The 72,089-nt window shown below is 27.7% G+C and overlaps 3 protein-coding genes across 3 annotated transcripts; 1 reads left to right on the top strand and 2 right to left on the bottom strand.

Annotated features, from left to right (window-relative positions):
- Positions 1–4,517: 4,517 nt before the first annotated feature.
- On the bottom strand, positions 4,518–5,330 carry LOC136086050 (ATP-dependent DNA helicase PIF1-like). The gene has a single exon (XM_065808317.1). It carries the CDS (start codon positions 5,328–5,330, stop codon positions 4,518–4,520), a length of 813 nt encoding a protein of 270 aa, XP_065664389.1.
- Positions 5,331–13,651: 8,321 nt separating this feature from the next.
- On the top strand, positions 13,652–65,093 carry LOC100200775 (oxysterol-binding protein 1). The gene is made up of 10 exons (XM_065807074.1): positions 13,652–13,942; positions 14,503–14,705; positions 26,256–26,509; positions 33,338–33,859; positions 34,350–34,469; positions 39,171–39,416; positions 44,201–44,422; positions 51,863–51,958; positions 52,089–52,291; positions 63,777–65,093. The coding sequence occupies exons 1-10, from the start codon at positions 13,821–13,823 to the stop codon at positions 64,153–64,155; spliced, it is 2,367 nt and encodes a 788-aa protein (XP_065663146.1). The 5' UTR covers positions 13,652–13,820; the 3' UTR covers positions 64,156–65,093.
- Positions 65,094–71,550: 6,457 nt separating this feature from the next.
- Positions 71,551–72,027, bottom strand: LOC136086049 (THAP domain-containing protein 3-like). The gene has a single exon (XM_065808316.1). The coding sequence runs from the start codon at positions 72,025–72,027 to the stop codon at positions 71,551–71,553; it is 477 nt and encodes a 158-aa protein (XP_065664388.1).
- Positions 72,028–72,089: the final 62 nt, after the last annotated feature.

The following is a 72,089-nucleotide window of genomic DNA, read 5'->3' as shown; positions in this document are numbered from 1 at the left end:
TTGACAAGATAATCTTTTACTCAAATTGTGAAATAAGACGATCTTTTTTGTTGTTTCGCTAAAAGAAATTTTTACTTTACTCTAATTAGAGCAAGATTTCATCCGCTATCTTTCCCAGTGAGCCAAACAAGAGATACCCCTGTAGAGTATTCTTCCTCGAGATGTCAAAGGATTGTCAGTTCATCACTTTTGTTCATCAGTTTTGTTTAATCTAGCTTTTGGTTTAAAATAGAATCTGTAAAAAGCGTAATATTTATAAAGCATCTTACACCATGGTGAAAAAGCATGTTGCTGTCCATTCTTTTGTTTCTACACTCCTTCTTGCAAAAGGGTCCGACTAGTTTTCATAGCTGCCAAGCGTAAGATAGAATCGATGACGCGCTGCAGAAGAGTTCGGAAACTGCTATATAGTAGTAAGATAAAAATGAAGCTGACGTAACAAATCTGATTGTGCTTCAAGAAGACCTTTTAGTTTTGGAGAGTATGGTTAAGGGAAGTGGTGTGAACTTCCTGATTAAATTCTTTTCCACGGTGCTGTTTGAAAAGACCATAAGGACTTCTTATGGCATCTAAATAACTAACAAAAAGATTTATATTTTGATTTTACTATTCCTATCAATACATACTTATTCTTAGCCCTTACTAATAATTTTAGCTGAAACTGTCCATGATCATTGGAATTACAATTTAAATTCAAAAACAACCCTGCTCATTTCTTCAAAATCTGAAAGAACAATTTGTCATATTTTTCTACATTAATTCAGTTCTGTTGAAAATAAATGATCAAGCCAAAAAAAAAATGATTCAAGCATGTTTAATTTTATTGATTGGGAAGGCTAACAAAAAATGATACTATTTTTAAAGAAAAGTTGACTAAAAATTTACAGAGTTTGACAAAGTGGGAGGGGGTTGAGGAGTGGGAGAAAAATCACTGACATCATCTGACAGAATCTAAACGTTAAAATCTGACTTGTTTCTCTTTTAAAAACCAAATTTTAAATGTCAAAATCAAAACAACAACTTAAGAATAAAAAGATATAGCCGACAAACAGGTCAATCAATTTCTTGACATTCGTATTACTCCAGCTTTCTGATCCAGACAACATACCTGTTATAGTCTTGTAGAAATGTTCTCCGGAGCTGTCGTCTATTTAAGTATTTAAAAACTGCTTATCAGAGTCTTGTTTTCTATCCTGCTGGAAAGCAGCATCTGTTATCCATATTCTGGAGAATGATCTGACTCGTCTAACTATTGTCTTATTAGTCTTCTTATTATTATAAGCAAAGTTTTTGAGACTTTAATTAAAATTTGTATTAACAAACACTTAATCTCTCATCTTAAATCTAATGACTTTCTGATCGTTCTACTGCTGATTTGTTAACGGTAATTACAGAAAGGTTTATAGTATCGTGCATTTGATAGATGTGGAGAGGCAAAGACTATCACTCTCAACATTTCTAAAGCTTTTGATAAAGTTTGGCATGCTAGTCTTTTGCATAAACTCTCTTCTTACGGTGTATCAGGTAACATCTTCAAGATTACGGAATCATCCCTTACCAATTGTAGTACAAGAGTTGTCCTCGATAGGCAGCACTCTTCTTATAATCCTGTAACATCAAGGGTTCCTCAAGGTTCTACCCAAGGCTGTATACTCTTTTTAATTTACATTAACAATCTTTCAGAAATTCTCACATCTAAGGTGGCATTGTTCGCTGATGATAATACTATTCATTCTTGTCGTGATAAGAAGCCAACACTCTCTTATTGCTTTAAGGGGGCATTAGAGTTTGAAAAGGATCTCACTTCTGCTACAGCATGTGGCTCACAGTGGCTGGTGAACTTCAATTCAGAAAAAACTTAATTTTTCAGCCAATCGTTATCGCAAAATTCCAGATCTTCCTTATTTTATGAACGGTAATGTACTTGATGATCGTCGTGATGTTGCTTCTTTTTCTCTTTTCTATAAACACTATAAAAGGTACTGCTTTTAAAAGCTAGCGTCTCTTGTACCATCTACTAAAATTCATTCTCTTGTTACTTGTCATTCAATTAAGCCTCATCCTTTTACTGTGCCGTATTGAATTCTTCATCAGCAATCTTGTACCTAAGTAAACCAACAATTCTTATTAGTCTAGTTTTTTTCCACGAACATCAGTTCTTTGGAATTCGCTTCCTTTCATCTTGTCTTCCTGATTCATACAGTTTACAATCTTTTAAAAATTGTTAATCGTAATCTTGCTCTATAAACTTCATCTTTTCTCGTCGAGTAACTTCTAACTCTAACAGTGGTTGCTTGCAGCCTTCTTCGAAGTAAAGATGTTAAAAAGAAAAAAAAAACACTTCTTTACAAAAGGTTTGTAACTAAATATTACACCATTTTACAAACCTTTGTTGATTCAACATTACTATATGTATTCAAGAACAAAATACCGTAACTTAAAATAAACCTTAACTTAATTAAAAAATGATTTGGAGTCAATAGAATATCATTTTTTATATCGGTTTTCTGATACGTTAATGGGCGAGAGTTCAGTAAACTCCAGGCACCTGTAAATGCCGTGTTGAATTCTTCATCAGTAATATTGGCTTTATCAAGCATTCCAGTTATTGCACGTTTGGCAGACTTGACCATGATTTTTTTATTTATTTTTTTTTTTTTTAGGTGCCCCAAGAAGTCTTTACGGTCTTGTCACAGAGCACCGCGGAAGTGCATTTAACCGGGAAGTTCACGCCTCCTTCCTTACTGTGGCGCGAAAATTTGTATAGAGCTCGTGTCAAACCTGGATCTCCTGCTTATAAAGCAAACGTTCTAACCACTGCGCCACGGTCGCACAAATTTGTGATTTAAAATACACCGCCACAATGAGGTCCTTTATTAGCTGTAGAGTTAGTAATTTTATTCTTATCTAAGTCGTTAACAAGTTCTTTTAGTTTACGACATCCTCCAACAAAATTTACGACATCCCCCAACAAAATTTTTTTCATTTTCCGTCAAAATTTTCTATGGTAATTCTCTTTTATTCACCATTCGATAAAAGGGAATGAGGAACAAACTTGTATCTAGATTATAGGCTTGAGATGTACTGCTCGTTATAGTAAACAGGTAAAAACATAAGTATCTCTTTTGTCGTATCTTCCTTCTACCTTGATTAGTAAGAAATGGACCAGCAAAATCAATACTAGTTCTAGCAAACGTACGTAGTGGTTCTTTAAAGCATAGCTGATAAAAAGGCTATCAGCTCGTGAGCAGGCTTACATCTTCTTAATTCACATTTGCTGCATTTTGCTTCTGCGTCTCGGATGTTTCAAATTGACAGTTTCCTATAAATTGATGCACCTATCCATTTATCCTGACAAGTGTATTCCAACATGAGAATTTATTTATATCAAGCAATTGATTTGTTACTTTACTGGATAACGCAAAATTCACTGGATTTTTCTGTACTTAATTTGAAGGCTTTTGTGTTACTTCAATGTGTTTCTGTGACCTTCAATGTGTTTTCTTTTAAAGATTTCAGGAAACTTGATCCGTGCCACCATACATCATTACTTTCTAATTCATTAACTGTTATTTCTCTTGTAAGTAAATCAGCTACATTAGTTTTTTTGGTATGTATCTCCATTGTTTTAATTCAGTCTTTGATTTAATGAATCCAACGCGCTTGGCAACAAATGGTTTCAACTTTCGACTTTAATTTTTTATCCACCATTAAACCTGCTCCTGTATCATATAAACATTGTTAAATTCTAAAATTTATTTTCAATAATAAAAAGAAAAAACAAACAAACGAAAAAAATATTCAAAATTATATATAACAGTTTTCAATTATTACAATTAAGAATTCCGAGTTATATGATAAAAGAATTCGAAATTTAAAAAAAATTTTTTAGTTTTATATAATAAGAAAATATAAAATAAGAAATAAAATTTTTTTAAAGAACCGAATTTTTTAAATCTTTGCAAATAAAATAAAAATATACAATACAATATTTTAAAGACCAATAATTAAATATAGCTCTAGAAAAAGTCCTTGATGTTTTGATTAAAAGTATTTCTTTTAGTTTTGATTTATAAATGTTAAAGATTGCAAGGGTTTTGATGTTGTTTCTAACTATTATACTCTACTAGCTGGAGTTACCCGGCGTTGCCCGGGCCAATATTTAAAAGTAAATCAGCATCTGGAACTTTGCTATACTAATTTTGGGCTATGCACAGTAAGATTGTGCAATATTTTTTAGTGTTGCACAATAATCCCACAAAATGTGACCCTGTTGGTTGAAGCTATGAAATAACTGAAAGACATTAAGGAAGAAAAAGACATTTTGTTTATTTTCCACTTAAAAACAACAAATTAAGAATTTCCAAAAGAACATTTACTCAAATTTTTCAATTAAATTGTTCTCTCACACTGGAAAAAAAAGTTGAACATGTTACAAAAGTTAAATCATGGGTAATTTCTTCACATTGGATTGTTATTGTTTTCTTTTATTAGGACTTCTTTAAAGAGGATTTCTTTCACTGAAGAGCCTTCTGATAGACAATGTTCTTGACTTTTTCTTCTGGAGTCAAAATGAAAAGATTTCGTGGAGATCCAACTCTGGAGCATGCAAAATAGAGCTGGCCGTGAGAAAAGCAGGGCTGTTCCAAATTGATGCCAGCCACTTTGAGTGACTGTCCCTGCGCTTTGTTAATGGTCATGGCAAAAGCCAGCCATACTGGAAACTGGAGGCGCTTGAAACTGAATGGGAGGTCATTGGGAATCATTGGAATCCTTGGAATGAAGACATTCTCACCTTTGCCACATCCAGTCAGTATAGTTGCTTCAATCAAGTTTGAAAGGATAGCTTTGATGATGAGTCGAGTTCCATTGCAGAGCTTGGGACTGTCGAGGTTGCGAAGGAGAATGATTGGTGCTCCAACTTTCAGGTGAAGAATGTGAGGAGGACATCCAGATGGTTCTAAAGAGTTCAGAAATTCTGTTGGATAGTTGACAGCTTCACTGGGGTCCATAACCATGTCAATGGAGTTGTAGGACTTTTCATTGCCTGGGAGCATTTTCTTGATCTGCATATTGATCTTGGTGACAGACTCATTTTTGGGAGCCAGAATAGCTCTCTCACAGATCCAGTCATGTCTGGTGAAACTCTGCTGGATGTTGGGAAACACCTTGACAATGAGTTCCTCTGCAGAATCCACCAGTGTGCAAAAGTTGGCAGGGAATTTAATGAGCCCTGTCTGCACATCAACTGGTGCCTCACCATTGCCCAAGGCAAGGAGCTGATTGGAAAAGGCTCCTGCTGACAGATCACTAGACAACTTTACCCTCATGTTTGTTGTCAAATGAAGTGTTCTGACACTCCTCCACAGGTAGGAAGCTTTTAGGTTTTGCCAAATTGCACGGCTGAGGCTGCAGAGCCACACTGGATCCCATTTTTGAGCCCCCCTGACCCCGGGGGTCGGGGTACGGGGTCAAAACCCAGCTAAGAACCTTCTCCCCCTCGAGGACTACCCCCATGCCAAATTTCATCGAGATCGGTCCGGCGGTTTGGATTTCTATAGAGAACAAACAAACAAACACACACACATTGCCCTTTATATATATTAAGATAATTGGGAGCCGCTAGCTGTGATAGAAAACTTGATAACGCAAATTTGATTTAGATAAGGCTTTACCTTATAAAGTATGCCAATATTTTTAGAAATTTTATTTTCGATTCATTTTATGTGATTTATCCATGTGACATTTTCGTCAAGAAGAACACCTAGAAACTTCATTGAGTGTTCTCTTTTTATAAATTGATTCCCAATGCTAACTTTTGAGAGCTTTAGAGAAATTTCGTCTCTTTGATAAAGGCAATGAAAAAAAATATTCGTAGTTTTGGTTAAGTTTAATGACAACTTATTTGTATTAAACCATTCAGCTACTTTTAACAGTTCTTTGTTGACTGTTATAAATAGAGTTTTTATATTACTATATAAATTCTATTTAAATTTATTATGCTACTATAGAATAAATTGGTATCGTCAGCAAACAAAATAGAGTCTAAATTATTCGAAGCTCTGCTTAAGTCGTTAATGTTTATTAAAAACAAAAGTGATCCTAAGATGGATCCTTGAAGTACTCCACAAGTGATTGTCTTATTTTTCAGTTTTACCACCACCTTAAGAAACATACTGCTTTCTATTAGAAAAGCAGTTTTTAAACCAAACCATTTAAAGTTTTTAAACCAATTTTAAACTTTATAGTTTTTAAACCAAGCTTTGATCAAAACCAAACTTTGATCAAAATTATTTGCAATCTTATCCGGAATTACATCATCCCACTTAGTTCTATCATTCCATAATTCTTGCATATTTATTTTGATTCGAATGATATATGGTGCTAAAAAATCCAATGGATCGAAAAACGTTGCCATTTTTTTAAGCAAAATTTGTTTTGTATATACCGTATTTTTTTCAGTTGCAACAGAATGAAAACTAAATAAATCAGGTTTTACTTGCCTGACAACTCCAAGTGTTTTTATTGCAGGCAACTCTTCAGAATCTAAATTTATTCTGCACTATCATTTTCTGGTGTTATCTAAAGAACTTTAACCGAGTTTGAAAGCTACTTTTGTGCAAACATTCCTGTAGAACCTCATAGTATCGTAAGTTCCTTGTATAATTGAGTTCCTAATTTTTCATCAACTACAGAAGTTATTGTGTTGTCCGTGTAAGTTGCTTCAAGAACAGTTTCAGAAGCCAAAGGAAATTTTTGTGCACACTTTCTTGCGTGTTCTTGCGTTACAAATTGAACCAGGAAAGGCGTTGAGTTGATTCCAAATACCAGTCAATTAAACTGAAACATCTCAAGCTTGGCAGTTGAATCCAGGTTTCTCCATAAAGTTTGTTGGTACCTTTGGTCATCTATATGTATTCCAATTTTTAAATATATATCTGCTATATAACAAGCTAAAGCTACTGAATATTTTTGAAATCTCAGCAAACTGTCAAAAAGTTTTGTTGAAGTTTTGGACCTTGATAAATAACATAGTTGGTTTACCATTATTTTTGCAGATCCATGAAGCACAATTCTGACTTTTGTAGTTAATTTATCGAGACGAAAATGGAAAATGTGGTACGTACCAACCATCTCCTAGATTCCTTTAATTGATTTCCTCCAAGTATCCCTTCTCTTGATACTGCTTAATAGTATTATTGTACTCTTTTCTAAGATTTTTGTTTTTCATTAGGCGTTTTTCCGTGTTTTGTAGTCTGTTTAACGCCATGGTATAATTATCGTCCAGCTGTCTATTTTCTTTCCATGGTAACTTTAGCTTATATCTTCCGTTTTCTGTTTTTAGCGAACTAGTAACTATATTAAGGGCGGGAGAGTTTTCTAGGCTTGTTATTATTTTTCTAAATTGCGTCTCTTTGCCACTTTTAATTTTCCATAATTTTTTAATGGTTTTGTTTGCATCTTCTATTTCCTTTGTACTAGATGTTATTCTCGTAAAATGGGTTTGAAGAGGTCACCAATACAGCCAATACATGTCCATCCAAGCGATGTGAATTGAGCCACTGGTTCATTTAATTCTTCTTTTACTTCCTTGCACAGTGCAACTCAGCATAATCCGCACCAATTAGAATGTAAATTTTTGATTTGGTCCAATATTTAGGAATTCAATTTTTCTTAGATGTATCAAACTTTTTGACATATTTGCAAACTTTGACAAGTTTCCAGTTACATTACTAACTGAAAAAGCTTCCACTGTAATTTTTTTTTTATCATTCAATGATTCCAACTGGAATTCCAATTTTTTCATTTCCATTTCGAAGAACAACTGGCATTGTTCTAAAAGATTCATCACGTGTTTTGAATGTAATTGGATGTTCGAAGTGTGAGAATTTTCTATTATCTTTTTTTTTTCCTTGGAATCTTTAAAAATTGTTTCATTCAGATGTCTTTTCTTGTGAAGCAAACAATTATGAGTATCTGTACAGCCGTCAATCCCACAAATTCTTGTGTTCCTGCATTCTTTTGACGAATGATTAGAGTTCAAACATCTGAAGCAGAGTTTATTTTTTCGTAGCTGTCTCTTATCTTTCTTTAATATTTTGATTTTGAAACTTTGGACACTGCCTTATTTTATGATTATTTTTGCACACAGAATATTTCTGCATTCAATTTATTTTCTTTTTTCGATTACTGTTACCAAAGTACGAATTTTCTTTGTGTGCTTTGCTACCAATCGTTTTTTTTTAAACCATGTAGAAAATCCGTTGCTGCAATTTGAAAATCTGACATCTTCAACAATAAATTTTTTTAAAAATTCAACATTTTTGTTTAATCTATTCTCATACACCTATCGTTTGTATCTTATTAACATCATCTCTGGAACATTTTTTTGCAGTTTATGGTACAATGTCCCATCACCAAGTTCTTCTGTTCTATTTGCTTCTTTTAAGTTTGTTACTGCCACATCTAACAAATCCACAAACTTTTTAAGTCTCTTGGATTGTTTTCCCTCATTGGTTTTAAGTTGCTCATTCATTCAAGTACATGAAGATTTTTCTCCTTGTTCCGCCATATTTTCTTTTCCACCATATTTTCAAAAGTCTTTCTTTCGCAGCATCATAAGCGAATGCCGAATGCCCAAGTCCTTCAATTTATACTCAGCTGCCGCTAGGGCTTGATTAATACATGATCAGATTGAAGCTTTCCGATTTTCATAGTTCTTTTTATCACCATTAAACATTGGTATAGAGACGCACTTTAGTTGATTCCATAAATGATGTCCAATTTTTTCAGTCTTTTGATCCAAATGAATTATTTTATTTTCCATTTTACGCATGATATGCATTGATTTAATTGAATTTCGCTATTATCATTTTCTTCTTTATTATCATCTGGTCATTACTTTTTCGATTACCATTGATAAAACTGCTTTTTTGCTTCCATTTTAGGTTCTTTTTTCATTCTTTGTTGTTTTAAACTTGATTTCAAACTTCCAAAGCTTCCATTATCCATTCATTTACATATTCCATTTCCAATTCGTCATTTAGTTTTTCAATTTCTTTATTGAGTTTTCCTACATTTTCTTTTGATTCCAGAAACTCGTATTTCTTTGATAATTCAACCATTATCTCGAGAGCTTCGTTTTGAGTCTTTGTTAAATGATTACTCAATTTGCGTAACTCGTTTTTACAAGTGAGTTCATCGTCTCCAAATTGCTGAATAATTTGATTTTTAGTTCGCGTAAACGAAGACTTTATAATTATTTTCTTCTTGTTCAATGCAAATACTTTATTTTAAACGGTAAACTGATCTTCCGTTTGGTTATTTGACTTTTGATCTTCTATAAATACCATTCTTCCGTGTTGAAGAAACTACCCTCTGCTACTAATTATGACTCGATCACAAATAATACTGATTATGTATTAAAACTTATATTTTTAAGATCTTAACCGTTTTTACATTATATTACATTTTACATATCACTTATATTTTCTATATTTTCAGCAACAACAACAAAGCTCTATTTATACAAAAATTTCGCTCAATAACAAAAGTAATTATAAAACACTATTGTTCAAATAGTAACATAGCCATATAATTGCTATTCAGTTCGTTGTAGCCATAATAGTGCTATTTACTGGTTATAGCTATCGTGGTATTGGAATATTATTATATGCCGATTCGGCTTTGTTCCAATCAATATTAGTCTTACAAAAAATTTAAGTTTTTTTTGTTTTGTTTAAATGGCTAAAGAAAAAAAAAAAACGCGAGAAATAAGCTTTTTAAGATAAATCGCCATTAAACATAAAATAGAGAGACAAATGTCACCTGAATTTTTAAATTATAAGATAGTTTCTTGCCATGGGGGAGGTATAACCAAGCAAACATTCTATAGCAGAATTTCAGTGGACCTAGATAGGCATTTTGAGCGGACCGCTGTAGTTTTGCTCATCGGTACTTTGTGAACTACTAGTGGCGTCACCAAAAGTGGCTAGCCAATGAATAACCACTATATCACATGTTTGAAAGTTATTGGCTGGCCACTTATAGCAACTACCAATAATAGTCCACTAAAAAGCCGATAAGCAAAACTCCAATAAATCGCTTAAAATGATATATCGGTAAATTCACTACAACAATGTTTGCTGGGAATTATAGGGTTATATTTAAGTTCTACAATAAACGTATCTTTATTTGCATTTGCATCCAACAATATTAATCGTTTTGATTCAATCTTAAATACGCTCTAACGTAGTCGTAGTTTCTTTTTGACAAGAATTTAAGTCGTAGTTTCTTTTTGATCTAGAATTTTTTTCCACAAGCAAGATCCATTTAATAGAAAATGAAATTAATTTTAATCTACATTTTTGAACAAAAAAGTTTTTTTCTGAAAACTTTAAGTATTTAACAAAGTAGAAGTGGTTTTCAAGAAAGGTTTCTGAGGGCGCAAAGTACAAATCAGCTAGAATTTTTTTATTTATTGTAGAGTTTCATTAGTTTTGTATGGCTAGTACTAGCCCACGCAATATTTCGTTAAGACAAATAATTAAGAATAAATGCGAAATAATTGTGAATAAATGCAAAAAAAAAATTCAGAAATGTTTCCTTTTTATATATTGCGAATTTTATGTGTTTTCTTTGTCTACTTCCCTATCTGTTTTAACTTTATTTTGTTGTAATTTAAGTATATACTTTTGTATTTTCTTTTATAATATAATATAAAATAACATTTATACTATATTTTAAACGGAAAAAAAGAAAATGTTTGGCTCTTAACTATTCCCCTCTTCCTTTTATAACTAATAAAAAAAATTTAAAAAAAAAAAAGTATGACAAATACTATTTATTTATATTTAAGACTTCTGTCAGATATTTTTTAAGTCTTCTGTCAGATATTGTTTAAGTCTTCTGTCAGGCATTTTTTAAGACTTCTGTCAGACATTTTTTAAGACTTCTGTCAGACATTTTTTAAGAGTAAACTTAAGGAAATCATTTTGTCTATTGATAGAAAACATTTATACTTTTAATACCCGCTCTATGAGATTTTATATATATATATATATATATATATATATATATATATATATATATATATATATATATATATATATATATATATATATATATATATATATATATATATATATATATATATATATATATATAACTATCTTAAAAACAGTCAACAGTGTGTTATTATAGATAGAAAAAGCAACTCAAATTTACTAAAAATAAAATTTGGTGTACCCAAGGTTCCATTCTTGCTCCTCTTTTGTTTCTTATTTATATAAACAATCTTCCAAACGCCTCTTATAACTTTAAAACTATAATGTTTGCCGACGATACAAATTTATTTTACTAGTCAAAGACAATCGAAGACCTCTTTGAAAAAACAAATGCTGAACTAAAAAAAATTAATATATGGTTTAAATCAAATAAACTGTCACTCAATATAGAAAAAACTAAGTATATAATATTCCACTCTAATCAACAAATTAAAATAATACTCTTGAACCTACCAACAATTAATATAGATAGTATAACCATAAAAAGAGTTCTGAATACAAAGTTTTGAGGAGTTCTAATTGATGAACACATGTCCTGGAATCCCCACATAAACTACATAAACACATAAATATCAAAGAACATAAGTTTACTTTACAAGGCAAGACCATTTTTGTCACAAAAAATTCTAAAACTCATCTACTTTTCATTCATACATAGCTATCTCATGGATGCCAATATAGCATGGGGCAGTACCCACAAATCTAAATTAGAACCACTTTACTTACGTCAAAAACACGCTTTAAGACTTGTATACAACAAAAACAAATTTACTTATGCTCAACCCTTACTGAAACAAATGAACGCACTAAATATATTTTAAATAAATACTTTTCAAAATATACTTTTCATATTTAAATATAAACTAAGTCTGGTTCCAGAACATTTTGCAACACACTTTTTTAAAAACAATATAAATAAATATAATACAAGAGCAACAGGCAACTTTTAGATACCTTTTGAAACAACAAGACTCTCAAAATTCTCAGTTACATATCGTGGTCCCTATTTATTTAACAAGTTAGTTTCCAGAAACGAATCACTATTAAACTTAAACAACGAACACTCTTTGAAAATAAAGCTAAAAACTACAATAATCAAATTAAGCAACTATAAGGATTTTTTTTAAATTTGAATAACAAAATGAATAAATGTAACTTAATTTTTAATACGAATCGATTAAAAAAGTAATATTAATAACAAGGTATATATGAAACACATACATATATACCACGTATGCAACTGATTTTTTATGTTTATTACACGTCTCTGAAAATAATACGTTCTACCTTTTTCTAATTTATCACAATATTATCATTTATTATTATTATTTTATTGATAACCATTTTTACACTCTTCTCCACTTTTTTAAAAACAAAAAATAGAATTATTTTAGGTCGCTTAACTGCAGATTTACCGGGTATGAGTAGCCTACCCCCTGACACTGAGTTTTAGGCTTTGTTTTCAATATTATTGGTCTTGCGCTAGGGTTGTTTTTTACGAACTTAATAAAGAGGGACTTAAAAAAATGTCTACCCTAAGTTAAGTTTGTTTTTATTTGATTCGTCATTAGAACAATTAAAATAAAAAAGTACGTTAAGGCTTGACTGTGATACAATCCCCACCGCTTTAACCTCTCGGCTAAACGAACATATAATTAACACGTAATTTAACTTCATTAAAATAAACATTTTTCAAATTTCAAAACTTTTGGCGTGCGTACTTTACGGACGACCCCATTCTATCAACTGGCCTAAGAACCATTAAACTAAAGTTTAGAGCTGTAATCTTATCAGGAGATACCAGGAAGAGTTGCATAGCCACTACCAAGGAGGCACAAGCAAAAAACCCATGAGTTGAGTCAAGAAAATTGAGCTTATATCATTCTAATTAGGAAACAGGTTTACATCAACGCGAACTTTTTAGATGAAGAAGGTGTACAAAGCTAGCCAATAAAGGTTTTTTTCTAAGCCATAAATTTTGCTTTAAGTCAAAAAAAGTATTCAATATTAAAATACGTGAGCAGAATATTGTTTATTAGACTTTATGTAGAGCGTCTCGTGTAACTGCTATGGAGAGGGTCTTGTATAAAATGCATCGACAGTTCCTTTAAAAATTTCCACTAGTATGTAATTAGGAAATTAAAAAAACATTTATTTCTCAGCTTATAAAATTCATTTTGGTTTTTGGTTTACAACTCAAATATGAATGTTTTGAAAAGTCAGCAATTTTTATAGATCCATTTGTCTGCAATTTTTATAGACTTCATTGATAATTTTTCTGTTTAGTTAATAGCCGAAATAACGCCAATTTTTAACGAAGGTGTTGCAGCCAGTGTTACAAAGTATCGCCCGATCGTTATTTTGTCTTTGTTTTTCTGAAGTCTTATAAAAAAATTATTTTAAAACAAACCTGACCCTTAAAACAACGACAACTTCAGATTAAGGTGACGAGCTAGTTCTACATTGCTGCATTTATATTATATTTTGCTATGTAAATGATAAATTTTCTTGTTATTTTAAAAAAGAAGAAATGTTTACTTGGATAATTAACCGTATACGCATAAACATTTTTTTTAAATGAATCTGGGGCTTTTACGGTTTCTTTATACGGTTTCTTGACAAAATTTGAAAATAAATATACAAGGTGAAAGTTCATTATACTATGTAATGTATTCAAATATAGGTACGAATTAACAAATACACGTCGATCTAGTATTGTAATGATTCCATTAAAACATCAATATAAATAAAAGAATGCCTGACGGAAGAGTTTGTCCAGATCAGTTTCGTGGTTATTTATGGAAATGGACAAATTATATAAAGGGCTATCAAAAAAGATGGTTTGTTCTCGCAAATGGGTTATTGTCCTATTACAGGTAACTAAAATGATTTAGTATCAAGTTAAAATTAAAAAATATCTACAAATATAATATTTTAAAGAGTTGGTAAAAAGTTATTCATTACATTGATAAAGTTTATCTAAAGTTTTTACAACTTTACAAAAAGCATTTTCAAGTTATTTTTTTCAAGCTGTCATATATAAAACTGGTTTATTATATTTTGAATGTTTAATATAAAAGCACGGTAGAATCAAATTAATTAGATATTATTATATATTTACTTACTAATTCATTTGTTACACAAATCAAATAAGTAGAATTTTGCATTTATAATACTATTGTTTTTTATACAATTTATATATATATTTTTAAAATTACTTTAAAAGCAAAAATCAATGAGCGTAAAAGTTGTAATTTGTAATTATGTATAATTATTAACTATAATGAACACTTTAACATTAGTTAAATAGTTAACTTGATAAATCACATTTTTTATGAGGCTTTGCAAAGTTTCAAGATCTTGTTGAAACTACATCATAATATATTTTTTTGTATCAAAAATGAATCCAATAACACTCATTTAACTTTAAATTTAGATCTCCAGCAGAAATGAATCATACTTGTAGAGGTACAATAAATTTAGCTGGTGCATTTATTGATACTGTTGATTCGTGTTCATTTGTAGTTAATGGAGGAAGCCAAGTGTGGCATTTACGAGCAGGCTCTGAAATTGAACGACAGCGTTGGGTTACTGCTTTAGAACTTGCTAAAGCTAAATCTATTAAAAATCTTGCCTCTGGTATTTTTTTTTTTTAGCATTTCATTAATTTATGAAACAGTTTAATCAATTTGATAGTTTTGTTACTAAAGTTATGTTGTACTGAAAATAAGTAAAACTATTTTTAATAATGTATGCGTAACAAAAAATAAAAACAAACAAAAAGTTTAACAACAAAAATGTATTTTTATTGTTAAACTTTTATTTAAACACATTTTCGAAATTTTCAGTTTATAATCATTGATATAATGTAAATACAAGTACAAAGTTATGTATAACCCTTAAAATACTATTGGAATATTTTTTAAATTCAGTGTTAAATTATTATATAGAGCATATTTAGTTTATTAGAGCAGTATATATATATATATATATATATATATATATATATATATATATATATATATTTATATATATAGATATATATATATATATATATATATATATATATATTTATTTATTTTATTTAGAACTTAAACAAAATGGCTGTCTTTAATTTTTATTTTTTATTATTTTGTGTTACATTTATATAAAATCTTATTTATTTTTTTGCCATTTTTTATTTTATTAAATTTATCTAGAATTTAAATAATTTTTGGCAGTTTTTAATGTTATTTTTTAAAATATTTTTATAAAACAATTTATTATATTTGATTAATTTTATATTTAATTCAATTTTTATGTTTTAATATTTAATTCAAATAATCATTCAATGCAATGACATTGCAGATGGCGGAAGCATTTATTTAATGGTGAAAAGGAAAAAAAGAGAAAAGAAAAATCGAAGGAAATTATTTCGAAAAATGTAAAAGATTATTTAAAAATAAAGTAAAATAAGAAAATTATTGAATGGTATAACCAAACTAAAAGATTGAAAAAAAAAATAAAACAAGAAAATTAATAAAAGAATAATGAACAAATAGATTTAATAAGATTAAAATAAAACTAAATAAAACAAAAAAAAAAATCAATTAAAAGCAAAGCACCAAGTTAAAAGTAATGAAGGTTGAAAAATGGTTGAAATAATAATAAAAAGAATTAACTAAAATATAGAAATAAATTGCTACCAACTTTTCTACACCTTTTTTTTTTTTTTTTTTTTTGCCAAAAATAACAAAAGAATAATATTATTTTTTTATATATATATATATATTTTTTTTGTAGAAGTTTTTGTGTTTGCATTTTCGTTCTATAGTTTTTGCTTTCACTTTGTAGTTTTTGTGTTTTGCCTTTTTGTTTGCGTAAAGTTTGTTTTTCTGCTGTTTTGCTAATTATTTTTATTTTTGTTTGCTGTTGTTATTGAGTGTTTTCATTTTTTGGGTTTTATTTAATTTATTATAGCTTTATTACTATTATTTAAATTAATATTTTATTAATATTTAATATTTTTAAATTAATTTTATTTGCGCATGCTTTTATTTATTATTATTGCTGTTGATTTTTTTGATTTGTTTGTTTATTGTATTTAGGTGTCACTCTAATGACTAGTTTTTAACTATATGAGTAACACCTAACCTAATTTTGTAAAATTATAAAAAACTTGTAATTTTTCAATTTTTGATTAAATAAATGGATAAAGAACAAGAATATTTGTGAACGTTTATTATTCAACTAGTTATATAAAAATACAAAACTTTATTTAAATTTGTCTTTCATTTAAAATATCAAAAATTTATTTTATTTAGAATTTAGTCGAAGCATTTTTTTTGAGCGATTTTAAAGATGAATTTTTAAAATTGTGCTGCCAGCCTAAAAATTCAGCCAGTGCTTTTTTGTGCACTAGCATTAATTTTAAAATGGAGAAGAATGTGATTTGGAACTTTACTGAAAAAATAATAAATGCAGAAATAGCTAATTTGATTTTATACTAGAAAAAAAATCTAGGAAATTCAATGTTTATATAACAACTTTTTATTTATTTATTTAATGTTCTAATTAACAAAAATAATAAAACAATAATAGAAACAAAATTATATTTTTTGCAAGGTTTATCTATCTTTTCACCTATCACCCAAAACATTTAGTTAATATTTTGTTGCATTAAAATTTTTTTTTATAGCTTTTTTTAAAATGTGCTGTTGACTAATATATGACATATTGGTAGCAGAATAGCGTACTATGATGTTACTGCCTCCCACAAGTTTTTTTTGTTCCACAATTTTTCATAAATTTTTTAATGGAATTAAATCTAATGATTGTGCTGACTATTCCAATTATCTTATACCATTATTTTGAAACCATCTCTTTGCAATAGAAGCTGTATGTTTTTAATCATTATCTTGCTGAAATACCCAAAGCAATGGCATATTATCCTCTGAATAAGGAAGCATTATTTCTTCAAATATATCAGCATCAATATCGGCTGTCATAATGTCTGTTATTAAGAAAGTAGGAGCAATACAAATGACATCAGAAACATCCTCACACCATAATGCTACCACCAACAAATTTTACTATTTTTAGTGTAATCTAGGTCAAACTTTTTATTTGGTAGTCTGCAGACAAACACCATCTGATCTAAAAATATTAAATTTAGATTCAGCTGTCCACAAAACTGTGCTCTATTTCTTATTTGCAGAATATTTATGACAAAAGTCTTTTCAAGCATTTATATTTTGTTTTTTCAGTAAAGGCACATTTCTTCACAAATAATAAATTTATCTTTTCTGTTAGTTTTCTTTTTCAACCTCTTGTTTTCACAAATTTTTGTTGTTTAGGAGCATTTTGAACTATTCCAACAGAATAGTTATTCTTAAAATCTCTCTATATGACTTTCCAATGTTTTTAAATTGTTGAATTACTAAGAGCTCAGGTGAGGTCCAATTTGATTTTTTACCCACAATATCCTTAAAACTGTTGTATGAATTATTTTTTTAATACACATGTTAATATCACGATCTCATATTTTTGAATATTATAAATACTTACAGGTTTAAAAGCTATAGGTAATACTTTCAACTTTACCAACGTTTTTTACTTTAATTAAAAATATTCAAACTGAATTATTTATAATATAGTGTATTGGTAAACTGTAAATAGTTAATTAAACATTTTCATTTTTTCATTTTCTTTAATTTTCAACTTTTTATTTTATTTTTTATTTTTTATTTATTTTTAACTTCTTTAATTTTCAACTTTTTAAACATGTAGGTTGACTCAGGTTATCAGTGAAACTGCATGCATAGTAAAAAGGAGTGGAGAGGACAACGGGGTATCCTATTTTTAGTCAAAAGGAAGATCACTGCTGTCTCTCCCCATCAAATTACTCCCCTCCACCTGCTATGACCTTTATATGGCACTGATTAACATTATCTGTATATTTTGAAACATGGTATGTTCAGTAAGTGTTCTATGTACATTACATAGAATACTTATTGATAATTAACCATATCTGTATTTATCATTTTTACCTCTAAATTTCTAGCTACTTTAAAGTTGTTAATCACTTGAGAAATATCTATAAAGACTTAATATGATATAAATACTTTTTAAGTTTTTTAAAGATATAAGTATTAACACTAAACTTTATAAAAACAAAAAATTTAAGATCAATTATTTTATTATTATTATATTGCCAATTAATATTATATATAATATAAATAAAATTTAGTTTTCTTGTTTTACTGAGAAAAATAAGTCTAACAGTAGATGTTCGATTTATCAAGAGAAATAAGTCTAACAGTAGATGTTAACTAGTAAGTGACCCGGGTCCCAACCCCAGCTAAAAATGAGACTTTTTTCAAACCTGGCTCTGGCTAAACTATAAGGTTTAGCAGGGGTTGATAGCCGGGGCTAGAAAAAAATTTATAATACTTTATATATTATATTTTTAAAAGCTTCTGAGATGCGTTTTATGCATACATATTATGAATATAAACATATATGTTTGCTATTTATTTAGATGCTGGCATACAATATCCTTTCATACTTATATAAACTTTAGTATTTATATGGTGTAGTATTTGCCGAAAGAGAAGTTGATAATGATTATGATGATGATTATTTTGATCATAACGATGTTTATATATGCATATATATACAAAATATAACATGAATTTTGAAAAAAAAAAAAAACTTTAGGATGTATAAATGTTTATGCAGCTCCAGTCATAAACCAGGCCCCAGCTGTATTTTATCAAACTTGGCCATGACCCCAGTCAAATATCATACCTGATCTTTCACTAATGTTAACAGTTGTTTTTCATTAAAGTGTTTTGGTTTGTTTTTAAAATCGTTTACAGAATTCACATTATTAACATCTTGATCTGGGATATTTCAAGCAAACATCGTTGTTGAAGAAGTTCTTGTAAATTGTTGTAAAAATTAAAATGTAGTTTTCTAAATGTTCATGTATATATTAATTTTTCACTGTTTATGTTTTTGTGTGTGTGTGTATATATATATATATGTATATATATATATATATATATATATATATATATATATATATATATATATATATATATATATATCTATAGTTTGTTGTCTTTAAGAAGAGCGGAAGGAAAAAAGTGATTCTTACGCCAACACATACGTCACTTTTAATTACTTTTGACTTTCGTCCAACATTTGTGTGTTGGACGAAAGTAAAAACCATTAATTTAATTACAAATAAATCGTTTTTTAAAAACACCACAAAAACGCAAATTTAATTGACCAGAATGTTTTAAAAACATTCTGAATGTTTTTAACAATGTAAACAATGTTTTTATTTTTATTATTTTTAATAAAATGTTTTTATTTTAAATTTTTTTAATAAAATGTTTTTATTTTTATTTTTTTTTACTGTAAATCATGCGCGGAGTGTTGCTACATCGACTATCTTATAGCCTAACTCGCAAGGGAGTGCTGCTACATCGACTGACAAATAGCCTGACTCGCAAGGGAGTGCTGCTACATCGACTGACAAATAGCCTAATCCGCAAGGGAGTGCTGCTACATCTACTATCTTTTAGCCTGACCCGCAAGGGAGTGTTGCTACATAGACTGAAGGTTTGGTTGGGGCAGGCAGTCTATCAATTAATAAAAAAAAATAATTCTGGTCTTGCATTTTAATTTTTACTTTTTGTCAACAAAATATGGAAAAAACTTTCGGACAACATCTACTGGTTTTATATATATATATATATATATATATATATATATATATATATATATATATATATATATATATATATATATATATATATATATATATATATATATAAATATATATATATATATATATATATATACATATATACATATATATATATATATACATATATATATACATATATATATACATATACATAAATATATATATATATATATATATATATATATATATATATATATATATATATATATATGTATGTATATATATATATATATATATATATATATATATATATATATATATATATATATATACATATATATATATATATATATATATATATATATATATATATATATATATATATATATATATATGTATGTATGTATGTATGTATCTATGTATGTATGTATGTATGTATGTATGTATGTATGTATGTATGTATGTATGTATGTATGTATGTATGTATGTATGTATGCATGTATGTATCTATGTTTGTATGTATATGCAGGCCTTGTGACGAATAAATAAAAATTGGTTTATACATTTGCATAACAGAATTTTTGACGTCATCAAATTTGCGTTTCATATTAATCGAAACTAATTTTTTAAAATTTTTTTTTAAATCTTCGCTTCCAACAAGGCTGCAAGCAACCACTATTAAAGTTGGAGGTTACTGGAAGAGAAAAGATGAAGGTTGTAGAGCAAGATAACGATTGGCAGACAACTTAAAAGATTGCAAATTATATGAATCAGGAAAGCAAGATGAAGGAAGCGAATTCCAAAGAACTGATGTTAGAGGAAAAAGACTAAACAAATAAGAGTTTTTAGAGCACTTAGGAACAGTCACAGAAAAAGGATGAGATTTAATTGAATGACGAGTAACATGAGAATGGATTTTAGTAGGTAGCACAAGAGACTGTAACTCTTTAGAGCAGTGCCCATTATAAAATTTGCAGAAAAGAGAAAGAGAAGCAACATTATGACAATGTGATAATGGTTGGAGGTTGGCTGCAAGAGCAGGTCCAACTATGTTTACAATACCTTTTTGCCCCTTGTCTAAAAGAGAAAGGGCATCATTAGAAGATTCGCCCCAGATATGGCAACAGTATTCCATACAAGGCTGGATTTGAGATTTATAGAGATAGAGAATAGAGTCCGAAGTAAGAAAGTGTCAAGCTCGATAAAGAAACCTTAGCAGATGCTAATTTTGCAACAGATTTGATACACGGTTTCCAAGAAAGATCGGAAGTAAGACTTAATCCTAGAAGATTAAGGGTAGATGACTCATGGAGTACATCACCGTTCATAAATATAGAAAGATCTAAATTATTGCGATAATGATTGGCTGAAAAAAATTGAGTTATCTGAATTAGACTTTACCAGCCACTGTGAGCCCCAAGCTGTAGCAGAAGTGAGATCCTTTTCAAGCTCAAATGCCCCTTCCAAGCAATCAGAAAGTGTTGGCTTCTAATCATGACAAGAATAAATAGTAGTATCATCAGCGAACAATGCCACCTTTGAATTGGTATCAGTGAACAATGCCACCATAGATGGTGTTGTGGTGTAGTGGTAGAGCGCTCGCTTCATAAGCAAGAGGTTCTGAGTTTGATTCCCACCACGTCCCTGGTAGTACTGCGCTAAACTTGTTTCTCTGCGCAGCGGCCTTGTTTGTCAAGGTTCATGTTTTGCAGTTATAGAGTTGAGAGAGGGTTATAATCACAAGTAGCCTCCTTATCTGTAGTAACCTTCTCGGCCTTGGGGAGGTGAATTATTTAAAAAAAAAAAAAATTAGATTATCCGGAAGATCATAACAATAAATTAAAAAAAGTATAGGGCCAAGGATTGAACCTTGAGGAACCCCTGAAGTTACAGAATATGAAGAAGGGTGCTGTTCATCAAGGACAACTTTTATACCACGATTGAAAAGGAAGGATTCAATAATGTTAAAGATGTTACCAGATGCACTGTAAGAAGAAAGCTTATGGAGAAGACCAACATACCAAACTTTATCAAAAGCTTTAGAATTGTCAAGAGCAATGACCTAAACCTCTCCACCTTTATCTAATGATAAAACCTATCAGTTATTACTGTTAGCAAATCAGCTGTAGAACAAGAAAATCGAAATTTATATTGATGGATTTCGATTCAGATCAGAAAGTAAGTTATTAGATTCAAGATGAGAAAATAAGTGATTGTTAATTAATGATTCAAAAACCTTGCTTATGATAGGAAGAAGACTAATGGGGCGGTAGACGAATCAGATAGCTCTCCAGATTTTTTGAAAATAGGGATAGCAGATGCCGCTTTCCAGCAGGCTGGAAAACAAGACTCTGATAAGCACTTGATAAATAGTTTTAAAAGTATAGACGACAGTTCTGGAGAACACTTCTGCAACACTATAAAAGGTATGTTGTCTGGCAGCAAGCTGTAGAAGAGTTTAAGCAGGAAATCAATTTAGATACAGAAGCTGGAGTGGTACAAATGCCAAGCAATGGATCAACCTGTTTGATGACTAACTCAGGTTATTACCACAAAATATTTCAATTGAATAAATTAACTTAAAAGAATGCAGAAATCTTGTTAAGTAATAATGTTATCGAATGTTTACTTAGCTTTCTGTTCTTTTAAATGTAAAAATGTTTTTTTTATTTTCTCGACATTTGACACAATCATATTTTGTCTAATATTATAAGAATAAAAAGATTTTGTTTCGTTTTTTGAATTCATGTTAATAGTTTTGAAAATAACAATTTTATATCATTGATATAAAATATCAGCAAGTAATAAACTAAAATTTTTAAATATTAGAAGGAAAAGAACCTAGCAATAGTTCATTTTTTACCAACAATTTTATGTAAAATTTAGTTTTTTTTGTTTTTCACAAAATGATTGATATACTATTGTGTTATTAAAATCTGTTATTAACACTTGTGTTATTATTTTTATTTTTATTTATTTAATTATTCACCTCCCAAGGCCGAGAGGGCCACTGCAATTGATGAGGCTACTTTTTGTGGTTACAACCCTCTCTCTTAACTCTATAACTCTGAAACATGAACCTAGACGAACAAGGTTGAGGGCTGTACTACCAGGGACATGGTGGGGATTAAACTCGGAACTTCTTGCTTATGAGGCGAGCGCTCTACCACTACACCACTACAGCGTTTAAAATATTTTACATTTACATACACTTACAAAGCTTACATTAAAAAATTTTAAATATTTTAGTGTAAGCTTTTTATATATTTTTAATGTTTACAAGGAATTTCATTTCTAGTAAAATAAAATAAAGAGGTGGAATAAATGCTTTATAGGTTTATAGAAATTCACAATTGCAGAGAAAAGTTATGTTTATTTTGTAAATAAACATTAGAAAATAAGTTCTGACTTTTTTAAAATTACCAAACAATTTATTTATTGAGATATTAACAAAAAAATTTTTTTGTTTTGCTATTACTTCTGGTAAGAAGTAATATTAACTCTATGAATCTACATAGTTTTTTTCGCTGTAAAAATATCTTGTTTGAATAATAAATATACTTACTGCAGAGTTCTTAAACGATTTACACAATTACAAAATTAGATTGGGTTTTCCCCTTTTATAAAAAACGTTTGCGTTACATTAAACATTCAGATAAGTTTTGAATTAAACAAAGATTACTGCTCTTCTTTTTTGTTTTATTTTTATTTCCATTAAAATATTTTGTTTTTATTTACCATGAAACCGAATGTATTTTCACTATTTCTTACTAAATCGAAGAAAAAAAAAAGCATTTTTAAAATTTTATTAGCAGAACTTGTTTTTAACAAATATCAGTATAATTTTCAAAGTTACATACCTTATATTTATAGCGCTAAAATTACTTTTGTTTTTAAGATAAAATAAATATAAGTAAGACTTTTAAAGTGTTTACTTATTTGATTGTGTAATTTTTATTTGGTTATTGTATGTTTTATAAAAGATTATATAAAATGGCATTCTTCTATGTAAAAATTAATTTTGAAAGGGAAAACTTAAACATAGCGTTTAAAATTCAAGTTTAAGTTATCTGAAAGAACTTTTTTGTATTGATGTCATTTATTACCTACAAAAGTGCATTAATCAGACCAGTATTTGAAAAAAATAAAAATCAAAGAGCAAGAACTTATTTTCGAGATTAAAATGTGTTCAAAATTATAAAGTTTTTTGCTAATATCTTAATGAATAATTTGTTCTGGAAAGTTAAATTAACATAAAACTTATTTTTTAGAAATTATTTTTGATATGAACACAACTTGTCTTGGCACTTGGAGATCACTTTAAACAATAAATAATTCTGGCAAAAAAATTAAAATTTGCTTATTGAACGATATATAATAATGGTCGCTTCAAAAATTTAAAATCAATTAGGTTAAACTAAGTACTACATAGTTAAAAATGAGAAATATATTTTGTATATAGGCTAGTTTGTTTTAAGTGTACATGCAGGGCTTATTCTAGGAAAAAAATTTGGGTGGCGGTACCCTTCCGTCCCAAAGAAATTTAGTAGAAAATCAGCATTTTTTGCAAAAAAAAACCAATATTTGCCATAAAAAACATAAAAAAAAAAGGTCCTCAAATTTTAATTTAGACAGCGTCCAAATACAGTTGACGCTGTCGAAAACAGTCTAGAATAGCCCCTGACATTCTATTAATGAACGCTTGCCTGTCAAGTAATAAAATCAATCATATAAAAACCAAACAACTAAAAACCAAATAACTTTTAAGGGTCACGCTAAGTTAGTTAAAAGTAAAATTTTTAAAGTAATACCTTATTGCTGGTTCTTGTTTTATTTCCATTATCTAAACAAATGTAACTTATAAAACTAACATTGTCTAAATAAATATTCATATGCTTGCTAGATTATTTTGCTTAGATTAATTTTTTTTTCGTTTTTTTTTCATTTCGTTCATTTGTGTTGTATTAAAGCAATAGATGAGTTTTAAAATTTTATTATTTTTTACTTCTGTAACTGAATATTTTGATTATTTTGATATTTCGATAAAAAATTAGTTTTATAAAAATTCAAACTTTATTATTTTTATTTTATTTGAATTTATTTTATTTGTAATTAATAAGCTTCTTTTATATATTTGTAAATTAAACTTTTGTCACAGTGTGGGGTTTTGAAAATGTTAACTACTTCAGTAAAATGCTCTTGAATTTGAATCAACTCTTTTGCTTAAAATATTTATAAAGTTATTTAAATATTACCAAAAAGTTTTTAGTGTGACTGGCATAATGTAAAATCACTTTTTATGTAAAATGCTCTGCACCCTGCGCTTTATCACAAGGCCTAATATATATATATATATATATATATATATATATATATATATATATATATATATATATATATATATATATATATATATATATATATACACCCACAAATATCTTTGTTTACTTAATCTATACACAAACTCACTCATACACACTCTTTTTTTGGTGTAATAAAAGTCTTCTTTTCTAGATCTGTCTAGTTCTTTTCTAGATCTTTCTAGATCTGTTCTTTTCTAGTATCTGTCTGAACCCTCAGTCAATGTATGTACTGAAACCCCTATAGATGGCTATTTTAATATGATGTCATCAATAAATTTTAAGCCATGCTATTTATACAAAGATATTTGTGTGTGTGTGTGTTTGTGTGTGGTTGTGTATGTGTGTATGTATGTGTGTGAGAGATTTAGAGAGTTACATATGTTTAATCAGATAAAATAAAAATAACTTCATGTTCACTACTTTAAGTTTTATGCAAAGAACAATCATCAGGTTAGAATTATATTAAGTTTTTTTTGTAAGAATTTATTTTTTAACTCTAACCCTGAATATAATTTTTAAGGAAAAGACATTATAATTTAACCTGATGATTACTAAATGCAATAAACATGTAGTTATTTTTTATTCATCTTGTCAAACACACACATATTGATGTTTGGCAAAATATGCATGATATATATATAAATACATACATATATGTATATATATATATATATATACATATATATATATATATATATATATATATATATATATATATATATATACATATATGTATATATATATACATACATCATGCATATATCTTGCCAAATATCAATATATTTGTGTGTGCTTATATATTTATATGTATATATTTATATAAATATATATATATATATATATATATATATAAAATATATAAATAAATATATATTATATAAATTTATATATATATAATATATATATATATAAAATATCCCTCTCTCTCTCTCTATATATATATATATATGTATATATATATATATATATATATATATATATATATATATATATATATATATATATATATATATATATATATATATATATATATATATGTATGTATATATGTATATATGTATAAATGCATTAATCATCATGCATTAATTGTATATATATATATATATATATATATTTTTTTTATTGTAGATGATGATTCTGATAGTGACTCTGAGGAAGAAATAACAATAAAAGTTATTGGTAGCAAGTTAGATGATTTAACAATAAGTAACAATCTTGTGAATAATCATGGAGGTGCACTTCAAAAAGCAATTAGTGATTATGTTGAACGTAAAAGCCAATCTAATGTTGAAAAAAAAAACAAGGAAAGTAAAGAACAAAGTCTTAAATTAATCAATGAAAAAGCTCAGCTCTTTAGAATTACATCAAATGCTATGATGACAGTATGTTTGTTTTTGTGCAAACGTGATTTCGTTTGTTTTTAAGATTATTATTGTAGTTTTATTTATTAGTTAATTTTATTAATTATTAACATAAAAAGCACATTTAGATTGGCAATCTGAAGTCATACTTATTTAGGGAGTGCTTCTTATTTTATTTAAATAGTCAGTTAATGTATGGCGGCTACCTATCTAACTAAGAAAATTTCATCTGATGATTTCAATGCTTTTGTGGATTTTTTTTTATTGACTCCGCCGGATTGTTTTTTGTCGATTTATATTTCTTTTGTATAAGAAATGCCGTTTTTGAGATGAATGAAGACTTTTATGACTAATAGAAAATATTAACAATTAAAACATGGTGATTGATTATTTAACTTTAAAACGAATGCAAAAGTTAATATAGCTGTAGAATAAGTTAGTTCATTATTTATAACGATACTTCAATTAGTATTATAATATAAATTTATTCAGTAACGTGTGGCAGTAACAATGTATGGCAGCTACCTATTCCAGTATGACATCAGACTGCATATCAAAGTATGCATTTGTATATATATATATATATGTATATATATATATGTATGTATGTATGTATGTATGTATGTATGTATGTATGTATGTATGTATGTATGTATGCATGTATATCTATCAGTCTTCTCAGTTTAGCCAGCACTTTTGTGCTCAAGTCTTTTCGCGTTCGCTCACACGCCCACAAAAACTTTGGTGAGTGCATATAAAAACGCTTGCCAAAAAATAAAAGCGCTTTGTTTTAAATTGCAACAAAACCTTTTTGTTCATTTGTTCAACTTTTATGTAAAATGCTTTTTAATACCAGTTTTTTTAAAATTATTTTATCTAGTATTTATTCAAAGTACTTTTTACTATATTTTTTTAAATTTAAATAATGAAAAAAAATGATTTTATTAAAATCGCGTAGGCTAACTTAAAAATGACCATATATATATATATATATATATATATATATATATATATATATATATATATATATATATATTTATATATATATATATATATATATATATATATATATATATATATATATATATATATATATATATATATATATATGGGTGTCCCAAAAAACAACATTTTTGAAAAATATATGCAGAGACCCCCTTAATGTGTTCTATCTAATACAAAAACACTAGATTTAAAATTTTTTTGAATAAAACATATTTTAAGGGGTCCCTCAAGACCCTTGAATATTTAATGAGTCCCTAAAAAAAAAAAAGTTAATTAAAAGTATATCAACCTGGTACTCAAATGAAGCAAAATTATATAAAAATTTCAAAAATAATATTTAATTTGGAAAAGTTTTAACTTATTTATTAAAATTGTCATAAAAATACATAAAAAATAATTTTTCATGTAATAAAATCAAAAATAACAATTCTATATTTGAAATGTATATTATTTTTGAAATTTTTATATAATTTTGCTTCATTTGAGTACCAGGTTGACATATTTTTGAAAAATTTGTTTTTTGAAAATATTAGGGACCCATTAAATATTCGAGGGTCTTGAGAGACCCCTTAAAATATTTTTTATTTAAAAAAATTTTAAATCTAGTGTTTTTGTATTAGATAAAACACATTAAGGGGGTCTCTGCATATATTTTTCAAAAATATTGTTTTTTGGGACACCCTAATATATATATATATATATATATATATATATATATATATATATATATATATATATATATATATATATATATAATATATATATATATACATATATATATATATATATATATATATATATATATATATATATATATATATATATATATATATATATATATATATATATATGTATATATATAATTTACTACAAAAGTTATGCTTGTATGTATATATGTATGTATTTATGTATATAGTTATGTAATGTATGTATATATGTATGTATGTATGTATGTATGTATGTATGTATGTATGTATGTATGTATGTATGTATGTTAGGGTAGTTTAAATAACAAAATTTTTGAAAAATATCTGCAGTTCACACCTTAATGTGTTCTACATGATAAAATAACGCAGAATTTTAAAAGTTTTTTTTATTTCTAAAAATAAAAAATATTTTTAGGAGTGTCTCAATACCCTTGAACATTTAATTGGTCACTAATATTAATAATAAAAAAAGTTTTTCTAAAGTATGTCTTGTTGGGTCTTAACTATAACTAAAAACTTTGTAAAAACACAAAAATTTTTATTTTTATTTAGGCAGTAAAATCTAAAATGATAATTTTTTTATAAAATGATTATTTTTGAAATTTTTATACAATTTTGCTTCATTTTAGCCCAGTAAGACACACTTTTATAATTTTTTTTATTATTAATATAAGGGATCCATTAAATGTTCAAGGGTCTCAAGGCACCATTAAAAATATTTTTTATTCAAAAAACTTTTAAATCCAGTGTTATTTTTTCATATAGAACACATTAAGGTATGAGCTGCAGATATTTTTCAAAAATATTTTTTGAACTACTCTATTTGTATGTATGCACATATGGTATGTATGTATGCATATGTGTGTGTATGATTTAAAAAAGTATATTTTGTGTATTTAATTGCATTTTAATAAACAAATATTTTATTTAAAATAAAAGATTTTTTGTTTGATAGTTAAAAAAAAGATATTTTAGTAAGTATAACTTAATGTTAAAAAAATAAGTAGACATGGGTATAAAATATAAATGACTAGTTGCAACCTTAATAATCAAAAATTTGCTAAATATCAAATTTAAAAAAACTTACAACTACAATATACACTACAACTAGTTTATAAAGTACTGATAATTATTTTATAATTACTCATAGATTTGATGAGCATGATTCTGTATTAAATGTTAAATGCAGCTGTCTAATTCATAGTTGAATATTTCTCAAAAAAATTTTTTGTGCATGGGTTTTAAAATGAATTTTTTATTTAATAGATAGTGATGAAATAGAGGTGCATATTAGATGAGATAGTGATGAAATAGAAATGCATATTAATTAATTATACTGTATTTAAATCTACAGTTTTGATAACTTAATTTTTTATTGAATTTTGTATGCTGTTCACTTTGCATCTAGATGCAAAGTGAACATCTAAAACACTTTTTGTGTTCTAGAAATTCTTTGATTTTTTAAGTTGAATTATGCTAGTATAAAAATTATGGTGGCACAAAAAAGAGAATAATTACCATTAATTTAATGGTTGTAACATTTACAATATAAGGGTGAACTTATTTTATTTCATTTGTGATTTTAGTGAATTTAATAAATATTATATATATATATATATATATATTATATATATATATATATATATATATATATATATATATATATATATATATATATATATGTGTATAAGTATATATTATATAATAATATTTTAATTAATAATAATTTTTTTAATTCTAATGGCCTCTAATTTTTATTTATTTTTGTTCATAAGACCTCAGAGTTATAAACTTTTTTAAATTATTTTTTGGTTATCATTTAAAAAAATTTCTTAAAGCATATTCGATTTTTATCCTTAAATCAATAAAAAAATTTTGTATTTTTAGTTACAAAATATAGCCAGATTTTAAAGGTTCTTTGCTGCTTTGATTGGTTCAATAATTTAGTTTATCTAGTCATGTTATTTAAATTAAAAATTTCATTTGTGTTATTTTTTCATTTATTTTTATATTATTTCATGTTTTTTTTTGTACATAGTTAAAAAATAAAAAATAATTAAACAACTTTTAAAGATGAGAATCTTTTTTTGTACATTAGTTGATTTATATGTTCAAAATACTCAAATGCTGAATTGGTCTGGAATTATAGATCTGGGATTTAAACAAGCTGCCACTAGCAGTTGAAAAAGTTTAGCAGTGCAATATCTAGCTGTGCTATCTAAGCATAGAAAATAAGTCTATTACCTTTGGTTAAGTTACCAAGCACAAAACTTACGCAAATACCATATACACTACCAGATTTTGTTGTAAATATTAAATCTAGTATATTTAAGGTAAAACCATCAGCCATTTCATTCATTTATTATCCAATTGAAAAGTTGGTATGTTAATATGTTAATAGGGAAATGAATTACAACTTTTAACTCTTTCGCACCTATATATAATATTTCTTAACAGTAAAAAAGTACATGCTATACTGAAAATGATATAATAGGGATAAAACGCATTATATTAACACCCCATAACTATATATTTTCAAAAAGGTAAATTAATAGATATTGTATCTCTATTTAAAAAAAAATGAAATACTAATGATGGCGGATACAAAGATCATGCGACTTGCAAATTTTTTAATTTTTTTTTTTACAAAAAAAGTCTGACTTAGAAAGTATATCTTAGAAAAAGTTAATAAAATACTAACCAAGACTTAAAGCTACCTGAGGTGCATTCTATAATAAAAATAGATAAAAATAGAGTGCTCAAGCACTTAAAAATCTTTAAGATATCAACAAATTAGCCAGGACCAGAAAGATTTAACTAAATATAGTACCACAAATAACAGTTTTATAGTATAAAAGGCATCAAATTTGTACTCCAAAACTATACATTTTTTAAAAGATAAATTCATAGACATATATATTTTTTAAAAAAATGACTAAAATATTAGTGATAGCGGACATTAATATCATGTGACTTTTGCAAAAAAAAGTTTATTAATCAAAAATCAAATACTCTAAAAAAACTGTCAACTTAGGGGTTGTTCACAAATTACGCCAGTAAATTTTCGACCATTTTAGGCCCCCTCCCCCTCCCTCGTCACAATATCATAAGTTCCGTATGCAGTCTTTCACAGGAAGATGTATATTCATATAATTGTGATTGCACGCAATTATATGACCACGCAAAAAATAATTTGTTTTGACGATTTGACTGTGGCTTTTAAGATATTTTCAAAATTTAAAAATGCGCTACCAAAACTTACTTAAACTTATCTAAAAATATACACTATACAATTTATATATTAAAATTAAAAATATATATAACTGTCAAATATACTTTAAAAAAAACCATTATCAGTAAATTGTTACTTTATTTAAAAGCATTTGGCTAATATAAAAACATATTTTAAATGTTTTGATATAATATATTTGACTTAAGGTAAAATTCAGAATATTTTTGATTCAGCGTGTTTTTACCATGTCAAATCATCATAGCAAATTGTAATTTGCCTGGTCATATAATGACATGCGATCGCATATTTTCCTGTGAAAGACTGCATATGAGTTATCACAAAACCACTAATTTCCCCCCCCCCCCCCCATCCTTTATCCCTAAAGCTTGACATAATTTATGGACCCCATAGTAGTATTACGGAGCTTTAAAAGATAGTATATTACAGCTAATTTTGAAGCCAACATAAAGTTATCCTTTAAAGCATAAAATCAAGTAGTTTTAATTAATGGCTCTGCTAGAAAAACCCTTTATTTATTTATTTATTACTACAGGGTTGTTAACAATCCGTTTTGGTGCGAAAGAGTTAAATAGTTATATTGCTGTAATGTTGCATTTAAAATGGATATTATGTCATTGTTTGACCATTTAATGGCTATAAATTCAAAATCACCCTTAATAAATACATCTTTGAATGCCTTTACATCAAAATATTTTTTTTTCTAACTTAAGAATGGGTCATATCAACAACATGATTTGGTCTGTAGAGACAACCAACTAGGTACTTATTTTGATCAAAGTATAGAGGAAGTGCATTGTATTTGGAATACCACAGGTTATTTGTAGTGCTCAAATATCTCAATAAATATAAATGCCATCTGTGCTGTTTTTTTGGAAGCACAAGGTCAAATAATTATCAATATTCTTGCTGACAACCACATGTTAACAAAACATCAATTTAAAATATTTTTTCGGTAAGAATGTAATCCTTCATAAATATTTATTAATATATTCAAAATCCTCCTTTTTTTAAATTAAATTATTAAGAAACCTTATTGATCTATATTTGCGTTTTGATTTTAGTTTACTTATGAATATCAATGAAAAAAAAGGTGAATACAATTTGGATTTTTATATTTCCAAAAAACAAACTGGTATTCCAAATGTGCTGCACTTCCTCTACTACAGCCTAGGTCCACTCAATTTTGCTAATATTAAAACCAGTGTCAACAAGTTCATATGAATTTATTAAATTTGTCTATGTTGTCTATCACATTAGTATATATTGTACCCAGGAGTGTTTACAGTTATTATTGAACTGCGTTTCACCATTTAATTATATATTTATATAGGCTTTTCTGGTTCTATAAATAAAATTTAATTTTTTTTGACAAAGCTATTTATTGTTGTTGATATTAAGATGCAATAGCTGTGGTGTAAAGAACTTACTTAGAAAAAAAGAAGCTCTCATATAATTTAACTGTGGATAAAGAATGAAGGAACTAGTAAACCCTAACCTAAACCCTTAGTACTTAACCCTAACCTTAACCCTTTAGATAATTGCATGTTCTATTAAGATACAGCTACCTATTTTATTATGACACCATATTGCTTGGCAAATTTCATATATATATATATATATATATATATATATATATATATATATATATATATATATATATATATATATATATACATACAACCCTCGGAATTAGAAAAATTGAGGTTGGCAGTTATTTACTGACCTCAATCTTTTAGAGGTCAGTAAATAAAATTTGATACAAAGCTCAATATTTTCTGCTTTGTTTATTTATGAATAATGATTTGTTTTTATTTCCGACATTTTAGTAATAGTATAAAGTGTTTTAATATAAAAAAATTTGTTGCTGTCATTTTCAATTTTTAGGCTTGTGCAGATTTTTTAGAGCTTGCAAAAACTTATGAGAAAAAATTTTCTCGTCTAATAAATGTTGAACGAGGCAAAAGATTGCGATTAGAGGAGACTGTTGAAACATTGGCTAAGCAACATATACAGTTAGAGAGAGCTTGTGAAATAGAAAAGGTTAAAGAAAGTTACAAATCAGTTGCCCATTTAGAAAATCCAGAAAATCCTAATATACTACCATTAGGAGTTGGCTCCCGTGACGAAGGATCAGAAGAAGAGGACGATCATTTTGAAGACGCTATATCTGATTTGCCAGAACATTTTTCTACAAACAATGAAACAAATTTTATAACTGAAAATTTTGAGGAGGATTCCTTGTCTGCTAATGACAATTTGTCTGTAGATTTATCTTTACAACAACCAAAATATTTCATGGACACAGAAATCAAACGAGCTCACTCTGATCAAGCTATTAGCGATGTTAAACCAAGTGGTCATAAAAGATGGTTATCTGAAGATGTTACTGCTGGATCATTTGGAGCAGTATGTTAAGTTGTTGTATTTAAAATTTCTAATTTTTATTTCATTTATTAATTATTACTATTATTATTTTTTGATTTATTATTGTTGTGTAAATTAACGTACATATTTAGAAAAATGTAAATTTTCAAAACTACTTTTTTTTATTAAAACAAAAAATTAACTTAAAAATATTTTACTTAATAAAATATTAACTAGAAAAAATTTTATAGTGCAATAATTATTTCTTGTTTTTACAAAGTATTGAAATTTATTATTTTATCAAGTTTATTGAAATATTAAATAAGTTAATTATTTCATCATTAAATACATTTATTTTTGTATTAATTTTATATTTATGTTTTATTTATTTATGTTTTATTTTTTGATTTTCTTATTTTTTACTTTTACGGTTTTAATGCTTCAAATTTTTTTTCTTTTTATTACTTTCAACTTTTTAATACTTTCAACTTTTTAATACTTTCAACTTTTTAATTTTTAACTTTTATTTTAGTTGGAAGTTAATAAAGGCAAATATCGAACACATATTAAAAACCGTCCAAATGTTAACTTGAATCTCTGGAGTATTATGAAAAATTGCATCGGAAAAGAACTAACAAAGATTCCAATGCCGGTAAATTTTTAACTTTTCACTTCATAGTGAATCACTAATTACCTAAATTTCCCAAAAAAAATTAAAAAAAAAATTTAAAACTCTATTAATATATTACCCTAAAGTTTAAACCGCATTAGAATATCCATAGACTTTTGTACTTTTATTAATTGTTTTTTATGCATCACATTGGGTTGTGCTTAAAAAACGTTTGGTAAACTAAATTTGAAATTTTATTCAAAACTACTTAATGAATGTAAAGTAGTGCAACAATCCACCGTTAAAAAAAGTTAACTGTTAAATAAATGGCAGAAAACACAAATCTTAAAAGTAGTGCAAAGTCTTATAAAGTTTTAATGAACATTGCAAATATATTTTCATTATGCTATCATAGAAGTAATGAATGAACCAGCAAGCAATGACCTATTTATATGAAACTCCATATGTCCAAGCACCTGATTCAAAAGAAATGGCACCCCTCAAGTAAAAGACTAGGGCATCCTTTGAAAAAAACTATTTATTGCGGAGGTATGCAAACTAGTTGGTATCTTTTTGAGTAAGTGCAATGTTTGTAAATGAACACAGATAAGTTTTTAAAAATTGAAAGTTATAAATTTGACATTAAAAGGTAATTTTATTTACCTGGAATGATGATTGAAAAAAATATTTAAAGTTTATCTAAATGTCTAAGCGAATAAGTATATAAAGTATAAGAAATATGTGAAAATAAGAGTCATGGTTGTAAAATGCATTAGTAATGTTATTAAAGAACATACATATATAGTTCGATGAGATAAATTAATGGAATCTAAAAAACTATTCAGAGGGAAAGTGTACCAAAGCAAGTAAAAGTTTTCTTTCAGTATATTCCTTTAGAGTAGTTTGATTTTGTGCATTAGCTCATAAAACTTATAAATTTGTTCTTAAATTTAAATAACGTTTTATGTGAAAGTGAATTTAATTCCTTAAAAATTTATTTTATTAATTAATAATTTATTGTGGTTAAGCAGATAAATAGGAAAAAAAATTGAATTTCCAAGGTAAAAACGAGATGGATTATTTTGAAAATTTTAAAAATGGAATGAGTTTTATCATCAATATAGTTTTATCTTTTTATTTTAAAGTTTTCAAATTTTGGAAGGATCAGTATTCAGCAATGCTGCCCTAATTGATGACCTAAAGGTGTTTGAGGCTTGGAAAAAATCTCCGACCTCGTTTCTATGTTTTAAAATAAGCCCTTTGTGTCAAATTTTTATTGCTGACCTGATGCTGACTTCTATAATGATATTAGAATATGAGATGACATAATGTATTTAGAACATGATACGTAAGTGTAAGGTATTTAGAATATGATTGGTAGACATTAGAGAAATAATTATTAACAGCTTCTATAGCTGCATGGAACTGTCACAATTTTCTCCTATAACAACAATTTCAAAAAAATTTGGGTGAATTAAGGGTGTTTGGCTTTTCTGTAAAAGGGTCTGTTTTATTGCATTAATCATCTGTATGATGTAGGCTACAAGTGATAATGAAGTTATTAAAAATGCTCAGGAGTTATGTTATCAGACTCAGGTTTAAAATATTGATAAAAGTATTGTGGCTATGAGGATATTGAGGATTTGATTTTGGGATTTAAATTACCTCACAACTTAATTTTAATTGAATTTAGTTGCATTAGTATTTATTCCTAACTTTATCCATACTTTTACCCATATATGGATATGGATGTAGGTGTATGTGAATATATGTATTATTTTCTTATTAGTTTGTGATTTACTTCACTTTATTATTATTATTATTAGTTTTTTAGTTTCTTATTAGTTTGCACTTCACTTTATGCTTACGTTTGCTATGGTACTCTATGCTACTTTATGTTGCTGTAGCTTATTTAAACAAAGTATTACTTGGTTAAAGAATCAGTTGATTACAGGTTCAACTTCCTGCATTATGAATATTTTTATGATATATTTACAATTGTTATAATATTTGTGCAGTTGAAATGCTCTTAATGATTAAGTTTCTACCATGCGAAGTACAAAGGATTTCAGGTTGAGTACTATATTTAGCTGACATCCCAAGAGTGCTGTACTTAGCTGACATCACAAGATTGCTGTACTTAGAGATAAATTACGTAATGCTAAATTTATTTAAAAAACAGAAATAGGAGATCTACAGCTCTTTTACGCTGCAGTTTTCATTAAACTTAATGCGCTATTCTGATTTTTCATTTAATTTAAGGCTCTGCGAGGGAAAGTGTATAATTTGTTTTGTTTATAACTGAAAGTTAGTGTTACATAATTTATGGATGATCCCTTAACCGACATCAGCAAAATTTTGCTTTTAATTGTTTGCATCCTATTACAAAAGGATTAATAATTAATTAGTTTTAAAATGCTTTATAAGAGCATAGTTTGAGACAATATTATCATTGTAATGCATTTAGCTGTCTTATATAAGGTGTTTTTACTGTCTTATATAAGGTTTGTTTTAGTGTTGTTTGGACTTTGGAGGAATTGACAGTTCTGCCAATTCCTTCAACACTGTTGGAGAAATTGGCAGTACTTTCTTTATTGGAATTGAAAGTATCAGGATTTTTTTCTTAGCTTCACTTAATTTTAAGGCAGCTCTCGCATGCATAGGAGAACGTAAAATTTGGTCTGATAAGTTATTCTTATTTATGACTGATGTTCCATGTACAAATGTTTCTGTTGCTAATTTAACACTGCCTTTATTTTTATTGTGTCAATTTTGAACATTTTTGTTTCTAATTTAACATACTAATTTAACAACAATTTAACATAATTTAACATTTATTCTTATTGTGATAGTTTTGATTATTTCTGTTGCTAATTTAGCCCAGTATTTGCTAAATCATTTGATTGAAAGCTGCAGGATTAAAACTATTTTTCAATAATTCTTCTGTTAGGACTTTTTTCATATCATGTAGCTTGTTGATATTACGTCTTCTGTATATAATTAAAAATAAGTAACACTTTGGTGTAAATTGCTTTAATAAAAACCTTGACTTGTTTTAAATAATGTTTAATGTTTTTGTTAACATATTTTTTTAAATAATATATTTTTTCTCTATGTGTGTTTATCATAACTATACTAAGACTAAACTTTTTTATTAAACTTTCTGATCTTAAATAATATCAAAATAACCATAAAAATATAAATGAACATTTTTACCTCTAAAAAATCCCTTATAAAATAATCTAATAAAATAAATATAAAATAAACTTAAAACATTGCTATACTTGTTATGAATGAATTTAAGAAAAATATAAAAAAAATGAATTAAAAAAAAATAAAAAAAATTGTTTTCAGATTTTTTTTTAAAAAAACAACCTGTCTAGCTTGAAAAAACAAATAATTACAATAAAGAAAATATGAACTCATATTGAACGAGTATGATATATTTTTTACATATTGTTATTTTTGCATGGCAACACTAGGCAATGATTGATCGACTTTTGCGTCAGCATTGCCGATGAAAAAAACTCAGCTCACAAAATGCGACTTTTGTTTTGCAGGCTGTTTCTTTTAGCATATGTTAACCGTGTTTAATATAATTGTTAACAGATTATTAACACAATAACTAGGAATGAAGGTGTCACATCTTAAATAAAAGAATTATTATATTTAACATGCTAGCTGTTTTATGTAAATGATATTTTATGTAAACAATGTTTTATGTAGATAATGTTTTATGTAGATGCAATAAAACATAGATGATGTTTTATGTAGGTGCAATAAAACTTAAATGATGTTTAACGTAGATGCAATAAAACAGATGATATTTTATGAAATTTAGATGCAATAAAGTATAAATGTTTTATGTAGATGCAATAAAACATAGATGATGTTTTATGTAAATGCAATAAAACATAGATGATGTTTTGTGTAGATGCAATAAAACATAGATGATGTTTTATGTAGATACATTAAAATGTAGATGATATTTTATGAAATGTAGATGCAATAAAATATAGATGTTATATGTAGATGCAATAAAACAAAGGTGATGTTTTATTGCAGAGACAGAAAGAACTTAGTTAATAAAAGTTAAATTGAAAGTAATTAAAAATACATTACAAACTACTAGGTAATGGTTTTATTAAAAGTATTAAAAGGTTGAATATTGAAAAATTGAAAATTCTCATGGTTTTCCTTCATTTAATTTTTTACAGCAGCAGTGATAGAATGGTATAGTATTAGGATTTGAACTCATTCTTTTTACGCAAGAGGTACAGTGTTGAAACCATAGTATTGTGTTCAACTTTTTTTTCTAGACCAGCACCGTTTGTTTGTCAAGATTTATGTTTTGGAGTTGTGAGTTATAGCACTCTTAAATAAAAACAATCTCAAGAAAAATTCTTGAGTCTCGATAAAATTGTACATCACATTTACAATTATATACATAGCTTATAATACATTAGTAATTAAGCAATAGTGTAATAGTACATTAGCTTGCAAATTTGATATAAATTTAACTTTTGGGGAAGGAGCAAGAATAATAAACTCAAGTTTATTATTATCTAATTGAATTTTTTTGTTTAATTTTTGTTTGTATTTCTAGTTATTTTTTATTTTTATTTTTATTTTTTTGTATTCTGATTTGATTATTTTTTTGCTTTTACAAAATGAATAAATGATTTAATCTCCATTTTTTAAACTTAGTTAGATATCACTAGGCCAATTTTAAAATTATTTTAGGTCAACTTTAATGAACCTCTCTCAATGACGCAACGTTTAACTGAAGAACTTGAATATTCAGATTTATTGGACAGAGCAGCTTGTTGTGAAAATTCTCTTGAGCAGATCTGCTACATTGCTGCTTTCTCTATTTCTTGTTACGCATCCACTGCTGTTCGAACTGGTAAGCCATTTAACCCTCTGTTAGGAGAAACTTATGAATGTGATCGCAATGAAGACTTGGGTTGGCAATCTCTTGCTGAGCAGGTATTTTTATTGTAACAATTGTTCAGTATAAGTTTTGCTGTTTAATAATTGTATTATATTTATATATACTTCTATATTTGACTATATTACCCATCAAGCATTGTCACTATTGGTATGTTCTCTCACATTATTTGTTTTGATTAACTAAATAAATAAAAAATATTTCCCAATAAACTTTTGGAAATAATTTTTTTTTTAAGTTATCATCAACTAGTTTAAATTTAGAATAAAAAGAATTTAATATTAAAACTTTTATAAAATACATTCACCTTCTAAAAGTTCAGGTGATTTATTTTATCCTCTCTTAACTTTATGCCTACTCAAACTTTAGTCTTAGTCTAACTTTATCTCAACTCAATCTTAAAACAATGGCACTGCATAGAGAAACAAGTTAAGTACGACACCACCTAGAAGATGGCGGGGTTTGATTTTGGCTATCACATTGCATTCAAGTCAAGTGGAAAAAGTTCAAGTTTAATGCAAGAAGCTGTTTTAAGAACTTTAAAAAAGATTTGATTTTAAAAAAGATCTTTATTTACTTGTTTTGATTTTAATTTAAAAAAAACAACCAGTCTGTAGTATCTTTTTCAGATTTTTTTTTTTTAACACCTTTGCCTCCAACAAGGCTGCAAGCAACCACTAATTAAATTTGAAGTTACTGATGATGAAGATTGTAGAGCAAGATAATGATTGACAGACAACTTAAAGGATTGCAAATTATATGAATCAGGAAAGCAAGGTGAAGGAAGCAAATTCCAAAGAACTGATGTTCAAGGAAAAAAACTGGACAAATAAAAGTTTTTGGAGCACTTAAAGAACAGTCACAGGAAAAGGATGAGACGTAATCGAATGACAAGTAATGCGAGAATGAATTTTAGTAGATGGCACAAGAGATGCTAGTTCTTTAGAGCAGTGCCCAATATAGTATTTGTAGAAAAGAGAAAGAGAAGCAACATTACGACGATGTGATAATGGTTGGAGGTTGGCTGCAAGAGCAGGTCCAACTGTGTTTACAATGCGTTTTTGCATCTTGTCTAAAAGAGAAAGGGCATCATTAGAAGATCCGACACAGATATGGCAACAGTATTCCATACAAGGCGGGATTCGAGATTTATAGAGATAGAGAAAAAGAATAAATGGTAGTATCATCAGCAAACTTTGCCACCTTAGATGTGAGAATATCTGGAAGATTGTTAATGCAAATTAAAAAGAGTATAGGGCCAAGGATAGAACCTTGAGGAACCTTACAAGAGAGGTGGATTTACAGATTTGCCCTTGTCATTGATACTAATAAAGATTCTCCAGAAGTCACAAGAGCCTAATTTTTGTGATAAAATGTGAGGTTCCATGACCTGAGAATAGCAGGCTTTGGCATTAGACAAAACCTTTTAACTATGGTTTCTAGAAGTAATAAACAGAGGTCTGTTTCTGGAGAATTGTTTTGCTGATAGATATGGAAGTAACAGTTTTGATAGACAATTGCAGCAGCACAATGCGAGGAAAACCATAAAGAAGAGGAGGCTTGAACTGGAATTGTTGAGAGAGAATAAAAGATTCCATGCCAGCCTGAATCCACAAAGTTAAATAAGAAAGCACATTTGTTCACAGGAAGACAAAAGATTTTACCCAAGGGATATCACAAAGAAAATCATGGAAAGAATCATAGTCAGTTTTAAGGTAGTTGTTAGAGGTACAATAATAGGGGGATTCAGATGATGAAGAAGAATGAGATAATAGTTTTAGAGAGATAAAACTGTGATTAGAAGCACCTAAGGGTAAATAGGTAGAAACTGAGCACTGACAAGGATCAGAAACAAGACATAAGTCGAGTAGAGATGGTAATTGATTCGGATTGTCTCGAAAGCGTGTTGGAAAGTTGACTATTTGAGTTAGGGATTGAGAAAGACAAAAGTTGTGGGCTTTAATTTCTGCAGAATCACTGACACTAGAGCCAAGCCATTCAGTGTGATGATCATTAAAGTCACCAATAACAACAATATAGGCTGATGGATAAAGATAGAGGGCTTAGTCAATATGATCAGAAATAACATCAAAAATTGCAGTCTTGAGATGAAAGAGAGCGATATAGAACAAAGAGAAAGGCGATAGAGTGAAGTGGTGCTAAACAAAAGCACATGAAAGAATAGTCTGTGAATTCAAACCTAGTTTCATGACAAATGGGTAAATTCTTACCAATGTAAATGCCCAGGCCAACCATGTGGCTATTGGAGTCTTTACAAGTTAAAGGAAGATAACCATCAACACTTAGATTGCAAGATCTGCTGAACTCAAATTAGTCTCACACAAAGAGCAATTAGGTCTGGTGAACTTTGCAAGAGATAAGACTCAACAGAAGAAAAGTTACTTTGAAGACCACGAATATTAGTGAATGACAGGTTTAGAGAACTTGGTGATGATGATGGTTTTTTGTGTTTTGTAGTTTTTGGTACTTTATTCATTTTTAAATTTGTTGAAGAACTTGACTCAAAGCATAGATAGTACACTCAGAACACTGTTTTATAGGCCAAGCAATTGCTACATTACTACTAATAAACCCTAAGCTCTAACAAAGGGCTCCAAATTTGGCCTCAGCAATGCACACCAAAAGTACGCCCAGGGACACCATCCATGCGCAACATGGCACTGTTAATACATTGATATTTTTCAGCTGTTGATGGAATCAGCCTCTCTGAGAGCTACCACAGAGTTTGGGAAACCTGACTACCAGCCGGCCTCAGAACCATAAAACTGAGTTTTAGAGCTGTACCCTCATTAGGAGATAATAAAATAAGTTGCCTAGTCATAAAAACAGAGACACAAGCAAAACCCATGTATTGAGTCCAGAAGAGCCAGCATTCAACATCCTAAACTGGAAACAATGTATTAAAATTACATCTGCGCCAGCCTAATATATAAAGAAGGGTTGCGAGGCTGGTCAGCAGATAGAATCTGTTTACCCCTTAAGTTTTTGCCTAGGAGGCTTTCTATAAGACAGTAGCTGGATGCATTTAACATCTGCCCAAGATGACTATTTTAATCAAGACATATCTCTAGCCTTTACTCATTCAAGAGCCCCAAGGCAGGGAGTGTTTTAAGTTGGAGTTGGCATCTCCTAGCCTTTGCCTCAAAGGGCGTATCCTTTAAGGCAGCAGGACATGAAGCAAATTGTACTAGGTTCAGATTTTCATTCAGATTCATTCATTAAGATTTTCTCAAGTTTTTAATTGTATTTTGATCATTATCATTATTTTCGAAAAAAAGGTTTTGGACTGTTACATTGCTAACATTTTTTTAAATGACTTGCTACTTCAATGTTTAAGCAATAAAAAACCTACTTGCTACTTTCCGAAGTTATTGATTATTACTAGTTTGTTATATTTTTAAATTAAAAAAATTATTTGATGAGTTTTTTTTTGCATTTAGTGTCTTCATGTTTAAAATACTTGCATGTGCCCTTATGTATATATCCCTGACTATATTTAAGATTTTTGATAAGTGAAAAGTAAGGAGATAATAAATATAATCAAGGCAACATAACAAGGACACAACAAAAGTAACATGCAATATGGAAATGAGACAACAAAGCTAACAATCAACATAGAGAGGAGACAACAGAGTTAGTACCAATAACATGGTAATGAGGCAATAGTAGGCAACATAGCAAGATAAATCTAATTTTTTTTAAACTATTAAGGACACATATTGAGGACACATGAAAGTATAATATTAGTTAAGGACACAATGAGAACACTCAAGGACACATTGTGAACACTTGAGGACATATGAAAGTAAAATATTAGTTGAGGACACATATTGAAAACACTTGTGGACACATATTGAGAACACTTGAGGACATGTATTGAGAATACTTGGGGACAAATATTGAGAACGCTTGAGGACACATATTGAGAACACTTGAGGACACATGAAAGTTGTTATCTTATAATATTAGGCAAAGTATTTTTTTTTCAGTATTTCTTTTTATAATTTCTAGACTTCAAAATTTTCTTTATATTAAAACTAATTTATTAACTAAATTCAATCTATTTAAAGTGGTGATAAGCTTCAGTGAACTACAGTGGGCAAATTTGTTTAGATCAAGATGTTATTTATAATAGCGTGGCAGAGATTGTTATGTTGATCATATTGTTGAATTTGATTTCAAATCATTTTCTTGGGAGTGATTTAAAACAATTATTAGGTTTCCCAATATAAACCATCCACTAAAATTGTATTGTGTATTTCCTGAAAAACATCAAATTGTGAGCAATTTAAAGTTAGTAAAAAATTGATAATAAATTGCCCTCTGAGTCAAACATTTGTTTATTATTACTGAGTCAAACATTTATTTATTTACTTACTGAGTTAAGCGTTTATTTGCTCTAGTACATATCCATACAATTATTACTTTTAACAAAAAAATATAAAGTTTACAAACCATATTGCAAGAAATCGAGTTTTATGGAAAAATCAAAACAATGATAAAAGAATAAGTTTAAAAGAATTTAATCCTTGAAACCATATATAGTTGTATACTTTAATAAAATATCTTTTATTTAAAATAAATGTATATTTATTTATTAAATTTGGTTTTGATGGGTGGGTATCAACCCATCAGTTTTAACATCTTACTATTGTATTTTTAGTGGGAGGGTTAGAGTGGTAGAGTTAGTGGGTGAGTGCGAGGGTTAGCTGGAGGGTTATATATTTAAAAAAAATAAACTTGATTATTGTTTGCTTCATCATTTTTTTGAACTTTTGGTAAACATGAAATATTTTTATAGGTTAGCCATCATCCTCCATCATTGGCACATCACGCTGAAGGTCGTGGTTGGACTCTGTGGCAAAATTTTACTATGAGTAGCAAGTTTAGGGGAAAATATTTGCTGGTATCACCAATTGGTACTGCTCACTGCAAATTTGCTAAGTCTGGGAATCACTACACATGGAAGAAAGTGACAACAACTGTTAACAATATTATAGTGGGAAAACTTTGGATTGATCAGGTTTTTGTTTAAGATGTTTCAATACTGTATTCTAATTTTGTTTCTATAAATGTAACAATTAAATAAAATGGGTCTAAAAAATGGAGTAAAGTTGTCATTTTTTGCCACCAATAAGAAAAGTTGAAGATAAGTTAACAACTTATCTTTAAGTAAAAGGCAATTTTTTGAACCTAATTTGTAAACCTAAGCCTTTCAGATTCACAAATATTTTACAGAATTTGCATAGAGATAGCACATTAGTTATGCTAAACTTTACATAAAAACTTATGTAAAAAAAAGAAACTGTATTTATAAGTAGAGTCATTGTTATATTTGGTTCTAGATAAATGATAAGAATTTTTATATCTGACCATATATATAGAGACCTTTTGATGAATAAAAAATGCTTAATGTATTTGCATAACAAAATTTTTGACTTTATATTCATTAATTTTTTTGAACTACCGCAATTTACTAAATTACCACAAAACTAGTTAAATAGGATATTTAACTAAAAACAATGTAGAAATGTTATTATGTTATAGTGTTATTAAATATCTACTCAGATTACAGTTTTTTAAAATATAAAATTTTTTTCTCTCTACATTTATACATTTAATATAATCATGTTTCATTTTCAACAAAATAAATGAATATAAAAGATTTTGTTTTATTTCTTAAATACATATTAGGAGTTTTGAAAATAACAATTATTTTTTATTTAAAAAGTCAGCCATAAATAAACTAAAAACTTTCAAGAATAAAAACAAAACTAAATAGTTAAAATAGTTAAAAAAAATAAATAACTTTTTTACCCCCAGTTTTATGTATAATTTATTTTTTTTCACAAAATGTTTGATATAACTTGTTTATTATAATGTGTTATTAGCACTTGTGTTGTTTAAACAATTTTTAATGTTACAATGAATTTTATTTCTAAAATAAATAGGTGAAATAAAAGCCTTATAGGTTTAAATGATAGATAATTCAGTAAAAAAGTAAACTTTACTTATGAAAAATAATAGTAGACAAAGATTATATTGAAACTAATTTTTCAAGAGTCTAGCTTAGTTAAAAGTGAAATTTTTTAAAGTAATGTTTTATTGCCAGTTCTTGCTGTATTTCCATTACCTAAACAAATGTAACTTATAAAACTAACATTGTCTAAATAAATATTCATATGCTTGCTAGATTATTTTGCTTAGTTTAATTTTTTTTTTTTTTAATTTTTGTTCATTCGTGTTGTATTAAGAGAACAGCCATTTTTTCTTGTGTAGCTAAATATTTTTATAAATTCGATATCTTGATAAAAAAGTTAGTTTTATAAAAATTCAAACTTTGTCTTTTTATTATATACATTTAATGCTTTATCACTAGTCCTGTATATATCAATATATATTATAAACACACATACAAAAAACCATTAAAAAGTTTAACAAATTTTTTTTTAAATTATTTGATAGACTACCTGCCCTAACCTTCAGTCAATGTAGCCGCACTTCCTTGTAGTGGCAGTCTATAAGATTGTTGATGTAGCAGCATTCCCTTGTAGCCTTAGGCTATAAAATAATCGATGTAGCAGCACTTTGTCAATGTTTTACAGTAAAAAAAAACAAAAACAAAAACATTAGGATTATTGTTTTTTTGTTTTATTTTTTCAAAAAAATAAAAACATTTAGAATTTAAAAACATTCTAGTCTTTTAATTTGTGTTTATTTTTTCAAAAAAATCTTATATATATATATATATATACACACACACACACATACAGCCAGGGTCGGACTGGCACTAAGGGGCTCGAGGAAGAGGAGACATAGATGGGCCCTTATAGGTAGCAAAAATACATCAAACCCTTAATCACATAGTTTTTTCTTAAAAGAGTATAGGAAATTTAAAATTGATGCATATTTATAATAATTAGTTATTATTAAATTGTATTTTTGTGTGTTTTATTTGTGTATCATGATTTATAGAGGCCCAGGACCTTAAGACATGGCAAGGGAAATTGGGGGTATTTCCCCCTGGCAGGGGCCTGGGGGAAATACCCCCAATTTCCCTTGCCAGTCTGACCCCGTATACAGCTATGCACCAAAGTTTAATCAAGTTGGTAATCTTAATCAAACTTTTCAGAGTTTCTTTAACTAAAGAAAATTGGGAAAATTAATTTAATTAATTTTCATTTTATTTTTAGAATAACAATCTATTTGCTATTCAATTAACATTAATAAAATAAGTTAAAAAAAATAATTCAATAAAATCAAATAGATAGTTATATAATCATAAAATGAGTTGCATAAAAGTTTAATCGAGTTAAGGTTTAGAACACAAAAAATCAATAAAAAGTACAAATTTAATATTTAAAGTGTCCTTCTTTGGCTCGATAGCAAAGAAAAACTTGTCTCTAATTCAACCAATTTCATGCACATCTCATGTGCTGCTTTTAACCTGTACTTGTTCAGAAGTTGGTTCAAATGCTCAGTTGATTGAACTTGATGGTTTACCAGTTGAGTGTTGATTCATGACAAAATATTTTCTATTGGGTTGATATCTAGTGATCTAGGGCACAAAGGCAACAAATTGATCTTTGTGGTAAACCAGTTTGTTATACTATGTGCTATGTGTGCTGGAATCGAATGTGTTTCAAGTGTGTTTTTGTAGGTAAAACGTTTTTTTGTTTGTTTTGTGTTTTGGTCAATAAGGTTGATAAGGCCATTATACAGTTCACAATATCCAAGGCCTTTGTGGGAAAAACATCCCTGTATGCCTACTGAGCCTTCACCATCTTGTTGTTTGCTTAGAATTAGTGCTCGCAATATTTCTCAGTTGCAAATCTTTTAATGGATATTCTTCTTTTGCGGTTCACAACCTTTGACTCATTGCTCCAAATCTCTTTTGCCCAATCTTCAACTGCCCAATGCAAATGTTCTTTGCACCATTTTTGTCTTTTGCATTGGTCCATGATTGACAGGATAGGCTTTTTTATTGTAATGTAAGCCAATACTTTTATTTGCTAATGTTCTAACAAGTTCTTTGCTTACATCTCAATAAGAAAAGGATTGGTTTAAATATTTGAGCTAGCTTTTTGTTACTGAGCCTAGGATTTTTTTTTACTGGTTCTGAATATGCTACTTTTGTCACGGTCACTAAGCTTCATTGGTCTTCCAGAATGAGGAGTGGTAACAACGTTACCTGTTAGCTCCCAGGTTTTCACTGTTTTTTGCACGCAGAATTCAGAAACACTCATAAGTTTACTAATTTCAACATTGTTATGATTATTTGATTTGACCAGTTCAATAATTTGCCATTTGATGCTCTTTGACACTGCTTTTCTGCCCATTTGCAAGTAATTGAAATTTAAAATATTGCAGTTATTCTTTAGATAATTTTTTGCAATTAATATATTTTTTTGTAATTTTAAAATTATTTTTTTATTTAAGAATCATGAGTACTTTTTATATTTATAATTTATAGTGGTAATTAAGTATAATAATTAGTTATTGAGTGTGAAAAGTGGATAATTAATTAACTTGATTAAACTTTTATGTCATCAGTAAAATACACTGTATAATGTTTAATTAGTTTTACCGAAGTAGTGTAGTATGTGTGAATTTTTTTTTTGTCTATCGATACAAACATAAATAGAAAAACACAAAAAAATTAACCTAAAATATATATCCGTTAAACTTTTGTTAAAAAAACTGGCGCAAAGTTATGAAAAACTCGGAATAATAATCTCAATTAAACTTTTGTGCATAGCTGTATATATATATATTATATATACTATATATATATCTATTTATATATAAATATATCTATCTATCTATATATATATATATATATATATATATATATATATATATATATATATATATATATATATATATATATATATATATATATATATATATATATATACACTACAACTGGATATATCTGATATTTCTTTTGCTCACTCACTTATTTTCACTTTTTTTCATTTAAATTTTTTGTTAAATAAAAAATATTTTTTGTTAAATACCTAAATTAATATTAATACCTATTAATATTAAAATACCTATTAATATTTACTACAAAATTCTTAATTTTTTAGTAAGTATTATTATGTATACAAAATTCCTTTAAATATATTAAATTTATTTCTTAACAGGTGTATGTACAATGTGGTGTCTTTTATTCTTAAACCAATTCTTCCCTATCACAAATAGGTTTGTTCTGAATTTAAAAATTTTTTCTATTTTTTTTCCTTTGCAACAAACAGCAAAATAACTAAAGTGTTGCTAATCCAGGTTTTAAATTACTGTTTGTTGGTTTATATAGATAAAGAAAATTTTATATAGATAAAGAAAATTCTCTACATAGATAAAGATAGTTCTCTACATAGATAAAGATAAAGGGTTCGTATAGGAGATTACTATAGATAAGGATTTAAAATTCAGTCTAAATTGTAAAAGTAGAAAAAATAGTAAATATTGTAAAAATTAAATGCGAAGTAATTAGAAGTAGTAAATGCCGACACTTGTCTTATGAGAATGGCCTTTAATATAATTTTAAACACCTGCACAATCACAGTGAAGTTCTAAAGACTTAATAAATTACAAAGAAGGAAATTTAAAAATACATTGACATAAATAGCGTTGGGTTTAGCAACAACTAAGGTTCAGACATTCCCCATAAAAGAATATATTTTAGCTAAAATTTATAAGCCATAAATCTATTATAATATGTAGAGTTAAGGGTTATTAATTAATGACACTAATTTAATAATTGAAGTTTTAGGAAATTAATAATAAAAAAATTTGTTTGCTTTAAATTTCTACTTTCAAAGAACTATAAATACTGGTCTTAGTTAGTCTGTTCAACTCCAAACATTTCTTTCCCTATTTACTTCAATATTTTTTACATAATAAAAGTATCTTTAAAATAGATTTCTTTTGGTGTTTTTAGAAACTTAAGGCTATATAACGAAATAAAATTAAGGAAATTAAGAAATTTATATAATAAAATTAAATTAAGGAAATTAGAAAATTTATATAATAAAATAAATTTAAGGAAATTAAGAAATTTAAGTCTATAATAAAATTCTAACTATCTCATTAAAACTATGTTTATTTAAAAAGCAAAAGTGGACACAGAAAATGGGACACAAGAACCTGAGACCTAGTTGTGTCAAATAGCTCTATCTGTTAGACATTTTTTGTAGAAACTTTTTTGTAATAAACTCATAATAAAATTTTTCAATTAAGTTTTTAATTTTGTTTTTGGTGAACTATTAAATTATTATTACAGTTGTTTGTGCCAAAATCTTCACCTAATACAAATGGAAACCATCTTGATTGTAATCATCAAGGTGATAAAAGTATAAATGGTTTTCATTCAAATATAACAGAAAAATAAAAAAAACAAAGCAAAAACGGCCAATATATCCATAAAAAATAATAATTCCAAAAAGAAAAAGTATACAATCGTATGTGAGAAACAAAAAATATTTTTCTTGAGATAAAATAAAAATATTTCACTTTAAAAAAAAAATTATAAAAAAATTTTTTGTTTACATAAAAAAGTATCAAAAAGTACTTATAAAAGCAATTCTATAAGTTTGTTTCATTATTGTATATGGTATAAAAATTATCAAAACTTTGTTTTGGCTTTTAGAAAACAATAAACATTTAGAACATTTCTTAAAGTCTGCTATGTATCTGCTATGGAGCTTTCAAAAATGAGTCATAGAAGAGGGAATTTGTCCTAAAAATGAAACGAAATATCATAATTTAAAACACTAATTACACATTTTTTTTGTAGCTATTTTAGGTGCTATCAGAAGTCCTTACGGTCTTATTACAGAACAACGGGGGAGAGCATTTAACAAGAAGTTCACACCTCCTTTCGTAACAATGTCGCTTGTTGGGCTAGAGCTGGTGTCAAACCTTGGACCTCTGGGTTCTGAGCCAGAACTCTAACCACTGTGCCACGGCTGCTCTAATGTGTTATTTACTCTATTTATTTGAAAACTGAAAAATGTGACTAAATTGATAACAAATAAGAAACTTACTTTGTAAGATGATAAACCTTTATATTGTTATTTAAAAAACTGAATCCTCGACTTTTAGTGAATGATTATATGTAGTCAGTTTCTGTATTGAAACTACCCAATAATCATTTTTAATGTGTAGGTAAGCCAAGTCATCTATCAATGCAAAACATCGCAACAATAACATCACAAAAATTAACAATTAGCATAACATGTTACAGTAAACTCAAACCTACAAGGGACCAAGAAATTAGCTTACTAGAGAATTGCTAGAGAATATTAGAGTGAAAAAAAATACAAGTATCTACTGGGAAGATACTATCAAGAAAAAATCTACTATATAAAAAAAAACAAAAAACAATAAAAGCAATCAACCAATGTAATAAGTCAAGTAAAAGTGAGTACAGCAACTTACTTGTTGTACTCACTTATATAATAAATATTTTTTGTTTAATTTAAATAAAAACAAATATTGGTTATCTAACTTAAATACAATTAAAAAAAACTATATTTTTTCTTAGATATTTTCTTAGTTATTTTCATCTAGATAATATTTAACTAAATTTTTAAAAAAGTTATAAAGTGTAAAATGACCAATGTTATAAAAGAGTCTTCGAGCTCTTAAAAATAAAAAACACAGTTAAATATACTTTAAATACAATCGACTTGAAACAAAGGACTTGAATTGAATTATTATTAAAGTTATCTGACTTTAAAAATTACTTTACTAATCTAAAGGAAAATTTGAAAATAACATTAGATTTATCTATTATTATATAAATTCTACAGATTTTATGATTGCATCAAGTTATTATATAATATAAAGGTTTTAGATCTTGTAATTGATTAAGCAGATATTAAATTATAATAAAAATAATAAAAGTTTAAGATTATCATATGATCAAAAAAATGTGGTCAAAAATATAAAGGGAAATATTTTAAGTCCAACCAATCTTATAAATCTTTATTAAATAATAAATTTTTATTAAAAAAAAAAAAAAATCTTTATTAAAAACTCTGTGTTTGCACAACATGCACAAATGAGTAACAACAGCAGCACTAAATAGAATATTAATTATAATTGATAATTCATTTGCATTAATTGCATAAAAAGACTAGACAAGAAAATTAATTAATATGAAAGGACTATATAGTTACAAATAAAAGCTTTTGGCAAAAATTGAAACCTGCACAATGACAAATGTAAAATCTTTGTTATGCCTCTATACATATGTAATTAATAAGAGGAAGAACCAAAGTTTATGCATAAAAAAAACTTAATCCAGTTCTGTACAAATACTGTAAATTTATTCTAAATTTGTACTATTAATTTAAAAAAATAATTTATTAGCAAAATTATTTTTACATTATTTGTTATAATGGTTGTCAAAATTAGTTTCATGAAAGTTTAGTCTATTATGTATATATTTTAGTCTGGAGAAATGGATATAATAAATCACACTACAGGTGAAAAGTGCAACCTAAAGTATCATTCATATAGTTACTTTTCTAGAGATGTTCCTAAAAGGGTAAGTGGTTTTTCATGCTCAATACAATTATAACAAAAAGCTGCATTTTTGATCTTTGTTTTAGAGTTTTAATTTTTCAAGAAACTGATTTTTTCGGATTTTGATAACCATTTTATATATTTGTTTTTAGGTAACAGGTTGTGTTTTTGACAAAAATAATGTGACACGTTATGTTTTGTCTGGAATATGGGATCAAAAAGTTGATTGTGCAAAAGTTATTTATAAAGAGCCAAATATTGGGAATGGAAAGCAGCCGCAAGGAATGCCTACTACAAAATCAAGCAACCCAAATACTTTACCAGCGCAGTTACTATGGGCAAAGAAACCATTGCCGTAAGATTTGTATATTTTTCTGAAAAAAAACTTTTTACAGTTTAAACACACCAAAGTTGTATAATGTAAATTTTACATTATATTTACATTTATAAAACATATATGCATATAGAGCTCTATGTTTCCTTTTAAAAGACCACCTAACAAAGGCATAAGATATAGCAGTATAGGCCATCTTAAATCTCCATATAATTTGAATTCGTTTCTATAAGTCTTTTGTCCTCATCTTTGTTTTTATTGAGTTTAAGATTTCCTTGTAAACATAATTTTTACAAAAAGTGAATTACATAAATTAACTTGCAATTAGGATATCTAAGAGGAATGTACATGCATCAACTAACTTGTTTAGACTGCGTTGAGTATGGCTGAGTATGTGTTGGGTTATGACTTGAAACAAACAAAGTAGTGAATAATTGATTAGCTTTATGATAAGCATACAGGATATTTGTGTGTGTGTATGTGCCAAATTTATATAACTACCTAGCATAGCTGTGTTTATTGTAAATAAATTTCTAGAGTTTTATGTATCTTAAGCCTTGGCCAAAGTAAATGAGCTTAAGAGACCAAGAAATGCTCATCTGAAACTCACATGGCAAGCCAAGCAAGTTGCTTTTTGCATGAGTTATTGGTTTAAGTTAAAAATTTTACAATTTTTATTAGTAAATTCTTATTGTTTTAAAAGTTTATTTTTATTTAAAAAATGTTGTTTCAGTTATTTGAAAAATTACTATAGAAGCATAGGAATTGTTGAACAGTATTATAATATATCATAGTAATATTAGCCCATTTAAATTATATTAAATTATTTGATACTAAAGGATGTTTAATAAAAATCCATGAAGAAATTAAATTTCATAAATTGCTATTGCTATATAATTACTCCCTAATTTTCCATTCTACAAATTAAGCAGATGTGTTAAACAGGTATTATTTAGAGTTTCAATGTTAAATTTCTTTTATCAGTCTATTATTTGCCAAAGTGAACTGAAGCAAAGTGAGCCAAAGTCAAAAAACCATCAATGTTGCATGATATTCCTTGCAGATACATATACCAGCAATCACATCTTGAGCGATCTCATTACATTTTACCTGCTAGTCATTGTTTTGATATTGGCATCTTTTAAATTTCTTTTGCTGGTCATTGTTTTGAATCGCTACCTTTTTCTTTTTATGGCAACAAGAGTGTAAAATTTGTAACAAAAGTCTATAGAAAATTCTTAAAGAGATCCCAAACCTCCGAGACATGTTGTGTTCATATTAAAGAAAATGATAAAAAAAAATGTTGGGGCTAAATTTTTTTGATTAAAACAAAAGAATAAATGGGTACCAAGAAAACCTAACTTTTTTATTTTAGTCAAAGCTCGCTTTCTTCATTTTATTGTAGGCCTAAAAATCAGCATAATATACGTCGCAATCTACAGACTTGATAATTTGTTCAAGCGCGTTATATTTCTAAGAGTTTCAGTACATGACATCATTGTTTTTTTGTTTGTTTGAGCTAGAGGTCGGTTAAGTAAACAAACAAAAAAGTCAATGATCTCATGTACTAAAACTCTTCGAAATAAAACGCGCTTGAATAAATTATTCTCTGTAAAGTCTGTAAAATGCGGCATATATTAAGCTGACTTTTAGGCCTACAATATAACGGAGAAGGTGACCTTCAACTAAAATAAAAAAGTTAGTTTTTCTTGGTATTCATTTATTATTTTGTTTTTATCAAGAAAATTTAGCCAAAACATTTTTTTTAAATCATGCTCCCTTTAAAGAATAAATAAGATAAGGAATTCTAAATTAAATAAAACTTGTGGGATTTTTGACCTTCAAACTTGTCATGGTTTTTTTGTTGAAAATGTGTTATTAAACATAATATTTTATTTTTATATCTATAGTAACATAAAAAAGAAATTTATTTACATAACTGTTTATTGTAAATGGATTGTAAAAACATTTAGATGTATTTTTGAAATCTTTCTGGGCCCTCCCCAACCTTTGAGACAACCCCTCCCCAAATGAGGCAGTTTTAAACATGGTCACCACTTAAAAAAATTTAAACGTTTTCTTGATGCAACTTGAATTCTATTGATAAGTTTTTAAAATTTTTTGTTTTCTTCATGGTCGCTATACTAGATGGGGAGAGTCTATGACTTATTTTTATTCCAAAACTCTAGTTACAACTGAAAAAATATCTAGCACATTGTCATGAATTTGCTTTCAAAATATTGTTTGTTTTTGTAAAATTTTATTTTTTGGTCATTTTAATATAGATAATTCAATAAATGAGCCTTATTTCTGTTTTTTGTTTTGTGAATTTGACTGATTAAATTAATTTAAGAATTTGATAATTAAAATAAGTTTTCTAATACTCCAAGTTTTCGAATAAGAAAACTTATATTTTTATATTTCTTGATAAAATATGTATTTAATTTAAACTATTTTAAATAAATTCGACAGTCTGATGTAGATTTTACTTTTAGTAATGGTGTTTGTTACTTTCTTGAAAATTTAGGCCCATGTATAAATTACAACATTTAAAACTCATTTAGTGTAAAGAATTTTATTGCTTTTAATATTGATATAGAAAATAATTAATTTTAATACAAATTGCTTTGCAATTAAAAATTCTATTTATTGAGTGTACTCAGCTTAATTTCTTTTTTGCAACAATTTTATTTATTTTTAAAGCTGAGGTTCTTTTTTCTCAGTATTTGAAAAGTACTTGGTAACAAATATACAACACTGTTATAAAAAAATGTTATAGCTTCTGATTGGTTTGCAATGGTATCAAAAATACCATTGCAAACCAATCGATTTTAATGCACAAGTTTGATGCATTGCAGTTTTTCATTAAACTATTTTATGAAATTCTATTTTGCAAGCATTCAAATAAACCCTTAAAACAAATGAAAAATTTTTGGATTATGTCTAAAAGGGAATGAGCATAATTAAAAGGACCAGCCTAAATATGACAATAGTATTCCATGCAAGGATAAACAAGAGATTTATAGAGCTATAGAATCGAAGGAGGAGTAAGTAAACAAGAGCAACATAATGTCTTAAAAGAGAGATTGCATTCAAGATACTGCTGCTTTTTCAAAGCAATTAAAATCTCATAACTTTTTTGACCAAAGTATATGGTTGTCTCATATAAATGTAGTGTGGAAAATAACAGTCTTTCAACAACCGTCTGAAATGACTAAAATTGCTATTTTGACCTCCCAAAATCATGGTTGACTGGTTTAAAAAAAATCTGAGTTTTAAAAAACAAAGGTTGACAAATGATCAGGATGTTATTCGAAAAATGCATATACTAAAATTTCATAAATTTATTTAAATTAAAAAAAACATTTAAAATAATTTTATTGTTTATGATATGCTACTTTGATTGCTAGCGGGTCATTAAAGCGAAAAGTTTAAAAGTGAAAAGATGTTTAAAGCAAGCTTTTTCTTTAATCCTTTTTTTTTTTTTAACAATACTGCCTGGTTTTTATCTTTGTTTTTAACAATACTGTCTGGCTTTTTATCTTTGTTTTTAATGGTACTGCCTGGTTTTTATCTTTGTTTTTAACAATACTGCCTGGTTTTTATCTTTGTTTTTAACAATACTGCCTGGTTTTTATCTTTGTTTTTAAAGTAATCTTTAATACCAAATTTATCATTGTTAAAATTTATTTCTTTAATTATTAACAACACTGAACTCATTAATTTGATGAATATTATAGACAACTATTTTGATAATAATGGTAATAACTTTAGTACGCAGATTGAGACCGAATATTTAATATTAAGACAACTAATAGTAAACTCTGTTAAGTTTTTGCTTCACTTATTTAATTTATTTTCATGTTACTGATGGTAAAAATTATTTTTTCATAAGTGATTGAAGTTCTTTTTTTAGTATTATATTAATAAAAACATTTAATATATTATTTTAATAATAACATTATAATCTATATCATTTATCATTATAATCTATGTCACTTATCATTATCAAATTGCATTTAATTAAGAACATTTTTTCTTTTAACTGCACCTAGTCAATTTGTTTTATTTTTATTTGAATCTTTTTATTTTTTTTCTTGTAAGTTTTGCCACAAATTGCAAATAAATGAATGGTTTATGAATAAATATGAAATAACTAGTTACTTTTTTTCTGTAATAGGATTATTAAAAATATATGTATTTATTGAAAATCTTGTTTTATGTCATATTAGTAATTTTTATAGTTTTAATAAAACAATTCTTGTCTAAAACTAATTAACATTATTGTTGCTCATGTGCAATAATTCTTTTATTTCAGAGGTTGAAGTTCTTATTTTATTATTATTTGAGAGTGTTGTATGTAACTAAGAACATTATCTCAACTGTATTTTGCTATTTTTTTCATTCAATCTTTTCAATTATTTTTCTTGTAGCTCTCTCCCACCATTTGCGATGTCATCTCAAAGAAACAAATTATTTTTTAATTAAAAATTATTAATTGATTTTATTTAAATTTATTATTACTAAATTAATACGAATTCGATAATTTTCCCGTATTACCTAGCTTGCTGCTAAGCCTTTTTAGCAAGGCATTATTTCATTACCAAGCTGTAAAATCTACATGTTAAATTTCTGCCAAAGTTGTTTAGCGTGGTTTCATTCTCAATGCCTAGGCAAAATAATAATATTCCAATAAATATCATTTTTTCAATCAAATATGATTTTAAAGCACTTTTTATGCTGAATATAAAGGAGCAGCACTACGAGTATACTCGTATTTCTGCAATGGAGAATAAATTTGTTTCTTCAGTGCCGAAGTACGAGTATATTCATAACTGTTTTAGAACAGAAGTTGTTGCAGTGTAGAGCAATGTAGCTTATTTGATGCATTTAGACTAATGTTTTGATTTTTTCTGCACATGTTTGGCGTTAATCATGAATAGAAAAGGTTGTTTATCAATATGTTGTTATCTTAAATCCAGTTTTTTTTTTTATTTTAAGACTATAATATAAATTATATTTGAGACTACAATATTACAATAGGAAAATGTTTTCACTTGTATACTGATAACTATTACAATCCTTCGAATTATCAAAGCATATGTTAACCGAAAAAACATACATATGCAGTACATTAAGGGTGATTGTAAGTCAAATCCAATAGATTGTACAGCAGCTAAAAAACAGTTTAAAAAAGTTAAAAAAACACAGTTAAAAAAGGGGGACATTGTGAGCAGAAGCAGAGAATATGTAATTGTGCCTAAATAAAATTAAAAAAGACATTTTAATGGTTAGCAACATGTATTCATTAGAGATGGTTGAAGTGACAAGCAGAAGAGGTAAAAAGAAACTGAAACCAAATATGATTCGAGATTATAATGAAGGCATATCAGGAGTTGATTGGGCTGACCATATGATATTTGTATTATGACTGCCTAAGACCGCTAGATGGTAAAAGTAGCTCTTCATATTTTTGATATCTATGTATTTAATGCCTACAGTCTTAACTGCAAATGTTGTACAGATAAAGCAATCCCCTTTTGGGAAATAATTATTGTCAACTTATTGGGTGAGCAGTTAAACAAAGAAATATTTATTCCAACAACAATTTTCATTACTAAGCTGCTATACCACCAAATGAAGTGAAGAAATTGCAACAAAACCATGTTGTGTTTGCTCTAAAATGAAGCGTAAGGAAACACACTATTAATGTATTGTTTGTGAAAGTAAGCCTCTGTTATGTGTTGGTGAATGTTTTAAAATATATTGTTTAAAATAAAAGTACTTTTTTTTGTACTATATTTTTCATGAAAAAAAACTTCAATATTAAGTATATAATACGTGTATATGTTTTAAAGCTTGTTATAACTATCTAGTTTTAAATAAAACACTGGGAGTTTATCAAGTACAGGTTTGTAACTAATTTTCTTATAAAATCTACTCTAAATATAAAAAAAGAAATTATATGACTTAAAATAACTTAACATTGTTAAAATAAAATTTTAAATATGTTAGTGGAACTACGAGTATACTCGTAGTTGGCAAAAAAAATAGCGTTGGGTTACTACAAGTATACTCATAGTTAGCAACAAGCGTGTTAACTTATTTTTGTATCTATAAAGTTCAGTCATAAAAAACTATTACTAAGACAAAAAATTTTAAATAAATTATTTAAAAAAAAAAAAAATTGTTAATTAATTTTATTTAAAATTATTATTATTAAAATAATACAAGTTTGTTAATTTTTAAGCATTTATTTATTTTGTATTTATAAAGTTCATGAAGAACTATTACTAACCTAATTATTTAAACAAATGAGAAAAAAATTTTTTGATCGTCTAAAAAAAACAATTGACCATAAATTCCTTGTGTTAGCCTGTCAAATAGACTGCTCACCTTCGATTACTTATTTTCCATGCTGTACAGTTTTATGTAGTTTAAATATTTTATATATTCAGTGGCATGCTGGCTCCAAAGAGCCCTTGCAGGATTTTTAAAAAAAAGCCTATTTATGCAGGATTCTATCATAAATGCTTGATTTGAAGCCCTATAAATGCTACCTTTTATAACTTAGAACAAACTAATTAGGGTAACATTGCATTGTAACGTTGCATTATAAAAAGAGCTGATTTTTATCAGCATTGGTATTATTGCTTAAAAAGGTAATATTGATTACCTTGAATGTTTAGGAAAACATAGGTAAATTAATGGAACAATAGATAATCCAAATATTATAAATGCTTAATTAATGTTATAATTACTATATACCAAGTTTTATTTGGAATATAAATTTCCTTTTTTCCTAATTTGTAAGACCAAAAATTCTTAAAGTGTTAAACTTTGGCTCCAAAAAATGCATGTGTTACTATTTTAATTAAAACAAAAAAAGTCATACTAAATTAAAATATTTGCATTCATACAAAACGTATTATGTGATAACTTGGAATTTTGAATAAAAAAAACAAAACCTTAATTAGTCTAACAACAATTTATTTTCTTAGGGGAACTATATCTTTATCTATTCAAATAGTGTAATTTTTTTTTAATAATTAATAATAGATAAATCTTTTTTCTTTTTCTAAAGAATTTTTAAAAATACTTTGACCGCATAAAAAGGTCTGATGATAAATTTGAGATTTAAATTCTATGTGTTGTTTCAATTAGGTAGCAATTAATTAATAGTAGTACTCGGCAAAACAAGCAATAACTTGATTTAAAACTAAATAGTTTAAATGATAAAATGCTTCAAAAAAACTATTTAACTTTATAAACAATATTTTTTTGTTACATAAAAATAAGCAATTGCGATTTCTTTTAATTAAATGCAAATTTCCACCTGACCATTGCAATTACTTTATTCAACCCTTGGTGCAGTTTCTTTAATTTGTTACAATACACGTCTTCACAGTTCGGATAATCCGCCCCAGATATGGCAACAGTATTCCATACAAGGCTGGATTTGAGATTTATCAAGGTAGAGAATAGAATCCGGAGTAAGAAAGTGTTGAGCTTGATAAAGAGATGCAACCTTAGCAGATGCTAATTTTGCAACAGATTTGATATATGGTTTCCAAGAAAGATCGGTAGTAAGAGTTAGTCCTAGAAGATGAAGGGTAGATGACTCATCAATTACATTACCGTTCATAAAAAAAGGGAGATCTAAATTATTGCGATAACTATTGGCTGAAAAAAATTTAGTTTTATCTGTATTGAAGTTCACCAGCCACTGTGAGCCCCATGCTGTAGCAGAAGTGAGATTCTTTTCAACCTCAATGCCCCCTCCAAGCAATCAGAGAGAGTTGGTTTCTTATCATGACAAGAATATATGGTAGTATCATCAGCAAACAATGTCACCTTAGATATGAGAATATCTGGAAGATCGTTAATGTAAATTAAAAAGAGTATAGGGCCAAGGATAGAACCTTGAGGAACCCCTGAAGTTACAGAATAAGAAGAAGAGTGCTGTCCATCGAGGACAACTTTTATAATATGATTGGAAAGGAAGGATTCAATAATCTTGAGGATTTTGCCAGATACACCTTAAGAAGAAAGCTTATGGGGAAGACCAGCATGCCAAATATTATCAAAAGCTTTTGAAATGTTAAGAGCGATGGTCTTAACCTCTCCACCTTTATCTAATACACGATAAAACCTATCGGTTATTACTGTTAGCAAATCAGCTTTCGAACGAGAAATCGAAATCCATATTCAAGATGAGAAATTTAGTGTTTGTTAATTAAAGATTCAAAAACCTTGCTTATGATAGGAAGCAGACTAATGGGGCGGTAGTTAGACAAATCAGATCGCTCTCCAAAATTTTAGACGATAGGGATATCAGATGCCACTTTCCAGCAGGCTGGAAAACAAGGCTCTGATAAGCACTTGTTGAATAGTTTTGAGAGTATAGACGACAGCTCCAGGGAACACTTCTGCAAGACAATAACAGGTATATTGTCCGGGCCACAAGCTGTAGAAGAGTCTAAGCAGAAAATCAATTTAGATACAGAAGCTGGAGTGTTAGGAATGTCAAGCAATGGATCAACCTGTTTGTTGGCAATATCAGGTAGAATGCAACTAGTGGACTCAAGATATGATATTGGTGAAAAGTTCTTAGCGAACAATTCAGCTTTGTCTTTAGGTGAGGTGACAAAGTCTGAACTATACAGGAGAGGTGGAATTACAGATTTGTCCTTATTATTGATATTATTAAAGATTCTCCAGAAATCACGAAAGCCGTAATAGTTGTTTATTTAGGATTTTTTTGTTTTTTCATAAAAAAGACTTTGATTTAACTTTATATATTTTTATTTTAACCATTTTAAGATTAAAATTTATACTGTTTATATGTTTGTGTTATATAATATTTGTTATCAACGAGAAAAAAAATAATTTGTATATTGAGTGTAGAAGCTCTAAATAGATTTTAATATTGAGGAATAAATAGTTTTCAGGAAAGAATGCACTATTGTAATATGTGTGTTGTGTGTGTGTGTTTATATATATATATATATATATATATATATATATATATATATATATATATATATATATATATATATATATATATATATATATATATATATATATATATATATTTATATGTATTTACTTATCATTGTGCATTTTGGCACTCTAAACTCTTTTGAAGCTTTTACACTCCATGTACAAATTCGTTTTTAAATTTATTTATTTCATGTTTACATAAATTCTCTAACAAGTGAAAAGTGGTTTTAAAGATTGAAGCCATGTTGATTAGGGTGTCTAACAATGGGTTATTCTGTTTTTCTAGGATGACAAGATAAGTGTAGTCATTAGGTCGTTATTGTCATTATGTAGCCAATATTTTATAGTATGAATTAAAAAAAAAGTTTGTTGCAAATATTTCTACTTAATCCTTTTGAAAGGTAAAAGATTATGTCTGTGTATGAGATTATGTTCGTGTACGAGATTATATCTGTGTATTAGATGTTAGACTTATTTTTGTTAATGACACTGTCAGATATTTCCAAAAAGTCTCTACAACATGATATTCCAGAAATTCTTTTTACATTAATATTGCAAATGCATATATAGTAATGCAAAATCTTCTTGCAAGAAAGATCGCAAGAAATAATTTCAAATAAAAATAGCAGCACAAAAAGAAGAAAATCATGTGGTAGAGTTAAGACTTGAAACAACAAGGAAAAAACTTCTATACTTGCTTGAATGCAGGAAATTTTGTAAAAAGCACAATTATCAGTGGAAAGGTGAATGACATTAGCCCAATGTCCTTCATGAAGATAGTCAGGAGTCAAAGGTAGTAAGAGACGATATATATTTTATACTGGTACATAAATGGTCCCTGACGACAGGGACCATTTATGTACCAGTATAAAAATAACAGCATGTAAATTAAAAAAACTCAAAATGTAATTAGTTTGGATCCGAATAAATCCAGAATTAAAAGAGATGGCATCAAAAATCTATCATCTCTTCCATCATTGGTAGATAGTTAAAGACTATTTAGTGATGGTGGTAGCAACCTTGATAAGCTTGGGGTGGGTGGTAAAATTTTCCAAAAAGTAATAAATGTCCCCCCCCTCCCCTTTTATTAAGGACTCGAGAGTAATCTTAGTCAAGTAAAAAAGTTTGACTTAAAATTTTAACTCGTTTGTGTATTGTAAGATAGCAAAGAATATTGCTTACATTGCAGAATGTATTTGTACCAATTTATACCAATCTCATAATAATGACTAGTATTATTAAGAAATTTTTTTGTTTTAATGAAATGTTTGTCCACATATCTATCCCATAACCACTTTTGCTACGTAATATAATTCTATTTATAGCCACGAAATCTAATTATTTTTTTTAATAAAAGTATTTTTCAATGGCGTTTTTACTACATTAACAATTTGTTGACATTTTTTTGTAATCAGAAAATAAAGCCAATTAATTATTTGTAGAAGCAATTTTAAGGTGGTACACTCTCTTTCAAAAAATTTTCTTTAAATAATCAAAACAAAATTAAAAAAGTTGAAACAAGTATGCTAATTTTTTTTTAAATAAGAAGCAACTTATGCCTCATTTTTCCATAAAAGTTTTGCAAAAGTGGGTATAACCTAAACAAGATATCTCCATTTCTATAAATTATTTAATTCTGAAATTTTCCAATTGTGCTCCTAAAAGGTATGAACCAGGAAAGTTCTGAACCAGAATCATGCATCGAAGGTGCATAGAAAGTTTTAAAATGAATTTTTTTCTATATTTATAAAAAATTTTTATCGAAAAAAGCAAGAAAAAAAGCGTTGCTAAGAACTTCAAAACCTACTATGGCCAAAAAACACATTTTTCTTTATTCTTTTTATTTTTATTTTTATGTAAATCAATAAACATGTTCTATGAATTAAATATACCAACAAATAAGAAATTAATTTTTGCTAAAAAATTTCAAAATTAATGGCGATGTACCAAATTAATGAGTTTTAAATTTGATCGTTTTTTAAAACCGCTAAAGACTAGTATTTTATACTTTTTTAGATATATTTTTTATTTTAATTTTAAAGATATATTTTAATTTTTACATATATTTTTTGTTTGTTTTATTTTTGAGTGACTTTTTAGCGTTAGACACAGCGGGTGTACATTGACTGAGGGCATTTACACACATACCACCACCACTTCAAACAAGAAACTAATCTACCTTTTAATCGAGGTTTTCCTAGTCAAATATTTCTAATCACTTTTGGGGGGAAAAAAAAACTGAAATTTTTTTCTACTCATTTGTATCCATTGTTACTTATAAAGTTATAATATTATTTATAATTTATAATATTATTTATAATTTATAATATTATTTATAAATGCTTAAGTTGATATTTTTTTGTTCCAGAATTTGATAAAATCCTATTGGTTAGGGCTTTTTGACTAAGGACATTCTGTATCGACTAAAGTCGTGAATTTTTTGTTGTTTTTTTCCCTAAAAATTATTCATTTTTGTATTACACCTAAAATATTATTTTTTTAGTAGCGGAGCAAAACTAATGTATTACTTTTCGGAGTTTACCTGTTCTTTAAATCAAGAAGAAAAAAATGTGTGCCCAACGGATTCTCGATTTCGTCCTGATATTCGTTTAATGGAACAACAAAACTTTGACGAAGCAAATACTGTAAAATTAGCTCTCGAAGAAAACCAACGTCTTCGTCGAAGGCAGCGAGATTCAGATGCTCAAATTGCTGGGCAAGAAGGGCATGTATGCGAAACATACAAACCTACTTGGTTTGAGTACACCGAGGACGAACATTCTCCAGATGTAGGCATTTATGTTTATAAGGGTGGGTATTGGGAGGCAAAGGTTAAGCAAGACTGGAGTCACTGTCCAGATATATACACAACGTCATCTTAATCAGCAGCATTGTAAAACATTATAAATAGTTTTAAACACTGGTTGCTACCTTCACTTAAGGCTATCCATAAGTCAGTTTATGGTTAGCTACCTATGAGTTGCTACTTGTATTGGTTGAAGCAACCTTCTAATTTGAGTGGTTTTTGAATAATAGTTCAACGTGCAATAATTTATTTTGGACTAATGCGAGTTTGATGAACCGTATCGGTGCGAATTTTATGGACAATATATAATGGAATTGTTGTTTATAAAAACATTTTATTTGTCTTAAAATAACTAATCGCGCAATACTATTTATTTGATTGCATGCATGATTTGTCTTTTCTCATTACTTTCATAAAAATTACGATTTGAAATTTTACTTGACAATAGTTGAGTGTTTCATTTTTTATTCTTTAGTAAATTACTTGCGGAGTTCTTTAAATTTCATTGTTTTTCAATAATTAAAAGACTAAAATTTCTTAACCGTATTTAGCAGAAATAAAAGTCTAAGCGGTTAATGAATTAAATTTTATTTTAAATTAATAAATTCCCCGATGGATTATTAACAATAATTAAAAGAGACCTTTCCAAAAAATTTATTGCGTAGTGCTTTACCATTTCTAACCTTTTTTTTTGTGTGTGTTAAATCAACTTCCAAGTTGCTGTTTCATTGTAGTCTTTGCATTGCGCAATAAAATATGGAAAAAGTCTGTTTAATTTAAAGTTGTTGAAAATATATTATTAAGTTTCTGACCTGCAATGGAGGTTCTTAGCATATTTTTAAAGTGAAATTTCTAGAATGTTCATTATATTTTTATCTCAATGGTGTAGTTTTTATGAATTAGTAATCTTACAATTTGGAATTTATATTTTTACAAATATTCTACGAAATGAAATTGTTTTTTAAGCTTTTCGTAATATACTGTTGTAATGACATAATATATTGTTGCATACTATTTTGTAGTATTAGTTGAATACCCTAGCTTGAATTAAAGTCAGTAATCTGATTTGTTTTAGGGACAGTTTCTTTCACAGGTAACAAATGGTGACTTTAGTCACTATTTCCGTAGATATGCACTAATATCGACTTACGGAACCAAATTTTGTGCTAAAATTTGCCACGTTCTATTTTGAATTAGCGTGGTAAAGACTTGTTTTGTTGAAACCTTTAAGAATTATAATACTAATATAAAATATTTTAAGAAACTAGAATAGTTAAACTTTATTACTGTATGGTTCATAATAAATAGAATAGCTTTTATTTATTGCTGTCAAAAACTTTGGGAATGTCAGAAATATGGTAAAAAAATTTTCTAACCCATTCTTTCATTTAAGTTTTATTTAATATTTTTTAGGCGCATTTTCAGTACCTAATCTTTTATTTTTACCTGATTTCGTTTTTGGAGACAGAGGGGTCAGTTGATTATTTTGATTTCGATAACGCTAAATTTAGATAAATAAGGGTAAAAGGAATTTCAAAAGATTCAGAAGTTGCTTGTGCATCTAAATTGGAAGCAGATTCAGAATCATCATCTACTCCAATAAACCGCTAAAGCTGAACATTCTCAATATTTAGAGGAAAATTTCCTGTACCACGGAAACTGTTTTTGATTTTGTATCTATCACTATCGACAGTTAGGTGAGGTATCACTATCGACAGGATTTACCAAGAATGCAACCTTGGGCATACCAACTCCGCTTATAATGAATTTATAGAAATGTTCTTAAAGCACTATGATAATCACTGCCCAATTATAGAACCAGAATTAATAGTAAAATACTTACAATGTGCATGGATTACCAGAGGTATAAAAAAATCTTCAAAGAAAAATAAAAAACTTTACATCAAGTATTTAAAAAATAGAAATGAAAAAAATCTAAATGCTTACAAACAATACAAAAATTTATTTGAAAAAAAAAAAAGTTCGAAAAAAATTTACTACTCGAACCAAATAAAATAAACCAAATAAAAAAATCAACTAGTGGTATTAAAAAGATATGGAATACTATAAAAGATAAATAATTGAGAACAAAAAAGTTAAATCATAGTCATAGAATTTAACTAGGTCTGGAAACGCAAACACCGTTCTCTATAGATTTATTAAAATAACTTGAACTTTATGGGGTGACCGAATTGAGAGTGCATAAAATATCTTTTAAATGACATTTTATGGCGCAGACTTTGAAAATTTGAATGAATTCGATGCTGTTTTAGCTGCTATTAATTTACAGTTTATTGGAGACCTCAATATTGGAGACAGACCTCAATATTGGAGACAGACCTCAATATTGGAGACAGACCTCAATTTTAGTTCAAATATTAGGCTACGTAATTTAATTTATCCTAACCAAAGTGAAGAAAGAATTTTTATGTGTTTGTTTTGCAAGAAACGATATATATGTCACAAGGAACGATTTATATCGCTCGTCACCTCAACGCCAAACACAAGGACAAGATTACTGATAAACAATTTAGTAAAGAATAAAAGAAAGCAAAGATTATTCTTTATCCTATTAGGTTTTAAAATTATTTAATCCAGATTGCAGAAAAGCTTGCTTCAGATAATTGGTATTCTGTTATATGCTGAATTTAAAAATTTTAAATCAAGTATAATAATTGGAAGTATTTCAAGAAGAAGTCATTACAGCTTAGTTCCTAGTAACAATGTAACTGATTCATTTGATGGAAATGCTGAAATTTTTTACCACTGATTTTAAATAATATTTTCTGAAAAAACAATTTCTTTATAAAACTTAGCCAAAATTGTACTTTTCTTTCATGTTTTAAAGTACATATATAATATATTTGTAGCAAATCTTGTCTTTGTTTACCTTTTTTTTATCAATAATATTATAACGATTAAGTATGTATCTCACTACATTACTAAACAAAACATTCTATAATGACTTAGTAGGAAGTACGATAAAGACTGTTTATGATACAACTAATATGTCTAAGTTGTATCATAAGCAGTCTTTATCGTATTTGCTTGCTGCTAAGTATGCATGATTGTCAAACACTTTATATACAAGTTCGTAGATTTTACATTGCAAAAGATAAGCTGAAAGTTTTCAAGATTTAAAAAAGTTAAACTAAATTGACGGATAAAGAACATCAATTTAAAAAAAATCTTTATTTTGGAACAAGAATATTAAAGAGAAAGATGACTTGAACCTAATTAAACGGCTATTTTCATAGCCACATATTTTTTAAAAATATTATTAGTATACAATCAGCTCCTGGAGTAGTAAAATAAATACTTTATGTATATTTAATAGTTTTATGATGTAGTAACTTTTTAATGAAATAACAATACAAGATTAAATAATAAAAATAATACAGTTGTCTTTTTATTTTTAAAATATTAATGACAACACTACTATTTTAAATATATTTTTTTTTTTAAATTTAGTTTTGAACAAATTTAATATAATAGATTTGTGTATATATATACATATATATATAATAAGATGTTATTAGATCTTTTTTTGTGGCTTTTTTTGACTTAATACTATATTACTACCACTTTATATTACCCGTGTAGCTAAATACATTACATTTCCAGCTACTATAAATATTTTTTAGTTTTTTATTTTGTTATTATTGAAGCCAAAGCATGGCCTACTACACGGCCGGATTTGTTGCCTTGAACGCAAAAAATTAGTGGGCCGATTTTAGGTTTTTAGCTTTTGAATCAAAACCTGAAGGTAATTCTATAAAGACATTAATAATATTTAAATAATTTGCTCTTAGCTATAATTATTACTATTACCAAAATTCTTAACCTTCAAACACTAAAACAGTTAGCTAATAATATATCATAATTGCATTAAGCCGAATGAACTATCTATTTTAGCCATCAATTTTAATCTACAAAATCTTAGTCTTAAAATTATTGGTTCAAACAACTAAAATTAACAAAAATGTTAGTAAAACTAGCATAATTTTTAAATGTACACATTTACTGAAAGCATTTACATGTATTACAAAAAGATTAATCAAGTCAAGTTTCTTTTGTTTCTCAAAAAAACAATATACATAACACATCGCTCAATAAGTCCGTAGGATAGCTAATAAAACAACAACATTTTGACATAATTTGATTTTATTCATCAACATAGTCTCCTTTTAAGGCGATACAGTCATTCCAGCGCTTCTCAAACTTTTCGATACCATGTTTGTAGAACGATTTATCTTTTCCTTCAAAATATGCTTCAGTTTCGGCGATGACCTCCTCATTCGATTCAAATCTCTTTCCCTGGAGCATCCTTTTGAGATCTGAGAACAGCCAATAATCGCTGGGGGCCAAATCAGGCGAGTATGGTGGATGGGGCAACAATTTGAAGTGTAATTCATTCATTTTTACCATTGTTTTCATTGACTTGTGACACGGTGCATTGTCTTGATGAAAGAGAATTTCTTTCTTCTTCATGTGCGGTCAGCCTTCAATTGTTCCAATAATGCCATGTAATATTCGCTGTTGATCATTTTACCTTTCTCAAGATAATCAATGAACAATATACCATGGCTATCCCAAAATATGGAGGCCATAACCTTGCCAGCAGAAGTTTGAGCCTTTGGGCGGCTTTCACCCGCTGGTGTCCACTCAGCCGACTGTCAATTTGACTCAGGAGTGAAATGGTGGATCCATGTTTCATCCATTGTGACGTAGCGACACAAAAAATCCTTTTTATCTCGGTGAAATAGTGCCAGACATGCTTCAGAATCATCGATTCGTTGTTGTTTTTGGTCCGGTGTTAGCAAACGCAGCACCCATTTCGAACAAAGCTTTCTCATACCCAAATGTTTGTGTAATATTGTAAACACACTGCCTTCTGATATCTTTATGGCCTCGGCAATCTCCTTCAATTTCAATTTGCGGTCGGATAAGACGATTTTATGGATTTTTTTGATGTTTTCCTCAGTAACTGCCGAATTTGGGCGACCGGAGCGTTCAGCATCATCGGTGTTTGTACGACCTTTTCAACCATTTGCCTCGATGGAGAGGAGTCCGAATAACACTTATCAAGCCATTGTTTGGTCTGCACCGTGTTTTTTCCCATCAAAAAGCAATGCTTAATGAGCACACGAAATTCTGATTTATCCATTTTTTTCAATTCACAAAAGTTGATTCAATCGTTCACACACTAACTTGGTAAATAATGGTCCGATTGTCATGAAACTTTGACAGATATCGTTTGAAGGTTGGTACTTTCTAAAAACAATACGGTTTCGGTATTTGTGTTGCCATCTATATGTCATCCTACGGACTTATCGAGCGATGTGTTATACTATGTTGTTATGGGTTTATTCATTTGTCTTTTTTGGTTTGTCGAACTTTAAAGGCAGCAACTTCATTTTTTCTAATGTTTCCATTTTTAAATTGTTGCTCATTGTTAAAATATATGTTGGTAATAATTGTGTTTACCAAATGCCTTCCCCATTCCTCATGTTCTATACACATAAAATCACTATCACTTGGTTGATATTTTTCTAGCGCTAGCAAGGATGCATTTTTTATATCATGGGAATACTTTAATAACATTTTCTTTACAGTGTCCGGAATTATAAACCCATTACAAACATAGTTAGCTAATTCTTTGGAAGGTTTTGTTAAACCACCACGTGAAAGAATTTCCAGATATTCTGTTGAGACTTTATTGAAACTTAATGATTTCAGACAGTTAGAACAGTTATATTTATCCCCAATCTTTTTCGTGATGTAATCAGATATATTGATTGCAACTTCGTAAGAGTCATGACAAAGCTCATTCTCTTGAATTTCATTGCTATATTTTTCCAATTTTATTAAAAGTTCATTTTTGTCAATTTTTGTATTAAGTTTAAGAGATTGCTCGTCCAACAATTGATATTGGCTTTAATTAAGGATTTCATGCATAATATCTTTTCAGAGCTTTGAACTTCACGTAAACTGACTAAAAATCTTCCACCGCTCATTTGTCGATATTTACTAAAATGTCTTTCTAATGGATTTATATCCTTCTGAAAATAAATCTTCAATCAGACTTGCAGTACCCTTCAGTGTTGTAATTAATGCATTAGTTGTTTGAGCAGATAAAGTATACTTATTACATCTTTGAAACTGCAAGTTTTTCCATTCATTAATCCATGTTGCAAAAACTCGAAAAAATTGTGACTTTTTGTCACCTGGAATAGCTGCATTACCAATCCTATTGTTTGTATTAAACATTACCTTTGAATTAGAAACAGTCCACCAAATATTAATAAGCCTTAGAAATCCAGCAGCTGCAGTTTCGTTTGGAAAATAGCTGATGATTGCAGCAGAGGTGGTTTCATCAAAAATATTTAAAGCTAAAGGAACACTTTGTTTGTTGTTTCCTGGATGTAAAGTTTGGGCAGACAATTTGAAAGCTTTTTTTAAGTTAGCAGGTAACAATTCATCTTTCTCATAAACATTATGCAATAAACTCCAAGAAATTTCTCCAGCTTCAACATGAATAATATCATCAAACTCAATAAAATCAAAAGGTGGAAATACAAACCGTTTTGAATTTAATAAATTATTTCTAATGTTTTTCAGTAAATGAACACTGTCATATAAATTGTAAACCCGGTGTCCCATAAAAGTAAAATATATTTCATTATCTTGTTCACCAAACTTTAAACGTAGAATTTTAAATGCTGAAACATTTGTTGCATGATTGTCAGTTATTATAGCTCGTACATTAAAAGATGCTTTATATAAAGTATCTAACGTTTCTTCTATATGTGAACTAATCATAGAACCAGAAATTTGAAATTCTGGACAGGCCTTAATTACAAAGGGGATAGATTCTTTCAAGCTAACCCCCATGAACACAACTATACCAGAATAGAAATTACCATCATCATCAGCACCAATTAAACTTCCTCCATGATATTGGACACCTTTTTGTAAATACATCTCATCAATTAAAACAACACAGTCAGCACTAATACTACCATTTTCCAAAAGTAATAATAATCCTGATAATGGATCAATGCCACCCTTTGAAAGTGATTTTAAATAAGACAACGAAGGAAGTGGAAACTCTTCTAATAGCAAAGTATAATCCTGTTTTGATGTATAACTGTGCATTAGAGAAAATCTAATGATTTCATTTGTGTAGATTGGACGTCCTTGTGGTTTATAAAGAGATAATTTATATAAATCTGATAATACACTTTTTGATACGTTCTTTGCAACTTCATGCATATAAGAAACAAAATTAACAAGTATACTGGCACTGGTCAATTTACAAACACTGCCTTCTCTAAACCATTTAGGCAATGGAACTGGGATACCTTTCATATGTAGCTTTACATGTAAGTCTTTATCAATAGTAATACTCTCAATGTTAGGAGTAACATCCCCGTCGTCGAAATAAATTCGAAGAAATAACACACGGTTATCAAACTAGTTTAAATGAAAATCCTGCTGGACAAAAACTTTCATTAAGATCTATAATGCTTTTAATTGTATCATGTTTTCTAAAATCGTATGTTTCATCGAGAAAAGGATGAGAATATATACGAACTGCAGGGGGCTTACGAAAAGCTGAGGTTGATTGAATTAAAGATGGCTTTGATAGGATGTTTTGGTTGGTAATAATTGTTGGTATAGGATTTTCGCAATAATTCAATGTTATACGTTTACCTCTTTTCAAATATTTATCTTCAAAATGATCGATACATATAACTGAGTTTTCTGTGGGGCTCCAATCAGCTCGGTTGACAAACTTAATCCAACAATTTCGAAGATCTAACTGATTGCTATCAGGAAAACTAAACACAGTTTTGTATGTTACGTGGTTGCTGTTACTGGAACATTCTTCAATCTTTCGCTTATAATTACTTCTACAACCAACAACACAACACTTTTTTGGCATTGCAAAATAAAGTATTACTTGAATTAAAAAAAGTTTAATTTAAGATTGTTAAATCGGTTCAT

The sequence above is a fragment of the Hydra vulgaris genome, chromosome 10 (assembly GCF_038396675.1).
Source record: "Hydra vulgaris chromosome 10, alternate assembly HydraT2T_AEP".
Classification (NCBI taxonomy): Eukaryota; Metazoa; Cnidaria; class Hydrozoa; order Anthoathecata; family Hydridae; genus Hydra; species Hydra vulgaris.
The sequence above is the reverse complement of the archived record's forward strand: the minus strand, read 5'-3'. Positions and strand labels throughout refer to the sequence as shown.

What these genes read in the sequence shown, in the direction of transcription:
- LOC136086050 (XM_065808317.1), bottom strand. Translation starts at nt 5,330, where the DNA reads ATGAGGGTAAAGTTGTCTAGTGATCTGTCAGCAGGAGCCTTTTCCAAT.
- LOC100200775 (XM_065807074.1), top strand. Translation starts at nt 13,821, where the DNA reads ATGCCTGACGGAAGAGTTTGTCCAGATCAGTTTCGTGGTTATTTATGG. An exon ending in GAAAACTTTGGATTGATCAG is followed by an intron (nt 44,423 to 51,862) that starts GTTTTTGTTTAA and finishes TATATATTTTAG; the next exon opens with TCTGGAGAAATGGATATAAT. An exon ending in CTAGAGATGTTCCTAAAAGG is followed by an intron (nt 51,959 to 52,088) that starts GTAAGTGGTTTT and finishes ATTTGTTTTTAG; the next exon opens with GTAACAGGTTGTGTTTTTGA.
- LOC136086049 (XM_065808316.1), bottom strand. Translation starts at nt 72,027, where the DNA reads ATGCCAAAAAAGTGTTGTGTTGTTGGTTGTAGAAGTAATTATAAGCGA.